Source organism: Ipomoea triloba, chromosome 3, assembly GCF_003576645.1.
Source record: "Ipomoea triloba cultivar NCNSP0323 chromosome 3, ASM357664v1".
In the NCBI taxonomy this organism is placed as follows: Eukaryota; Viridiplantae; Streptophyta; class Magnoliopsida; order Solanales; family Convolvulaceae; genus Ipomoea; species Ipomoea triloba.
Genome location: NC_044918.1, coordinates 11,231,540 through 11,293,470, shown reverse-complemented (window position 1 = coordinate 11,293,470; position 61,931 = coordinate 11,231,540). Strand labels below are relative to the sequence as shown.

Below are 61,931 nucleotides of genomic sequence, written 5' to 3'. Positions count from 1 at the left end.
TCGAGACATCAATCTTGGTCTCGATAAACCGACATTTCTCCAAAAGGCTGAATGATGGTCAGGAAGCATGAATAAAGTTTGGAGAAGAAGAATATCATGGAGATAAAATATTAAGGAGGTGCAGAAGTGGATGCCACATCAGAATTCCACAACAAACGGATGAAGGTGCACTAATCCAAAGTCGGTCTTATTCCCTAAAACGAGGATCAATGGGAATTTAAAAAGAGTAACTTTTACCAAAAGTAGCAAGTGGAGCATGGACTCAAGAAAGTGGATTATGGAATATCCACTACCAAACAAAAGGTTCAAGTTACAAGACCCACTCCATGAAAATGCTGAAAAGATGCAAGTCCCATACACAGCATGGGAGACAAATTTCAAACGGAATAATTTTCCCTCCAACGGAATTATTCCTTAACTCTCATATAAAAAGGACGTGAAGACAAGAAAAAAAAGGGGGGAAAAGAGTTCATTCGAAAATCTTAAGAGGTGTCTGTCAAACGTTCAAGTGCAAGTGCTCAATTGGAATATCATCCTGATATTCAAAACAGCGAGAAAAACACATCTTAGTGTTTGAGAGAGTTACAAAGCTTAAACTGCTATACATCTAGAAGGTGACCGAAGCTGCTCTACATCGAAGTTGATTCAACGATAGCTTTGGTCAGATTGGAGCTTGTTACATTCAACTGTGACAACCAAAGGTCCTTGCTTTGGATTAAGCAAGAAGAGGCGGAGTAACCTGGCAGCTGTCTAGTGAAGATCCTGAGGCTTGAGGCGGGCTTGGTGATCAAAGCTCAAGTGCTCGAGAGTGGAGTAACTGGAAGCGGGGGAAAACCTGAGGAGAGGCGGAGTAACCTGGGAGCTGTCTTGTGAAGATCCTGAGGCTTGAGGCGGGCTTGGTGATCAAAGCTCAAGTGCTCGATAGGTGGAGTAACAAGAAGCGGGGCGAAAAACCTGAGGCTTGAGGCGGGCTTCGTGATCAAAGCTCAAGCGCTCGATATTGTACTAAAAAAGGGAAGTTTTAGTGCAATCCTTCCAGGGAGTTTCTGGAAGAAGAGTGGATGTAGGCGGGTTGGCCGAACCACTTAAAAATCTCTCTCGCATTTACTTTCTATTTTTATCTCTCGCTATCTAACTCTCGAACTGCACTGCATTCAACCGCACCTCTCGAACTAACTCTAACTCGTGCTAACTAAAAGGGGATAACCTTTCCGCTGCGCATAAAACTTTGTCTTCATCTTGTGAGGTATCGGACCTAAACATCCTAAGTCCAATACACACGAGAAGTCGAAAAAGATTTGCAAAATCTTATACAAGTCTATTCACCCCCCCCCCCTCTAGACTTGTACCCCATCCCCTTGGGACTAATAGAAACAAGCTCGAAACATGCTTATATGCTTGAATGGTCTTACCTCAAAGTTACTACCCACTATCACACAATACTTTATGTTGTATGTTAGACTCAAGGTTACTAACTTCTCACAATAGTAAGAGACTTGCTTTATATGTATGAATTATTGAAAAAAAAAAGTAGGCTTTAGATGTGAGTTTTACTTATATATACCGTGGAATCTGAAACATTTTGAAATTTAGTGATTGGTAAAATCAATATGTTTTACAGTTTGACTATCAAAACAAATTTTATGGAAAAAATCACAGAATATATACATGTAGATTATAAAATTAAAATTTCAGTGGCAATATTGTTATGACTCAATGTTTTTTTTTTTTTTGAAAACATGACTCAATGTTTTGATTACATTAAAAATGATTTTTTAAAATTTCAAGCTCAAGATATGGCACGCTTGATGAGTCGCAGCTGGAAGGTCAATGATTCGCTCGCCGACTTTAGATGTCGTTGATCAAATTAATCAGTACATGTGCGACATGAATATTGCAAAAGGACGAACATATTTAAGTTGTAACTCTTTGTGTAAGGCAGAACCAGACGGTGAAAATCTATTAAAAGTACACACTCCTAAATTCTTAAATAGTTTGAGATTGTATGATTTTCTTAATCATTCATTGACATTAATTAAAGGTCGGTGCACCTGTTATGCTATTGCGGAAGATAGACCATTCTCTTGATATTTATAATGGTACGCGACTCATCATCACAAGATTAATCACATTGTTGAAGAAAGAATAGTTAATGGGACACATGAAGGAACCAGAGTTCTTATCCCTCGAATGTCTCTCACTTTTTCTGATACGAGATTGCCCTTCAAGTTCCAGCATAAATAACTCCCATTGATGTTTGCATATGCCATTACTATCAATAAAAGCCAGGGCCGAACACTAACTCACGTTGGGTTATTATTGTTGAAAAAACCAGTTTTTAATCACGGTCAATTGTACATGTCTTTCTCCCGAGTCACCCATCCTGATAGCCTGAAAGTGTTAATTAGTTCTAGACGAGGATAGACAAGATTGTGTTGCTACTACCGATGTTGTTTACAAAGAGGTTTTCAATAATGTGTAAATACAATCGGTGATATTATATTTTTTTTAAAGATGGAAAAATTGCTATATATCTACACAAAAATATATCTTCCATACATATGAGTTAGAATAACAATTGATTTCTAGAACTGAGTTACTAGAGAACGAACATATTTGCCCAATTTATAAAAATCCTAAACAATGATATATAAAATCTCTAAAATTCCAGCACCACATGCGTACATCTACACATTAGCTATTACTTAAGCAATTATTTGCTGAAATTCAAACAAGGATAGCATCAGAAAACATAATCGATCCAAAACATATCTTCAATTGTACTATATAATATTTGATGTTATAATTTATATAATTATATATCGATCCAAATATTCTTAATATATTATAAAAAATCCATTCCGTGCATCGCACAGGTGAAAATACTAGTATTATCAATGTTTACGTAATATTGTAAAATATGGTAATACAATTTTATTCGTACTACAATTGTAAATTAAAATGTGGTAATAGATCAGAATTACATTAAAATATGGTAATACAATTCCTAATAAATTATATTCTTCCCTACTTTCCTATTCGTAGTACAATTCTAGATTAAAATTACTAATCGTAATAATACAGTACATATATTTCCCTACTACGTAATCTAAACTATTAATAAAATCAAAATCCTCTATTTTAACTTCCTGTCCAAAACACTCATATACTATTAAGGTTTGCGTAATACAAATCCAGATAAAATATATTATTCCCTTCTTTACTATTCGTAATACAATTCTAGATTAAAATTACTAATCGTAATAATGCAATACATATATTTCTCTGCAATGTAATCTAAACTATTAATAAAAACAAAACCCTCAATTTTAACTTCCCACCCAAAACAATCCTATACTATTAAGGTTTGAGTAATATTGTAAAATAAGGTAATACAATTCTTATTCATACTGCAATTGTACAGTAAAACATGTTAATACAATTCGTATTAAAGATATATTATTTCCTACTTTCTTATTCGTAATACAATTTTAGATTACAATTACTAATCATAATATAAGTGCATATATACTTCTCTACAATGTAATCTATACTATTAAATATTAATAAAAACAAAATCCTCCAATTTAACTTTCCGCCTAAAACAGTTCTATACTATTAAGATTTGTGTAATATTGTAAAATACGGAAATAAATTTTTTATTCGTACTGCAATTGTACATTACAATATGTTATTCAAATTCTAAAACAATATCACTTTTCCTACTTTCTTATTCGTAATACAATTTACATTAAAATTACTAATCGTAATATAACTGTACATATAATTCGCTGCAACGTAATCTATACACTATTAATAAAAACAAAATTCTCAATTTTAACTTTTCGCGAAAACAATCCTATACTATTAAGGTTTGCGCAATATTGTAAAATAAGATAATACAATTCTTATTCGTACTACATATGTACATTAAAATATGTTAATACAATTCATAATACAATATATTATTTCCTAGTTTTCTTTTCGTATTACAAATTTAGATTAAAATTACTAATTGTAATATAAATGTACATATATTTTCTTGCAACGTAATATATATATATATATATATATATATATATATATATACTATTATTCAAGAAAAAATCTTCCATTTTAACTCTCGTCCAAAACTGTCCTATACTATTAAAGTTATTCATGCTACATATGTACATTAAAATATATTAATACAATTCCTAATTCAATATATTATTTCCTAGTTTTCTTTTCGTAATACAATTTTAGATTAAAATTACTAATCGTAATATAATTGTACATATACTTTCCTGCAATGTAATCTATACTATTAATAAAAACAAAACCCTCAATTTTAACTTTCCGCCCAAAATAGTCCTATACTATTAAGGTTTGAGTAATATTGTAAAATAAGGTAATACAATTTTTATTCGTACTACAATTGTAGAGTAAAACATGTTAATACAATTCGTATTTGTTAAATGGATAACTCCATATTTTCATATATTTCAATCAAAAGAATACACCTATTTATACAAGAATATACATACTAAGGTAAGGATCGAAAATAAATCTCTAAGAATATGCATAGAATCCCTAAGATCATACTAAATATATTCCTACCATATAATGTCTAACACCCCCCCTCAAGTTGGAGCATAGATATTGATCATGCCCAACTTGTTACACAAGTAATCTACTCGAGGCCCATTCATGGCTTTTGTAAAAAGATCTCCTAATTGTTCTCCTGTCTTCACAAACCTGTAGATATTAAGCCTCGTTTATGAACTCTAGGACTTAAACTAACTCGATGATGTTAAGCAAACTGGCAAGACTCACAATTTAAAGAAGGCACATGATTAAATTGCGGACACATCTTTTTCAACAAAGCTAAAGAAGGGTGACCCAAGCGACAATCAGCTTCAAAGGGAGTACCCAACCCCAAGCAGGCAACGATTTTTGGTTATAGGAATCAAGAATGTAGAGACCACCAGACTCATGTCCCTTACCAATAATTTGCTTCATCGCAAGATCCTGAAACAAACACTAATTAGGGAAAAATGTTATAGAACAATTCAAAGCACGAGTGATTTGACTAACAGAGAGCAAATTAAAAGAAAAAAACAAGACAAGTTGGGGAGACTTAAAACAGACGACAACAGAAGGTTAGGAGTTGGATTTGTAGTACCAATACCAAGCACCCTAGAGGTGGAACCATCAGCTCATGTGACATGAGAAATGGTTTGAGAAGAATGAAAAGTAGAGAGGAGTGTAACACCCCTAAAACTCGGCTGGGAAAAAACAATATTCATAAGATAAAGCTATAGATATCTCAACACTTAAATAACAGAAATGCGGAAGCGAATCTATTTCACAGGCAGGGTGCTACGCCACATCTAAGTCCACAAGGCCTAGATGCTAAGGCGATTTCAAACATAGTTTCAGAATCCTCAAACCAAACACATAAACTAATCTGTTATTACAACCAAAAAGTTCTAAGACACGCAGGCCCAAAGTCTAAACATCAGAATACTAAGCTAGATCATAAAAGAGGAATAGAACAATAGACTAGCGCGCTCGCTTACCGGTTCTACTCCATACCTAGAAAACAATTAGAAATATTAGCAAAGAAATGCTAAGTAATACTCCACTCACACTCGTAAGGATACAATAATATATCATAGCTTTGTAAATAGGTTTTACACACACATATAGAATATATGCCAACGAAACCATACTTGTTTAAATACTAAGAGACTCAACAATGAATCAAGCTGAATGGATCATAAACCAAAGACATCCCTACAAGTTCAATTATCAAGGAATGAATCCACAATACCATGATTCAATAATAAGACACTCAAACAAGGTACAAACTCAACTGAATAGCAATTAAGGTAACCAACCAATTGATAAACTCAAGCATTCAACATGGAGTGACACAACCAAAAACACATAATAGGCTTATGGTTGTTCCAACCTTTACTCCTCATCCAATCATAACACCTGTCCAGCTGGGTTCACCAGTCCGTCCAAAACACCAGTCCAACTGTACACACCCTGGAGTCAAAGCTCACAGCCTCCTGACTAAAAGTCCTCCAAACCAAAAGTCCCCCAAACCACAATATGATTCACAGATCATAATATCACATAGTAGGAACATATAAGCTCAACTTCCTCCAAACCATAATAATATATACATATAGAAACCAAAGCTCAATTTCCTCTAATCCAAGGGTATACACAACAACATGGAATTCAAGGAATCAATCACAAGAATCCAAGACCACAACATATCAAGCTCAAACTCATTTCCCAAGGAAATGCTCTTACAAAAAAATACTCAGATCCAGAATATGAATAACAAGACAACATTATCAGGATATCAACCAAGGAAGTAAACCAACAGTACTCAACAAATACTCCAACATAATGATCAAGAACCATAGGTTACTACTCAATAATCAAGGTAAGAAACTCAACAAAACCATCAGAATATACCTCAGGAATCAAAGGTAGATTAACAGATCACTGGACATCAAAACACATCCTGAAACAGAGAAGGAATTACACCTGGCGGAACACACTGCACCGCCACTTGATCCGCTAGAAGGGACGTAAGGGATACACGGATCACACCACACCGCCACACTCTACCGTTAATGTTCTTGTGGAACAGTCCAACGAGACACATTATACCGTTGAGACGCACCGTAAGGACAACCACAACACACAAAAGTTTAGACACAACAGAAATAATACGATGAACACAGTAGGTCATTCCAGTACTTAGATTATGATCAGATTACATATCTCAGAGGTTAAATAACATATGGAATCCCTCAAAATAACAACAATCATACCAAAAATCAAAGACAACCAATACCATCCAAGAATATGCAATGTAAGCTCAAGAATCAAAGAATACACAGGCTATTTCAAGGAATAATTCTCAAGATTCCAAAATATACCAAAACACATATATAAGAGAGTGAAAGTAGATTTTGTGAGACATGGAGTGTTAACTCTTAGTCTAGCTTCTTCAAATCAACCTTCCTAGCTCACCCAATCATACCACCATCATCATGATCATCTAAGACCCAAAGATCACCCCAAAGCAACCATAAGAAAACCATAAAGACTAGAGAAATGTAAAGGAAATAGCAATCAAATGATGATCTTCTACTTACCCAAGCCTAGGGACTCTTAAAAGATAAATCTTGGCTTGAATCCTTGCTAGGAAAAGAAGATGAGTTTTGTGCAGGGTTTAGGAGGGGAAAATGGCGTGTGAATGAAATGTAGAGGAGGAGGAAGACTAGGTCAACTTGTTTGTAGAAGGGTTTTATATGAATCATATGAAAAGCTATTCATACATAGTATATGTATTCTTAGGGTAATTTAAGCAAATATGGGCCCTTTATAATAAGAATGGGCTAAGTCCTGTACAAGAATAAATTCTTAGGAATAAGACTTGAATCATTAAGGATTTGGGCCAATAAATGTGTACATATATTTATAAGGGATGAAAGACTCAAATTAATGTCCCTTACACAATTTAATTAGGAAGTTGGGCGTTTAGAAATTAAATAGGCTAGATTAGGAGTTATTGATTTATTTAAAAAAAATTGGGCTTAATTAAATAAATAACTCCATGAAAGAAAGAATTATCGGGGTACAAGGCATGATTTAATTCGGGGTATCACAAGGAGGCTAGAATTGCATGTCATATGATTCGTGGCTCCAGAATCAATAACCAATTTGGAATTATTCTCAACCATAACGCCAAATAACAAGGTAACAACATGCCCAACAAGCCAATAATAAAAAAGAAATAAAAAAAATCCAGCCGCGACCCAAGAGTTGGAAACTGTTTGAACCAAAATAACACAAAAAGATGTTACCGGAACCTCCAATGGCAAAACTAAGCCCAGAACGACCCCAAACTTGGCAGACTTCTCTGTGCTGGCGGTGATAACAAACGGCCAGCGAATATCCTGACCCAAACTTCTACCGTGAGCACAAAAGAAGAAGAAGAAAAAAGAAAAAAAAGCAGAATATATTTCAAACTTGGAGCTCTGATACCATGTTAAATGGATAACTCCATATTTTCATATATTTCAGTTAAAAGAATACACCTATTTATACAAGAATATACACATACTAACTAAGGTAAAGATCAGAAATAAATCTCTAAGAATATGCACAGAATCCCTAAGATCATACTAAATATATTCCTACCATATAATGTCTAACAATATTATTATATCTGCTACTTTCCTATTCGTAATACAATTTTAGATTACAATTACTAATCGTAATATAACTGCATATATACTTCTCTACAATGTAATCTATACTATTAAATATTAATAAAAACAAAATCCTCCAATTTAACTTTCCACCTAAAACAGTTCTATACTATTAAGGTTTGTGTAATATTGTAAAATATGTTAATAAATTTCTTATTCGTACTATAATTGTACATTAAAATATGTTATTAAAAATTCTAATACAATATCACTTTTCCTACTTTCCTATTCGTAATACAATTTTAGATTAAAATTACTAATTGTAATATAACGGTACATATAATTCTCTGCTACGTAATCTATACTATTAATAAAAACAAAATTCTCAATTTTTAACTTCCAGCCAAAATAATCATATACTATTAAGGTTGTGCAATATTGTAAAATATGGTAATACAATTCCTATTCGTATTATAGTTGTACATTAAAATCTATTAATATAAATCCTAATACAATATATTCTTTTCTACTTTTCTATACGTAATACAAAGTTAGATTAAAATTACTAACCGTAATATAAATCCTAATACAATATATTCTTGCAACGTAATATATATATATATATATATATATATATATATATACTATTATTAAAAAAAATCTTCCATTTTAACTCCCGTCCAAAATAGTCCTATACTATTAAAGTTTGCGTAATATTATAAAATATGGTAATATAATTCCTATTCGTACTACAATTGTACATTAAAATATGTTAATACAATTCCTAATACAATATATTATTTCCTACTTTTCTATTCGTAATACAATTTTAGATTAAAATTACTAATCGTTATATAACTGTACATATACTTCCCTACAACGTAATCTATACTATTAATTAAACAAAATCTTCCATTTTAACTTACCTATCAAAAGACCTCTATACTATTAAGGTTTGCGTAATATTGTAAAATATAGTAATACAATTCCTATTCGTACTGCAATTGTACATTAGTTCAACTAATCTCAGTGTTAATTGTAAGCAAATTTGTTATCTTAATAGCGTACCTAACGAAATGATACATATGATTTTATACTAGTATTTGCCCCATAATTTAGTTAGTTCTGTTGCTTATTTCCTTTGCCTTGATACATTTGAGACTCGTTTGTGTGTTACATTGGATTAATCTTAGTTTATTCACGAACGAGGAGCAAAGGAAGGATTTTCAGTCATCTTGTACAAGTTTTCGAAGCATAGGAATCTACCCAAGGTCGGAAAGGAGCAACGGAGCACGAAAGGAGTCAGAAGGAGAACCAGGAGGCCGCCTCACGGCCGTGAGGTTGGCCGTGACCCCCACCACGCACAGCAGCTGGCCACGGCACCTCACGGCCCTAATCCCAACCGTGATGGTGCCCGTGACCTTGCTGCTGTCCAGTATTTAATATCGCGTTTTTCTGTATTTTTGGAGATTCCGAGCCTTAGTTTAGTTGAGTACAATTTTCCTTCTCTTTAGAGTTTTCCATAGCATATAATAGCGTAGATTTACCTTCTTGAATTTGTTTACAAGCTTGGAATCATTGATTGGATTGGAATTACTCTCAGAGATTGTTAGTACAGTTCTCTCTTTTATTCTTTAGATTCGCTGTTATGATTTCAATATTTAATTCTTGCTTTGTTTTGTTTACTTCAATCATGCGTGAGTAGTTCGCTAATGCGTTTAGATTAGGGATTTATTGTTAATCTTGATGTTCAAGTTGTGATTATTGCATAAAGAGATTGAATCATTTACCTAGCTAGGGTTTATGTTGAATTGGGGATTGTTTTCTATTTGTTATTGATTGATGGCCATAATTAATTGCTAGTTTAGGAGAGGGATTCATTACAACGAAAGTTAGATAGAGATCTCGAGCCTTACCAATTTCAACCTAATTTTTCCTACTATGAGAATAGGGGTAATTTGGGGGCTTACAATGCTTAGGTGCTTAAGACTATGATTGATGCATCACGAAAGTGGGGCAATCCTAGCCTAATTCTGTTTATTGATTACGAAAGTAGCTGAATTGAATTCTTGTGTGCATTGCCCATAAATCCCTAGCTTAATCCTTCTCTCCCTAATTCTGAGTTGTTAGAACATCAAGATTGCAATTCCCCTAATCTGGCCCATTCTTTTATCGTTCAATTAATTCATTAGCCAATTTATTTCTTTTAATTTCCTTATTCAGTTATCATTCGTTTGGATTCTAGTTGATTCGCATGCTCTAGTGCCTAGTTTTACTAAACTCACACAATTCCGTGCCATAGCCCCAATCCTCAGCGGAATGACATTTACACCTTTTTTTTTACTATCACCATTATTAGGGGAGGGAATAGGCCAGGCCCCTTCATAGGGGCCTATGGCCTGGCCTGCTTTGGGCCTGGCCTGGCCTGGCCTGTTTAACAAAAAGGCCAGGCTCAGGCCTATTTACTTAAATAGGCCCAGGCCTATATTTAAAAGCCTGGCCTACAAGCCTGCAGGCCCGGCCTTTATATTATATATATATATATATATATATATATATATATATATATATATATATATATTATTTAATAAATTTTATATATTACATTTTATAACTAATATGATTTTATATTTATAATTTAACCTCACTATAAATATAACATTATGATAAGGAGTATATAATCTTCAAGACTTCAACCCTAAACCTAAATCATAATCTGCTAACTTGGTAAGTGCCTACTGGAGGTGACTGCGAGGGACCCTGCAACCGGCTGCGATGGACTGTGATGAGGCCACGACGGACTAGAGGCGGCAGGCTGCAACGGACTGCGACAGACTGGAGGCGACAAGTTGCGATGGACTGGAGGCGACACGCTGCGACGGACCCTGCAACTTGCTGCGATGGATTGCGACGAGGCGGCGACTGACTGGCGAGGAGGAGTGGTAGATGGCGACTCGGCGAGGTTAGTGACCAGCGGAACATTAAGGTCAAGTTTAGTGCATAATTCGTTTATTTTTATTTATGTTTTTATTGATAGATTGAAAGCTTGCGTGATGATATTTGATTTATGTTTTTATTGATTATTCTTTAAATGTTGAATATGTAGTATGTCTTTTTATTGATTGTTTCTAATCCACTATAATTACTTCTATATTATAGTTTTTTGCTCGAGCTATATGGTTTTGTCTCCTGTTTATGCAGGAGCGTATGGAGGTAACTAGTCTATTTGCATCTCACGAAGCTGAAGAACAGGCTAGGTATTGCTAACCAGACAAAGCACTATCTATGATGTGTAAGCCTTTATTTAATTTTTTTTCCAGCTCAAACCTTTCTTCTCTTAATTCATATTTATATGAATTATGAAATAAGAAAGATATTATATTTTATAGTTTGATAATAAATAGGAATTTTAAATCTATTGCTGCTGAGTCTATTAGCTGTTGTTGATCCGGATCTAATACAAAAGAGTAGAGCATATAATGTTTATGACAGAAATCATATAGTGTCAACTCCAGTAACATTCTTGGTACCCTGAACATTCACCACATGACTTTCTGCTTCATCCTTTGATAAAATCCCTACAAAATCATATAGCCTAAGTTAGCAATTAGAGTTAAGTAGATGTTTTGTTTTCCTACCAGCTATAAGCTCATTATGTTAAAAATGTTAAAATGGAGTTAATACCTCCAATGGTCCTCCGAGTATTAGCGATTTACCAGGTGTGGTCCCTCGTCTTTAAAACGACCAGTAATCGTCCTTCTAGTTTAAAAAAATTACCGCTCATGGTCCTCAGTTAATTTTTCCGTCAAGAGGGCGTTAAATGAGAGGGCAAAAGTGTACTTTCCCCATTATTTTCTTTGTTCTTCCACCGACGCCACTTGCCACCACGGCCTCCGCCTTCTCCTTCTCGACGTACTGCCATTTTTCCATCTGGCGAAGCAGCATGGCGATGAGGTTTTGGATCCAACGAACTGGGTACAACGACGAGCTTCCAGAGAATTGAACAAAACATGCGAGCGAAGAAGATTGCGACGTGGTCTCTCCCCCTGCGAACGACAGTGGTGGTCCGGCTTTAACTTCTCCTTCAATAGCAAGATTTACTGGTACGAGTTCCAGACTCCCCAGTGTGACGCCGTCAGATCCACCGCCATCGTTACCGTCGTGACACCAGACCATATTATTCTATCCAACTGTGGCGAGTCCCTCGTTGTTCTTTGCTGGAATGATGGTCATATTATTGTATCCAACTGGTCAGCTTGTATCGGCAGACCAGTTCGCTATTCCCCTCTCTGTCGACCACGGTTCTCTTCTCCGGCGAAAACAACAGGCGACACAAGCTGACAGGCAATGGCGAGGCTGTGACCGGCATGACTTCTACCCAGGCAAGCTCTCTCCCTCTCATACTTCACCTTCCACCGCAAACTGCAACCAACTGTGGGACTCCCTCGCTGTTCTTTGTTGGAATGGTGCTATAATCTCATCAATGGAATGAAGGTTTTTGATCCCTCCAACACATACAATGTTTCAGCAGAGAAATTGAACGAGAAAGGTGCAAAGAAATGGAACCTGGAGCTCATCATTTCGATTTTTTCTCCTGCTTCTTCTTGATCAATTCATCAATGTACATTATTCCTTTCCTTTTGTATACTTCAGGGGGCTTACAGCTCAACCTCATGTCTGTAACCCAATTTGAGGTACAATAAACAGCCCTAAAATTCTGCTCGTGCTTTGAAACCAACTCCAACAATCTTGAGAAAGCTAAAGAATTTAGCTTCCATTGCTATGAGAGGAGACAAGAAGCACTAAGGCGGCTGAGCGATGTTGATGGCGTTCCTGCTATAGGCTGGACGCAGGACGCCGGTACTCCGGTAGGCAGGGACGGGAGAAGCAGCAAGAACGCGAGGTAAAGAGCCAATGAAGTGATGAGCTGCGTGATCTAAAATGTTAGAGCCAGTTGTGGGTGGGATTTGAGTTTTTGGGTTTAAGGGGAACTGTCATTGCAGAACCACCACCATAATCATCATCAGCTGTTACATGGGAGATTAGGAGAAACGCACCGCCACCTTTGCTGCCGAAGAAGCACGCTTTTGCAGAGGAGAACGTGGTCGAACATGCAAAATTCTTTAAATATCACGTTAATCATCATCGGAAAGATCACGTTCATTTCAATTCTTTAAAACAAAAATTAAAACATTTGGGTGAAAAGACAGTTTTGCCCTCAAATTTAACGCCCTTTTGATAGCAAACTTAACTGAGGACCACGGGTGGTAATGTTCTTAAACTAGAAGGACGATTACTGGTCGTTTTGAAGACGAGGGACCACACCTGGTAAATCGCTAATATTCGGAGGACCATTGGAGGTATTAACTCTGTTAAAATGTGTTTGCAAACTTGCAGAAATGAGTTTGTGTCAATTGCTATTTGTTGTTTCCTCATACTTCACTTTTGGTTTTCAGTTTTTTTTTTAAAGTTTACAGACATGATTTGTTCTTGATGTTCTGTTTGGTTGATTTTCAGATAATAGTTTGCCATCAACAACTCAAATCCAACCAACTGATGGGAAAGCCCCCAAGTACCAACCTGGCCACACCATTTCCCACAGTATATGCAAAATTTCCATTGTCCTGGGTTCTCGCAAATGCTCTCATTTCCAGGCTACAATTTTCCAGTCATGCAGACTGGAGACGCTTCATTCTTAACAAGAGAAGATTATGTTGAAGCGATGACATGTCATTTTTTGGTTTATTGATTAATTGTAATTTTATAATATGATACATAAATTTGTAATATGATGTATATTTTTCAGTTTTTGGTAATTTTTTGGTAAACTTTTTACAGATATAGATTAAGCCTTAAATAAGCCTATTTAAATAAGCTTTAAATAAGCTCAAAGCCTATTTAAATAGGTTCAAAGCCTATTTAGTATCTACTTTGAAGCCTTTTTAAAGGCCTACATATTATATAGGCCTTTAAACAGGCTTCAGGCCAGGCCGGGCCAATTGTAGGCTCAGGCTTGAGCCTAATACAAAGCCTGCTACAGGCTCAGGCCCAGGCCCAGGCCTTAAATTTTTATAGCAGGCCCAGGCCTAAATATCCAAAGCCTGGCCTGGCCTGGCCTATTTCCACCCCTAACCATTATACACATCACCAAAATAATACACAAGCATCGTTGCTCCAACCAAGTAGGTTATTTGATAATGCTCAGTCATTGTTAGAACCAGCTGTTTGTGCACCAGCATTTAGTCTAGTTAATCTCAGTGTTAATTGTAAGCAAATTTGTTATGTTAATAACGTACCTAACTAATTTATTTAAATAAAATGCAAATATTTATTTTCTTCTCTCGGGTATAAATAATTGCAGTGGCCAGTAGTGAAGCATTGTACGGTGGATTTATGGTTTGTTCTCCAAGAACGCTTATTAATATGCCTAGAAATTGTAATAATACAATTTAAATTCAAATTATTTGTAATAACCTTTACATTTTATTATATAAATTTTGATTTATTTTTTGCTTTAAATTATTGATTTACTCCAATTAATTTGTTAATTGTTATGTACTTATTTGATTTTATTATCAAATTAATCAATACATGTGTGACATGAACACTACAGAAGGACAAATATATTTAAGTTGTGACTGTTTGTGTAAGGCAGAACCAGACAGTGAAAATCTATCAAAAGTACACACTCTTCAATTTCTAAATAGTTTGATATTGTTTGGACTCCATAATCTTTCATTGACATTAAAGGTTGGTGCTCCTATTATGTTATTGCGAAACATAGACCATCATCTTGGTCTTTGCAACAGTACGCGTCTCATCGTCACAAGATTGGCAGATCACATTGTCGAAGCAAGAATAGTTAATGGGACACATGAAGGAACCAAAATTCTTATCCCCCGAATGTCTTTCACTCCTTCTGATATGAGATTACCCTTCAAGTTTCAGTGTACACAATTCCCATTAATGCTCGCATATGCCATGACTATCAACAAAAGCCAAGGCCAAACACTAACTGATGGCCTGAAGATGTTAGCGCTAGACGAGGATAGACAATATTCTGTTAGTACTACCAATGTCGTCTACAAAGAGGTTTTCGATAATGAGTAATTCGAACTGGTGATATTATGTTTTTTTTTTCAAAGAGCAAATTTGCCCAAGTTATACAAATCCTAAACTATATAAAATCCTCAAGGTTTCAGCACGCTTACATCTACACATTAGCTATTAATTCAACAATTATTTGGTCAAATTCATGCCAGGATAACATCACAAAACATAATCGATCCAAACTATCTTTTTAATTGCACTATATAATATTTGGTGTTATAATTTTTATAATTATATACCGATCCAAATATTCTTAAAATATTATAGCAAATCTATTCCGTGCATTGCACGGGTGCGAATTGGTCTTTCAACCTTATGAGAAACCAGTTGATAATCTTTTCATCGGTACAAGGACGATCAATCACTAGGGGTGGCACGAACTCTTCGTCTTTCTATTCAGTTGGTGCTTGAGTCTCTGGGTTTTCAAACGGAGTATTTGATTTATCATTCGACGCCATTGATGAATAGTAGAGGTTTTTCAGAAAGTTTTGAGAAACTTTGGGAGGAAGAAAGCTTAGGGTAAAAGTGTTGAGGGTAAAAAGTGAACAGGCGGTGGTGAGAGAGAGGTTTATATACGGGGTGATATGGGTCGGGTTGAGTATAAAGGGTATGGATCTAAATTTATGGATGTGAGACAAAAACCATAAAAGCCCTTGAATTAGAGGGTAAAACTGATATAATGTACCCACGATGAGTGTGATCGTATATGGTAACCTCCCATAATGTGAAAGTTTCATTAAATGAGTAGAGAGGAAGTACTCATTACTCTGAATTACCCATAAATGTGCGTCTTTTCACTTCTGACGGTTGGTCAGATCAAGAGATAGTGGAGCGCATGCTCCGTATTTAATGAATCGTGGGTTGACACATGTTGTTAACTGATCACACGAACCCACTAATCAAACGGTTGAATATCAGCATAGAATACCATTCATCAACTCAGGTTGCTTCATCAATAATATTTCATCCTTGAGATTTTCAAATATTCAGTACTCGTCCTCTGAGTCCTCGTTCAACAACACTCACTGCTTAACTGACTTTTCCTCGTGTATATCTCTTCTTGACATAACTCAGAGTTCGACCAAGAGAAGAATTACAAGCATGAAGAGGTCATTCCATTCCTCATTTTCTTATCACTCCTCGTCCTTACTTTGACATATCACTGATCATATCTTCGCCTTCATCAAGAGTGATCCATTTAAATCGTCCCTTAGAGTTCCACCCATATTCCATATAGACTCTTTCCTTTAACTAGAACTTAGTCAAATATGATGAATATGTTTGATTGTTATAAAATTTAGTTCTTGGGTAAGTAGACGAGTCAATCATCAACTAGAAAAGACAGAATTTATTCATCATTGATAACAAGTACATAGATAGACAGACAAACAGACAGATGACATAGACATTCATCAGATCCCAAAGCCCTAAGAGAACTTCCACCTCAAGGAATAGAGTTACTTCCTCGCCTTTCCCTTCCCTTTTTCCCTAGCCTTCGTAGATTTGCTATTTGTAGTCGAAAAGTAGGCTTTGACCTTGGCTACTCTCCGGGGTAGGTGGACTCTAAACAGGCCGAGCACTGAGAGCTAAGTCCTCATGAAAGCGATACCATTCTCTGGTATCACTGTCCGGATTAGGAGCTCTTGGGCAAACCCTAGTTCATTCTCTTGGACGGAAGATAGATGATAGTCTTCCTCTACTTCTTCCTCTTTAGGTATCTCTTCAAGGTACCTGACGTAGTCCTCGTCATAGTCCTCGACACGAGGTTGATGAGGTGCAACATGACCAAGAGCTATGTCCACGTCTCTTTGGCTCAGATGAAGTTCTCGGGGTGGTGGAGTTAGTCATCGTTCCTCAGCATGATTCTCATTGAACCATTTTTGAATATCTGACCAGTTCCCTTGGCTAACAGAGAGATTAGGTGAAGTGGGAACTTGAGATTGGTCAGGTGGAGCTAGACTAGTAGAGTAGAAGCCAGGTAAGGAGAGAACAGGTTGAGGAGGTGCCTCCACTTCTTCCGATGAGAAGTCAATAGGACAGTCAGATGTGTCCCCTGGGAGAGGCTGACTCCTCGAGGCTCTCAGCTTGTCATTGGCCTCTTTGCATGTCTTGTTCCATATTCTCCATGAGAGTTTATTACCGAAATGGTCCCTCGACTATTGCAAAATTACCAATTTGGTCCTCAACAATTTTTTGTGTCCAATTAAGTCCCTCGACTTTGAAAATTTTTACCAATTTGGTCCTCCGTTTATTTTGTCGTTAGACATCCGTTAAATTGGGACCAAATTGGTAATTTTGCTATAGTCAAGGGACCAAATTGGTAATTAATTTTTCACTGAAATGGTCCCTTGACTATAGTAAAATTACCAATTTGGTCCCTTGACTATAGTAAAATTACCAATTTAGTCCCGATTTTAACAGATGTTTAACGACAAAATAAACGGAGGACCAAATTGGTTAAAATTTTCAAAGTTGAGGGACTTAATTGGGTACGAAAATTTTCCAAGGACCAAATTGGTAATTTCGCAATAGTCGAGGGACTATTTCGGTAATAAAATCTTCTCTATGAGAACATCTTCTTGGGAGGTTGGTCTCCTGAAGACTCTCCTTTCTCTTTGTCCATCTGCAAACAACCAAAGAAACACAAAAAGATGAGGTTAGGGATGATTTCCTCATTCTCCAAGTGCTCTTATTTATAGGCAGCTTTGGTGGCATCTGATTGGTTTCTTTGCCTTTGAAATGACTCATCAGTTGCTACCATCCAAAAGAAATACTTCGGTTTTAGCTCTTTTAAATGCTCGTGACTCCTGAACTGCTGTAGTTTCATTTATTGCTTCACGCAATAGAATGAATGAAACGTCTCTTCGGATCCGATCATCTCTATCATCCCGAGTTCATGTATAAGTGTAGAAAACCTTCCCTCATTAAGTGGTTTTGTGAGAATATCAGCGAGTTGATCATCTATGTTAACATACTCCAATTTGATATTTTTCTTCTCGACATGATCTCTAATAAAATGATATTTGATATCAATATGCTTAGTCCTCAAATGAAGCACTGAGTTATGAGTTATAGCAATAGCACTTGTGTTGTCACACATAATGCTTACTTCTCGTGCTAATACACCATAATCCTTGAGTTGTTGTACCATCCAAAGTATTTGCGCACAACAACTTCCAACCGCTATGAACTCGGCTTCTGCAGTACTCATTGCGATAGAGTTCTGCTTCTTGCTAAACCATGAGACAAGCCTTCCCCCTAAGAATTGGCATGTCCCATAAGTACTCTTCATTTCAATCTTGCATCCAGCGAAGTTTCCATCTGAATAACCAACAAGATCAAATGATCCACTCTTCAGGTACCAAAGTCCGACACCTTGTGTTTCCTTGAGGTATCTTAGAATCTTTTTGGCTGCACTTAGATGACTTTCTTTAGGATTTGCTTGAAAATGAGCACATACTCCAACAACAAAGGATATATCGAGCCTACTTGCTGTTAAGTATAATAATGAACCAATAATGCCTCGATATTTGGTTTGATCGACTTCCTTACCTTCGTTGTCAATGTCCATTCACAACGAGGTATTCATAGGAATCTTGACCGAAGACTTCCCATCAATACCAAACTTCTTGATGAGGTCCTTGGTATATTTTGCCTGATTGATAAATATACCTTCTCGTCTTTGTTTGACTTGGAGGTAGAGAAAGTAATTTAGTTTTCTCATCATGCTCATCTCAAATTTTCCTTGCATGAGTTTGGAAAACTTATCACATAGATTCGAGTCAGTGCTCCCAAATATAATGTCATCCACATATATTTGAACAAGCAATATGTGCTCTCCATCTTTGATTTGAAATAAGGTTTTGTCAACATGTCCTTTTGTGAATCCACAATTAATAAGGAAACATGAAAGAGTGTCATACCAAGCCCTCAGCGCTTGTTTCAATCCATACAAGGCCTTTATTAGCTTGTAAACCTTATTCGTTCCCACTTCAGAAATGAAACCAGGTGGTTGCTCTACATAGACTTCCTCTTCCAAGAGTCCATTCAAAAATGCACTTTTGACATCCATTTGAAATACTTTGAAGTCCTTGTAGGTTGCATAAGCATGAAAAATTCGAATGGCTTCTAGTCTTGCTACAAGTGCGAAAGTTTCATCAAAATCAATGCCTTCTTCCTAACAATATCCCTTGGCAACAAGTCGAGCCTTGTTCCTAACAATGACTCCTTGTTCATCCATCTTATTTATGAATACCCACTTCGTTCCAATAACGTTTGATGGGTTGGTCGAGGAACTAATTCCCACACTTCGTTCCTCTCAAATTGATGTAATTCCTCTTGCATCGCTGTCATCCAATCTGAACCACTCAATGCTTCTTCCACAGTCTTGGGCTCGATATGTGAGAGAAAGCATGTTATCATGCATTTGCGCATAGATGCACGAGTCCTTACTCCATCTCTAACATCTCCAATGACTTGCTCTTGAGGATGATTTCTCAACCATCTTAGATCAGGTTGAAAAGTCGTTGGAGGAGCTCCTTCATCAATTGTGCGAATAATTGGAGTAGGTTTCATCAGTGATTACCTCGGGTTGCACTTGCTCGACTGGTGCAAAGTGCAACACCTTGGTCATATATGTATGACTTAGTAGTCAGGTTGAAAATTCTGGTAAGTCCTCTTCCTCGAGTACATCATCTTGGCTTTCTTTAAATAAGTTCTCGTCTCGATCAGTCCTCGTGTTCTCTTGAACACTTAGTCGATCCACACCAGTTTTTAGATTATTAACATCATAACTTGATGATGATTCATCAAAAACTACATGTATGGACTCCTCTATAACCATTGTCCGCTTATTGAGAACTTTGAATGCTTTACTAACGTTTGAATATCCAATGAATAGACCTTTATCAGCTCGTTCATCGAAGGCTTTAAGATATGTTTTTCCATTGTTGTGGATAAAGCATTTACTACCAAAAATGTCAAAGTAACTCATAACTAGTTTCTTGCCTTTCCAAAGTTCATAGGGTGTGATCCCATGAATCTTATGAATGATGGATCGATTTTGGGTGTAGCAAGCTGTGTTGACTGCTTCGGCCCAAAATCTCTCAGGCAATCTGGAAAAGGCTATCATCGATCTAGCTGTTTCCTTGAGAGTTCTATTCTTCCTTTCAGCTACTCCATTCTGTTGAGGAGTCCTCATCGCTGAAAGTTGATGTAGAATATCATATTGTCCACAGAACTCGTGTATCACCTTGTTAATGAATTCGGTGCCTTGATCAGATCGAATCTTTATGATATTTAGGCTTTTCTCAGTTTGAAGTCGTCTCAAGAGATCTGGCAGCACCTTCTCGGTCTCATTCTTCTTCTTTAGAAAAGACGTCCATGTATACCTTGTGTAGTAATCTACTACCACAAGAGTATATTTTCTTCCACTCAAACTTGCTAGATCAACTGGTCCGAAGATATCCATGTGTAGAAGACTCAGAGGTCTAGAGTTAGTATCAAGAGATTTTGACTTAAACGAGGCGTTGATTTGTTTCCCATTTTGTCAAGCTTTACAAATCTTGTCTTTGTTAAAGGTCATGTTTGGTAGTCCATCTACCAATTCTCCTCTTACTAGCTTGTTAATGGCCTTAAAGTTGAGATGGTTAAGTTTGTTATGCCATTCCCGACCAAGGTCATTTTTGCTCTTAGCTACTAGGCATACATTCGGCTTCACCGAGTTCCAAGCAACCACGCACATGTTCTTTCGTCTCTTTGCTATGAGGACGATTTCTTTATCTACTTCATAAACAACATGACATTGATCCTTCATGAACTCCACTTTATATCCTTTGTCGCAGAATTGGCTTGTGCTCAAAAGATTAAATTTTAATCCTTCCACATATGACACATCTCGAATAGTCAGTCCATTCTTTACAATGTCTCCAACGCCTTTGGTTCGGCCATTTGAGTTTCCACCGAATACAACCTTAGGACCATTTATCTCTTTGAAATTGCTCAACTCAGATTTGTCTCCAGTCATGTGCCTTGAGCATCCGCTATCTACGTACCATATGGTCTTGTTGCCTTACAACAAAAAATTAGGTTGTTTTAGGTACCCATACCTTCTTGGGTCCTTGAGGGTTAGTGGTTAGCTTGGGCATCCATGCGTACCTAGAACTCGTTAGGTTCATCCTCGATCCGCGATACCCATTAAATACACGATAATCATATGGAATTGCATAGTAAGCTTGAGAAGACTTTGGTGAATAGACCTTTTGAACTGGGGGTGTTGGTTTATTCGTGTTTATCCTTGTGTAGGAAGTCTGTTTATGTCTATGTGTGCGCAAAAAGTGCACTTTTGTCTGTTGAGGGTGTTTGGAACTTCTTGGATCCCTTTACATTATTCGGGTAAGGACTCGGCCTTCCTTGAGGTATACCTTTGTGTTGCCTCTATGAATAGTGTTGCCTCGTTTTGCTGTGGGATTTCACCCTAGATTGGTTGTTACCTCGTGGTTGACCATTAGTGTAATAAGCATTCTAGTTATTTACATGAGGTCTATACCGAGTCGTTTGGTTACTCCTCGGGTTACCGTTTGAGGAACTTCCTCTCATGGATTCCACAATTCGTGTATCAGTCTTGTCCTTAGACTGGCTCGTTGATTGTGGTTCCTTACCCTTGTCAGCATTTCTTATAGGCTCCGGGTTCTCAGTTGGTCCTTGAACAAAAACAGAGTTTAAACCTCCACTGGTAGAACAGTCTGTTGGTTTTGTCAGGAGGACATGTGAATGAGAGTTGTAATCATAGTCAAGTCTGGCTCTATTCCCAGGTGGTCTTTGATGATCCACCATTCGATCCATTATTCTGGATGAATTTTTGAATGTCGCAATGATCTCATGCAAATTTTGCTCTCTCGTTTCTCTTTCTTTACATTCTTCCCTAAGTAGATGAACTTGCTTCTCGAGCTGACTCATAGACTCAAGCATCTCATTGTTTTTGGACATTAAATCCTCGAGATCTTGTCTTTCAGCCAATAGTCGAGCATTCTCTACTTTTAACTTAGAATGTGTACGCTTGACCAAATTAAATTCCTTCATCATTTTTTCATATGAATCCCTAGGATCCTCATGATAACTAGATTTAGAATTACAATCAGAGGAGTGGTCTTGAGAAATTACCTCTTCCTCCTTTGCCATGAGGCACAACTCTTCATCCAATTCTTCTTGGCTGAAGAGAAAGATGAGTCCCTTTTCATCTTCTAGACTCTCGCTTTCTAAGCTAGAGCTCGACGTGCATGGCTCGTCGATCTTTTCTTCTGGCTTCTCTTCCATAGCCAAAGTTTTTCTCCATCTATCACTCTTATGGTTGTTACCCGAGTAGTTCACGTGTTGATCGCTACTTTCAGCAGGTGTATTCCTCGAGTTGTTCTGACTTCCAGAACTCTTCCGGTGACCACCAAATTGATCTTGATGCATTTTGATAATTGGATAGGGGCACTCGGCTTTGAAGTGACCAGGCTTTCTGCAGTTATAGCACAACATCTGTACTTCCTCAGTTTCACGAGTCCTTGATACACTTGGTTTGTCTGCATGTCTTTATCTTCATGCCCTCAACTTTCCCGAGTTGTTATAGGATTGATTCTTTCTCATGAACCTTTTAAACTTTCTCATAAACAAAGCAAACTGGTCATCACTGAATAAGTCAGTTGGGTTAGAGTTCAACCTTGTTGTGGATGTTGAGGATTGTTGGTTTGCAACTAATGCAATATTCCTTGTCTCGGGTTATTCCTCGTGCAAGGCTTCCCTCTCGAACTCATATGCCTTCAGATCACTAAAGATTTGAGTAGTGCTAGTTGTCTTTAAGTTGCGATGATCTCTCATTGCTATGACCTTCATTTTCCAGCTTTTAGGGAGACCACGAAGTATCTTCAGATTGATTTCTTTTTGGGTGAGCTCTTTGTCCAGATCGTCAATCTCAGTCAAGAGCTTCATGAATCGTGCTTCCATCTCGAAGACTGATTCGCCTGCTCCCATCTTGAAGTCTTCGAACTTCTTCATGGCAATGGTAAGCTTGTTCTCTTTCTCCTGTTCGTCACCTTCTGTTATCTGTATGAGAATCGTCCATATCTCCTTGGCAGATTTGCATTTTGTAACCCTAGGAAATAATGACTTGTCTAGAGCCATATAGAGGATGTCTCGTGCAATGTTGTCAAGATTTGCCCAAGTCCTCTCTTCAGATGTAATCATGGACTTTTCTTTAAGCCTCATCTCGGCTGCTCTGGGTTCTTCAGCAGCTCGATTTGGGTTGACTTCCATGATTACGATGGGTCCGCTAGTTATGACATCTCATATCTCATCATGAATGGGCGAGAGATGAGCCTGCATCCGAACCTTCCAATCGTCAAATTTGTCAAGGTTGAACATCAAGAAATGTCTATGATGATCAATTTTCGACATATGTGCAAAGTATAAAAATGTGATTTTTAAACTTTGAAAAAGAGATCATCAGGCAGTATACATAGAGTGTTTACCGTTCAAGGCAACTACTTTGATACCACTTGTTGGTCCTGATAGGTGAGTAAGTGATTCTAGAGGGGGGCTGGGGGGGAATAGACTCATTGCGTTTTTGAAAATCCTTCACAAGTAAGAAATACTCTTCCGCGATAAATACTTGATCAAGAGTTTTGGCAGTGGAAATAAAGTCGTATACGTTTTAAGATTTACTTTGCACGGATTTATGTTATGAAAATGTTAGGCTGGGTGAATGGTATGCAATGCAATAGGTAAAGAGATAGTAAGTAAAAAGTAAGGGACAGAGAGATTTTATAGTGGTTCGGCTGTTAACGAAGCCTACTCCACTCATATTCACACCTTGTGAAGGTTTGCACTATTTTCTCCTTTGATAGTACAACTCGTTCCCAACGTGCTCCTTTGATCACTAAGCCAGGCAGTCACGTTGTTGAAGGTTTTTCAACTCCTCCTTGAGTTTAGTCCTCCTCTTTCTACTTATCTCCAAGTAGAGGTTGGTTGGTAAATGGTTGAACTTTTACTCCAACTTTGAAATCTTGATTTGATGATGTTGATCGGCACTTGAAGCTTGCCAAAGATTTCTTTTGAACACTAGATTAGAATTTTGCTTATGAATACTTGCACACTTTTAGCTTGAGAGTATTTGCAATATTTCGCAATGACCAGCAGCTCTAAATGAATGAGAGCATGGGTATTTATAGGTGAGAATTTTTGAGTCCGCTGGAGGGAAATCAATTATTCAAAACATATTGACCAATGTGCAATAGCCATTGGGTAATATAGAGCCATGTGGATGTCAATACTTTTATAGTCGTTTGTCTACTTTTGTGTTCAGACATTTGTTTTGTCATAACATTTAAAGTTTATTGGGATTGCTTTCTAGGACTTATTTGACAATGATCATCCACAATATCAAGGCTATGGACAAGACAAACTTCTAGAGAATGTCTTTAAACTTGTCCAAATGAGTCAATCAACGACTCATGCCTTAACTGCTCAGAAGAATGATTGACTTTATCATTCTCTCATGATATCCTCGAATGATTCTTTGATCATTCGGCCTTCAAGATACTGGCTCTTCCAGTATTCAGCCTTTAAGTATTCTTCGTCTTCATCATCAAGTCTTCGGCCTTCAATCTTCTAAGTCTTCGTCCATGAGTATGACTTGTTGTTTGGTCATGAACCAAACACCACGAGTCCTACTATGTACTCGACCTTCTGATAATAAGTAATAAAGACAATGAAAAATTGGGGGGGTTTCCTCTAGTGCTTTGGTATCATCAAAATCAAAGACTCGGGGTTCCTAACAATCCCCAGCAAGTGCAACACAACTATAAAAATCATTCCAAACCTCTTTCATGGTACCTTTGGTAGAGCCCACTCGTAAAATAGAAGGTGCACACCATCTATATCATAAATTGGACGCTTGTAGGCATCATATGTCCACCGAGAAACAATGTAGCACGGCGGAATGGAGTCCAAACGAGCATCCTTGAAAACAAGAAAGATATGCCTACATAACAACCCAACCCGCTCAAACATCCTACACAAATAAGAAGCAATAGTTTCAGCAATATTAAATACAACCACATTTACAACACCATTTGCACCCTCTACTTCAACACGTTTCACAGCACCATCCACCGCAGAAGACAAAACATGACACTCAAAGCAACTAGCAACAATCTCTGCCTGCACGTCGTAGAAAATAGTAATGGTATAAACAACAACATCGTAACGCTCAATAGCCAACGACATCTTAACTACGGGCAAATATCCCTCACATGCAACATCGAGCTTAGCCTGCTTATGCCTTTGACTATCAACCGCACCTTCAAAGTGACTAAAGAACTCCATTAAGCTTGCATGAAAATTAGTGTAACTCCCAAATGAACTATTCTGTGATTCAGACCAAGATGTAGTCCGAACCAAACCACCCATAGGCAAGTCCCGAAAAAAAGTAGGAATCCAAAATGCACGCAACTCAAACATCTACTAAAGCCACCTATGCTCGCCAAGACCATGCACCTCCATAGCCTCAAGCCATTTAGATTCAAACTGCTCTATCGTTATACACTCATCCCGCACAACATCATTATGAGCTCGATGAAATGACTGATCATTTGCAAGCACCGCACCAACCTTGTCGCCGATCTTTGTCATGATATGCCACATACAAAATCGATGGCGTGAAGAAGTGAAAACCCTCGGCACAACAACCCGCAAAGCTGGGTCTTGATCGGTGACAACGTATGTTAGCTCGTGACCCATAGCTCGTTTGAAATTATCAAGCAACCACACATAGGAGTCAATATTTTTCTTTGCAATCAACCCCGTAGCAAACGTCACAGATTTCTTGTGATTATCCATGCCAGTAAATGGTACAAATATAAGATTATACCTACACACACCCCAGCACCGTACAGTTAAAAAAAAAATATAACACAAAACAGTGAAGAAGAGCCAATAAGACATTGCGTTCAAATAGCAAGTGCACACGCTGTATACCATAAATGCACACACCAGATGATGTTAAACGGGCACACAATTCAAATCCACCAAAACAAAAAATGCAAACACCGCCCTACAGGAGTCCAAAAAAAAAAAATGGCAGTAAGAACAAAGAACATAGTCATGCAACTTTTAAAAAAATACTCAACCGCGAAAAGGCACAACATGAACCACCGTTACCCTGCAAATAGGAAACACGTGCACACGCCTATCTACAAATATGCACACACTAGATCGTGTTAATCCGAGACACGGATAAAATACAGTAGAAAACACTAAAAACCCCATGATGCAAACACAAGTAAAGGGAGGCCTAAAAAAACTCCATCACAATAGAGATGCACACGACATGTAGAAGATATGCACATACCTGTTAGTTTAATACGTCGCATCGAAGGAGACGACATCACCAAAACACGCAAAATTCTGCTGAGTAACCGGGTTTGCCCAAAACACACGCGAGGGTTGATTATACTCATCCGCATCATAGTCAAAGAAAAATGTAGACCACAACTCCTTCTTATGAAGGAACTTTTCAACAATCAATTGCGCATCACCCCCACTAATATATGCCATTAAATCCCGCTTAAAATTCTGAAAGTCTACACGGGTAGCCCCAACATCAGCATACTCCTCCTCCATCTGTTTGTAAAGCTTAAACGACTTGATTGGACCAATATTCGCTCTCGCGCAATTGGCAACAAAGCTTTGATGGCCCAAATTCAACTTACGATTAACCCTCATAAATGACTTAGACGCCTCTGAGCACAAACAATGTGTGTGCCTTACCTCCAAAGAAAACACAGAATAACCCCCATCACCCATAAACTTAAAAATGATCTTGGCATTACAACAAACCCTATTCGTAACCCGACGTCTCTTTGGCGATATGGAAGTGCCATCAACCCCATCCTCTATCGGGCAAACCTCCTTAGTAGGCTGCTTGAAACCTTGGCGAGAACACACCAAATACTTGCTCAAGACCTTACCCTCCCTATCCTTTTGATTCCGTGCTACGACGAACATCAAACCCAATAGTAGAAGCATACTTGACATAGAAATCAACACCATCAGCCAACTTGCTAAACCTCTAACCCACAAATGGCTTGCTAGCTTCGTCACAAATCGGCATCTAATATTTTGTTCTTCTTGGAGAGACATGCATAACACACTCATTGGACCCAACAATGCCACCTAACGAAGCTTCATCATCACAACCTGATGCTGCTATTCGGGAAATCGAAAAAAAAAAAACACGAGCAATGCTATAAGTATATAAGTATAAAAATAGATGGAAGCCACCCCCGCCGTGTGCACATAACATTGATACAATGTGCACTCCTACTACCCCACAAAAAAAAACCCCAGCCGCCCAAAAGTTGGTAACTACTACCGTATACATACAACGTACATGACAAACAAAGCGGAGTTATGAGATAAAAATGTAGCAAAACCCGACTTCTAACCGCAAAATTAGTAAATCCGTATGTAAAACGAAAAATATAGATGGATAATATAGAACCTATGGCACCTGTGCATACGGCAAAAATAGGAACATGCACACGTCCGAACCCACAGACGCACACAGTAGCGAATTACAGAAAAAAAAGCACCAACAAACACCAAAGACACGCAAAGAACACGACACAAAGAATGGCGAAACCCATGGGAAAGCAAAAAACCTACAACCAGCCACATTACCATCTTCAAATAGCGAGACAAGAAACAAAAAAAAAAAAAAGAAGACAACATACCTCCACCAACAAACTCCATGGTCGGGAACACTGTACCAATAGCATAAGAACAACCCACGATGGATACCACAGACCCGTGAGAATGAATGGCAACAAAGAAGAAAATTCCAATCCTACCAAATTAAAACACCTTTAATAAAGCATATTATATGCATTGGAATCCCACTCTAAAAATAACACACACTTACAATTACAATACAACCCTTAATAATTAATATTAAGCACATAAAAACGGAAAAAATGAATAAATTCAATTCTCAACCATCAAATACTACAAGATGGACGCCCCACAATGCGTCTTATTTCTCATCTAAATATGATGTGTGTGTGTGTGTGTGTGTGTGTGGATTTCTATTCAAATGCAGCAGAGAGCTCTCATGCGGTCGTGCAGCCTAATTTGCGTCGTCCGATTTCATTAATCCAACTGCAATTCGTGTATGTTTAAGTGGGGTTATTATTGTAATTTTAGTATATATATTACGTGAATTGAAATGGTGCATTTTAGTACATAGTGTGGTGCATTTGAATACATGTTATGGTGCGCTTTATTACATATGTTGGTGCATTAACTGTGTTGTGGAATGGTGTGTTTTAATCTATCTGTTGGTGCATTTCCATACGTAGAATGGTGTGTAACTATGTTGTGGAATGGTCTGTTTTAATACGTCCTCTGGTGCATTTTAATACGTAGAATGGTGTATATTTTAACACATGTGTTTCTAATAAGTGCGTTGTGTGTGTTTTAATCCGTCCTCTAGTACATTTTAATACGTTGAATGATGTGTATTTTAACACATATTTTCTAATAAGTGTAATAGTGCATGCTTATAATCTGGGATGGGAATTTTCAATAAGTGGAATTGTGCATTTTAACACACGTTGTGGTGCATTTTAATACGCAGAATAGTGCATATTTTAGCACATGCTTTCTAATATGTGTAAATAGTGTATGCTTATAATCTGACATGAAACACGTTGTGGTACATTTTAATACGTAGAATGATGCATTTTATCACGTATACTGATGAATTTTAAGTGAATATGTGCATTTAGTTATAGTGCGGAATGGTATGTTTTAGTATGTAGAATGGTGTGTTTTGTAACACACACACACACACACACACACACACACACACATATATATATATATATATATATATGTATGTATGTATGTATGTATGTATACGTATATGTATATGTGTATGTATGTATATATATGTATATATTTATATACATGTATATTTATGTACATATATATACATATACATATTCATTTTTATTGAACTCGGAAAAACAAAGCAATTAAACCACGAAAACCGAAAAAAGAGTACTTAAACCATTTTTTAAATTTCTGATGACAATTTCCGGTGCAGGCGATCGGCATCCATTTCCAATGATTGTTGCCAAAAATTTTAAAAATAGGTTAATTGCTCTTTTTCTGGTTTCAGTGGCTTAATTATTTTGTTTTTCCGAGTTCGATGGCTTATTTAGGGATTATTCGAGTTCGATGGCCTAATTGCTTGTTCTCAAATAATACGATGGCTTATTTGTAGTTTATCCCTAAGTTAATTTATAATTTATGCAAGAAAAATGATACTTGTAGCGTTCTCATCTTCATATTAAGTTTACAATGTTAAGTGCTAAGTTAGACCATCAGCTCTTATTTCACCCATCAAACTCCATATTTCAATCCAGTCTAACAACGCCAGTCACTAGTGGCTGAGCGTCTTAAAACTACCTGCAGGTTGTCTATAGTATCTAATCAACAAATATACATATCCCTATTTGGAAAATTACATGTAAAAAGTATTCCCAATGAATTAGACAGGAAAGGAAAAAAAATGGAAATTATGCTGGGGAGAGAGCGCTGCAAAGTGACTTGTATGCTGCAGCGCAACACTTGAATTTCTCTTCTGCTGCTGCCTGCACAAACGCTAGAGTGACTTACGACTGAAGAAAAAACTCTCAATGTGATTGAACCCGAGACCTATCATCTCAAGTTTCAGGCCTAGGCTTATGCCACTGAGCTATGAAGTCCTTGGTTCAATTAGACAGTTCATGGATGGCAAGTAGACAGTTCACAAGATCCGGTTAGCCTAAGTGGGAAAGTCAATCCCTTCATAATCTAGAAAAACGAACATATAGAAACAAGAAGGTTGTGGGGATGGGGGATAATATGAATACAAGCTGACCTGTGAAGGTCCTTGATGCTTATCAGGATGCCACTTCAAAGCTGAGAGACGAAAACTACAAAGACAACGCCATAAAATTTAGAGTGACTTATGAAAGTAGAGAAAAGTGACAATGTTTTGAAGGACTTACGCATTCTTGACATCCTCAATCTTCAAAGGACCCCTGATAGGCAGACCAAGGATTGATCTTTCAGAGTATGATCCTACAATACAAGACTCAGTATTGTACTTTGTATCAGATCCATTGTCCCAATTATACTGTCTACCACTCCATTCTGTTTCTTCTCCATGGTGAAATTGTGTTTTTGAACCATCAAAAGAGTATTCCTTCCTAGGCTTATGCGACCAGGTGTACCATTTGTCACCAAAGGTTGCTTGGAATATTTTCGCCGGATGTTCATTCCAATCTTCTTCATCTAACCACTGATTCTTTAGTTTACCTAAAAATGTACCGAATAGACTCAATTAATGATGAGAGATATAGCCATATCTCAAGAATTGAATCTAATTTAACATATGAAACACACTCAAATCCATAAGATATTGTACTCTTTTTGCCCGCCCACAACCCCCTGGGGTACATCCGGGGATATACTTAGGGTGCATTTAGTTTCTGGAAAAACTTTCCACTGGAAAACAAAAGGCAGAAAATATGTATTTTTAGCACTTTTTCCATTTTTCCAATCTAACAAAGGATTTGGAAAACAGTTTTCAAAAGAGGACACATGTTTGTTTTTGCATTTCCAAAACGTTTTGAAAACTGACTCTAGCTCCTAAGATTCTTCAAATATCAGAAGAATATCTACTCCATTCCAATTGAAATTAGTAATTCTTAGTTGAGTTCCTATAAAGTAACAAAGGAAAAACAAAGAAAGGGAGCCTATAAAAGAGCTAATTGGGTTGCTAACTCCACTTTGTTTTTGTTGTGTTTGTGTAAACGCATAAAATTTTCTGAAATAAAAACTTACGTTGCCTTCTCCTTATGCGAGTTCTACTACGAGCAGAAGTCTTGAGTTTACATTTCTTGTCCAAATGTTCATCTGGCTCTACATCCCATCCCAAATTTTCTCTTGGAGATTTTTCCTTGGAAAATTGTAAAGGACAAACATTTTCCTTTAGATAAAGTTTTTAAAATTAAAACAAAAAATAAATAAAAAGAAGGATGGACTACATGTATGAAGCATGGTCAAAACTGAATTTGATGCAAATATAGCATATCTTGGCTGTGACACATAAAATGATTGAAACTTGATAAAAGCATTTATTAAATAAATATAGGATACAAAAATAAAGGGAAAATGGCACTTTTGGTCCCTCACTTATGACCACGGTGTAGATTTAGTTCTCCATTTATTCGCAGTGCAGATTTAGTTCACTTTGATAACAACTTACCGAGGGGCCAAATTTGTCACTTTGATCACAACTAGGGGACTAAATCTACAGCACAGTCACAATTGAGGGACCATAAGTGCTATTTCCCCAAAATAAAGTGTTATAAACACTCATGGTCTCATGCGACAAAACTTGGAGGTAAAGCAACACAGATGTGTATAACACTTTAGTTTGCTAAGTATCTATTAACAGAAGGCAATTATAAGGACACAAAAATCCTTTCTGACTTTACCTTGAAATGAAACTATAAATTTAAGGCAAAGATAGAGGGCCAGAAATTGCCGAGAGTAAGAGGCTAGAAGGGAAGGACAGAGGAAATGAAAACAGATTAAATTTGAAAACCTTCCATCTTAGATCTAGTGTGCACTAAAACTGAATTTCCTGCAACTACAACCACAGGAATGAAGCAAACTGTTAAAAGTTCTACATTGAACAAATATAAGAGAGAATATATGGGTTTATAAGGCCATGATTAGACTAGTTAATTGATTGGATTCAGTCTATTAGTGTGGTTTAGTCCATGTGCATTATAGCCCAATTGAGTGACCTTAGCCCAATCTTAGATTATCACACAATTACACAAAGAAAAGCCATTTTTCAATCCCTATATTTATCCTCTAACAGTAAATTCATTAACTGTAAAGTGTTTACCCTGGCCCCTCAACTATACAAAATCACCTTCGATCCCTCCGGTATTAACTCTATTAAATTAGGATGAACCTGTTACAAAGAGTCTAATGATGACTAGCTTACGATAAGTGTAAGGACTAGTAGTAGACAACTTTACAATCCAATCTAAGTCTCTTAATTAGAAAAGTTAGCCACCATTACTTCCTCTATCAAGGAATTAACAACATCAGCAAATGAGGGATTAAAGGTGGTTAACTTTGTTAAGTGGTGTTTGTCCCACATCATGTAAATATATGTACAATTGTAATGTAATATTTAAGTATGATCAATAAAAGTATTCAATTTTCTGGTTTTCCCCCTTTGATTTGTATTACAAGCTACACATAGTTCAGGCCTTGAGGGTGAGGGACCATGAGCAATGACTTCTGAAGCCTTTTACTTTTGATGTTAATAGATCAACATATCAAAGATAGTAGAAAATAGGGGCCAAAAACTGGTGGGAGAGAGAGAGAGAGAGAGTTGAAGGAAAAAAAAAAAAAAGAAAAAAAGATGACCTAAAAATATGATTTTAAAAAATAGTATCGTTGGAGATTAATCATTAATCAAAAAAGACAACCATTTACCTCAAAAGACTTATCGAAGGAGCCCCCATAAAAGAGCAGATTTTTCAAAGCTTTCTTTGAGTCAGCACGTTTCTGACGTGTCACATATCTGATATAATTCTGAACAAAAAAAAAGAGTTCAGTACCACTCTGTAAAGTTAAATATGCCCAACAGCAAGAACAAAGAGGCAACTAATCATGAATTTTTTTTCTCTGAAGATTTGTAAACATTGGTAGGCCAGAAGAGGAGAAAAGGTGTACTTTGGTTTAGAAGTCCCTTTAGCTCTGGGGAAAAGGATACCATAAAGTTATACATAAGTTGAAACTTGAAAATCACCACTCATCTAATTCATGCACAAAAGCTTAGAGCTACAAACTTATATAGATATTTTTTATCTGTGTTTTAATTAACATTGACAAGTGGAACAATCTAATCTAACGTCAAGGCAGAAAATGAACAATAAGGTACATTCCAAAGTCCAAACCCTACCTTCAAAGCAGCTGAGCCAAACAATTACCTACAAATTAGATTAATGAAACTAATACACCATCTATGATCATTTAAGTTTTACATGTGTAATATAAATTAAAAGGGATCTGTGGTAAAATAAGAACATTAAATAATACATCATTTACCTTTGATGCTTGTTGGCTTCTAAAATCCTGCAAAGAAATCATTTGCTGGACTTTCAGTATGGAAACATATGTCTTTTTCTTGAAACTAACCAACACAAATTAAAAATTACAAAAATGTTTGTAGTTGGTGAGGGGCAATCTGCTAAAACTTACCATTGAGACTCAATACAATGGGTACCAGTATGACCAAAAGGGGATGCCTTACAATTAATAATTTTTAGAAACAAAGATATTGCAAATCATAGAAGAAAAATGAACACAACCATGGAACTAGAGAGAAAGGGGCAATGCATTAACTCTATAATAGAGCGTCCCACTCATGAAACCAGAAAGATGCTTCTGACCAATTTACATCTTTCGGAACAAGCTAAAATAGCTTCAACTAAAACTTTATCACAAGACTTGATGAACCAACTTCAGCTAAAATGGCGTTGCACAATCATTTTTAATTTCAAGACAAAAATGAAAATTTTAATGCTCTGTCAATGACTTACATAATCAGAGCAGGCAGCAGCAGATTCCTCATACTAACCAGCAGGTGTAACAAGTCCTTGTACCTTATCACTTGTATAATTCATAATTGGAGCTTTTACAATATACATATGCAATATATTCTACTTCAACTAACAAAAAGCTTAACTAGCCTTGTAATACTACTCAAATGAGGATAGCACCATCTGACACAGTTTACTTAATTAACTTGTAATGGGTTGACCAATTCTGAGCTGCCAAATTTTGGAGCAAATAGCATTTCCCTAAAATTATGAGTGGTTTATGCAAAATATAAAAAATCAAAGATCCAGCCTTTTCTCGTTATCAAATTTCCACCGCAGAAAACGTATAGAATTCCAAAGAATCGGCCAAAAAATAAACGAGAAAACCAAAAACCTAGAACCATTAATTCAAATAAATAAAAGAAAATTTTCAATTTCTTCCATGTAGGGAAAAAGAAAAGAGCAAAGAACTTACCGATTTCCACTTGTTCTTCCATTTCTCCAGGGAAAGGGGAGTAGAATGAAAGAAAGCGAAATGGGTAGCCGGTGGTTCGGTGACTGCTGCTATTTTCGTGGATTGGAAAATTAATTTTTTCAAAATCGAAACTTTTTGCCATATGGGTACTGCCTGCATTGTTATCTTGCAATAGTGGAGACTAAAACTTAAATGAATTCACTTTCCAAAAAAAACAAACTGAAATGAATTTTATTCAATAATAATTCATCAGGAAAAAAAGGGGGCAGGAAAAGATTTTAAAATTAAAATTGAAGAATTTGCTACAGAGTAATTGCTACGCCAGTTTTTGGCGAGAAGAGCACTGGTAACAGCGCCTCGCAAAAATCGGAGACCAAGAACCCAATTCTTAACGTGTGACCTCAGCTTCTTGTACGTTTTGAGCCCTCGGTCAGGTTTTGGGCCAAACTGAGAATGTATTATATAGGCTATGTTTGGCAAACCTAACTGAAAAGTAGCTTAATGTTAAAAAGTAGCTGAAAACTGAAAAGCTATAAGCTCGAAGCTGAAATCAGAAGAGCTGTTAAGCTAGCTGTTATGCTTAAAAGTGTTTGGTAAAATTAGTTTTTAGATAAGCTGATAAATGAAAAAAGACTAAAAAGGACATCTTCATACAATTTAGATAATTTTAAATTTAAATAGGTTTGTTTATATATTAAAATATAAAATAATGAAATCAATATATTTAAATAAAATATAAAGTAAGAACATATATTTGAAAATATATAAAGTAAAAAAATGTTTATAATTCATAAGATTAGTTCATACAAAAATTAATGTTCAAACACAAATGTCAAACTGAAATTACTACCAAACATAATGAAAAGAAAATGTCAAAAGGGTTTTAATTGCGAGGGGTAAAGGATGTCATTTATTTAAAATAATAAGGATAAAGATGGAAAAAAGTTAAAAAGCTACTAGCTTATTTTTGAAAAGCTATCCCAAGTAGCGTTTCAAAATAAGCTCTTATTTTAAGCTACTAGCTTACTTTGAGAACATTATCAAACAGAGCTTATAGCTTATTAATAGCTTAAAATAAGCTATAAGCTCCTAAATAAGCTCTGCCAAACAGAGCCATATACTAGTATGCTATCCATGTGATGTCAATTGTTATACCATGTACCGGGTTCATATTGCATTATAAATTTCAATAAAAAATTATGTACCTCCCGTTTGTGGCAAATTATACCGTGCACCACGGTGCATATAGCAATGTGCATCACGTACCTAAACGACGTCGTTTTGAGCATTGTAAACTAATCATCCGTTTTTTTGAAAATCATGTTTCCCGTTTCGGCCGGTCTCTGTATTTATGTTAATATTCTGTGTATTTCAGGCAATCATTCTGTGTATTCTAGGCAACCGTTATGTGTATTCATGTTAGTAACACATGATCTTATGTGTTTGTGCATTCGAATGTTTAGGAGGATGACTTCTGTGTATTTTGTGTCAATATTCTGTGTATTCATGTTATTAACACAGGTTGTGATGTGTTTGTGCATTCGAATGTTAGGAGGATGAGTTCTGTGTATTTTGTGTCAATATTCTGTGTATTCTGGGCAAACATTCTGTGTATTCTAGGCAAACGTTCTGTGTATTCTATATAATGATTATGTGTATTATAGATAATGAATTCCTTGGAGTCATCCGCGTTCGCGTCTGCGTCCACTAACATATGTGTATTTTGTGTCAATATTCTGTGTATTCTGGGCAAACATTCTGTGTATTCTAGACAAACGTTCTGCGTATTATAGATAATGATTATGTGTATTATAGATAATGAATTCCCTGGAGTCATTCGCGTCTGCGTCCACTAACACCGAAACGACGTCATTTTACGTACGTGGTGCACATTGCTATGTGCACCGTGGTGCAGGGTATAACGATTGCCCGTTTGTTGGACAGGATAAGTCAAATTTACGCAAAATTAATATATATATATATATATATATATATATANATATATATATATATATATATATATATATACACACACGAAAATATATATTTATTATTTTATATACTTTAAAGAATTTCAAAAAATATATACATAATATATAGTTCGAAAAATAAACAAGTATATATCTAATCAAAATTTATATATAACACAAATAATGGGATATATTTTACAGAAAGTAATTCCAACACTACTAGTACAAAACTAGTACGGGGATTTAATTTTATAAAAAAGTTAATCCCACCACAAATTGGTTCGAAACCAAAAACAGTTTATATAAAAAATATATAAAGGGATTTGAATTGTAACAATAAATCCCACGTACCAAGAAATAGCAAAGAAGAAACGAGGGATCCAAGTCGTCTAATATCTACATTGTCCTTAAAACCGATTCCGTACCTCCCGAGGGTGATAGAAGCGTTGTAATGTCAGTCTCCCAGGATAAAATGGATCAACAGAACTATAGTTTGAGCACTCAAGCTATAGCCCTTCGGCGAACTAGAACGATAGGATTTGAACACAACTCTTCAGAAGAATGAGTAGAATTTTTTGAGGAAGAGGACAACTTTTATGAGAATGAAAAATGTGATTTTTCAGCTTATTGAATCACTACCCAAACACACAGATTATATAGGAGATGTGGGATTAGATAACATTTAATCATGACATTAAAATAAGTCATATAACCCTTGTAACCGCTGACCATTATCTGAGAATTAATTCTGTAATAAAAAATTGGAATTAATTCGAAATTAATTCCATAACAGATGAATTAAGACTCTGAACAGTACTGTCTGAATCGTACATGATACGAGACAATGGCAGATTCGGTGACCTTGAGCTTGGTTCCAGCGGCGGTAGTTCTCCGACAGTGTTAAGATGGCAGCGCGTAGCTGGGAAATCCATAGGTAAGGTGCTAGTATGTTGATAAAGTTTGTTGGTTGTCATTTATTTGTTAATTTTTATGAAATTAAACGATAGAGCTTATCCCTCATGATATTCAAGTGATGAGCCGGAGATGCTGAAGACGAGATTGAAGATGAAGAAAATATGTTAAATATGAAGATGAAGCAAATATGCTTTGGTTGAAGATGAAGATGCAACAATAGATTGGCTGAAGATGAAACAATATAATAGGTTGAAGACCTAGCAAATCTGTTTTTTTTTAAAGATACAACGTCGGTTATTCTTTATAACTGACTTTGTATATTTTTTTTAAAAAATTTTAAATCAATACGACGTCGGTCACTGAGCATAACTAACGTCGTATATATTTTATTTTATTTCTTAAATAGATATGATAACCGACGTCATATCGTTAATTTTTATTTTTTAAAATTACATACAACGTTGGTTTCGGAAAATCGACGTTGTATCAATTATTTACTACATTATCTACAACTACTTCGCAAAAATAACCAGTGTTGTATGTAGAAAAACTTACGTTAAAAGGGTTTTTTGTAGTAGTGAACTCTCTCAATAGAGCACTACTGAGCTCGGGAGCCTTTGACCCCATGTCTTGACTCCCCGAGCGACAACTTTTAGTATTAAATACAAATATGTATAACCGAGTGGAATTTACAACATCATTTTGGCACCGTCCGTGGGGACCGACACTATTAGCTACAAGCTCAGCCCAAGTCCCTAACCATGTATCGTCAATTTAATTATGACGCGGAGCAGAATTCCATGCAAGCAGAGTTCGATCTTCATTCCCAATTGATATCCCAATAAGCTGCGACTCAGATGTTGCAGATCGGATCCGCATCTTCAAATCTGCCCAGCTTAAACACAAGTAATGCAGGTGCAATGCACCTTCTGACCCTAAGCTTCACAAGGAATCCTTTTGCGCACGGCTCGATTCCCAGATGCGACTTCGCCTCTCCAAGATGGGGATACCAACCTTCGAATCCCTTCATGTTAGGTTAGTACCCACCTCAGCCCATATTCCAACCACCAGTGTACATGGTTTTCCCAACCCTACCGAGTACGCCATCGGTGTCAGCAACAACAGATGTCATAAGACAGCAAAACTCTTATTGGTTGCTCAAGCAAATCGTTCAACTAGTTCACACCCAACTAGACCCAAGCGCATGGAACCCTCAAAATCATGATTCTCGGTTGCCCATCCGACATCGGTTGGGACGATGTCTTCAACTGTGGGATCACAACGAACGATCAATCGAAACACCACGTAGGATTTTAGAGCACCGTGCTAGATCAACCCGACGCCGTCACCGAAGATAGAAAGTAAGAGGCACCGACCTTTGTGATAGTTTGTATATAGGTCAATTCAAATGTAATTTTGTTAAAATATATCCTCGGAATATAATTAAATAGGTTATCGATCTCGATTTCCTCGGTCGCAAGAGAGCCAAATGCATTGAAAACTTGAAAGGATCTTTAAAAAGCTACCCCGACCTGAAGATTGGAAGATAAACCCGACCCACTCTACTCAAGCCGGTCCTTAAATCGTAAGAGTAAATACCGGGATTAGATCTCGACGTAAGCCCTCCGAAGTAATATGGGCGTAAGTCTCCAAAACCCGAGAAAGGGATATCGAGGGGAAGTGCCCTCGTAACGGGCCACAAGATCGGAAAGAAAATAGTCCCTAGACTCTTAATCCCGAACAGGGTATAGGAGGAGAAATGTCCTCACACCGATTAAAAAAACCATTAAACAAGATCGGGAAGTATGAGGAGAAGTGTCCTCAATAAACGATGATAAAGATTGGTGCAAAGCTGAGCTTCGAAAGTGAAGTTGGGTAATAACTGATCATCCGAAGGTCGAAGCCCAGGAAAATGGCAGTAAAGGACAAGTGATGAATAAAATAGTGATAGTAAAAAGAGGGTGTAAATGTCGTTCCACTGAGGATTGGGACTATGGCACGTATTTGTGTAAACTGTAAAATTCTAGGCACTGAAGTATTGAAATTCACTAGAATCCAAGTAAGTTAAGATTTGGGAATTAAAATAAAAGATGCAAATTAAATGAGGAATAAACTATATGATAAGAGAATGCGTCAGATTAGGGGTATTGCAATCTTGATTAGGGGTGTGCATTCGGTTAACCGTTCGGTTAACCGAACCATTTTAACCGAACCGAATTAACCGAAGTTTTAAATCCTTTAACCGTTAACCGAACCGAAGTATGTGTTACCGAATTAACCGAACCGAAATTTTTTTCGGTTAATCGGTCGGTTAACCGATTAACCGAACTTTTTTAACCTAAATGTTAAAATTCTAAAAATAACACCTAAAATAATAAATTCAATTAAAATAAAATACATATCATAGTAAATTAATAACAAAATATACAAAAACAAAATGCAAAAACATTCATAACTTCAAATCTTCAATCCAAAACCCAAAGTCTAAATATCCATAGTCCATAGTCATACTACAAGCAATTTCACATACAAAGATTATAAACACACATCCATAGTCCATAGTCCATAGTCTTCATAAACATAACAACAACATGCAAAAATAAAATCAAAGTTCATCCCATGATTGCCATCACTCCATTCCGGTTTCATCCTACAAAAGTGTAAGTATAAATAATAAAATAATAATTAATCACTTAACCAAATAATAAATAAAACTAGCAAATACAACTACTTTCAAATATGAATTTTTACCTTAGAAATCCAAAAACAAACACCTTACCCACAATTCACAAGGTAGGTTCCATTGCATTCCATGAAGAATCTAAAAAATAAAAGACCAAAAACAAAATTAATATATTAAAATTTTCATTTGTGTAATGAAAGTAAAATTTATAAAGAAAAGAAATAAAATTTACATACCATTTTCAACACTTTCAAAGTCATTTAACTCTTGAAGTTCTTCAAAAACATCTAATGAAACTGTTGAATTTTGAATCCAATCTTGATAGCACACAAGAGCTTGAGCCATTCTAGGAGTTAAAGAACTCCTAAAGGAATCAAGAACACGTCCTCCGGTACTAAAGGTAGACTCAGAAGCAACCGTGGATACTGGAATAGCTAGCACATCTCGAGCCAACAATGACAAATAAGGAAATCTAGGGCTATTAACTTTCCACCACAACAAAATATTAAAATCATCCTTTACTGGCTCCGTAGCTTCATTGAGATACTTATCCAATTCTGACATTTGATCCCCAGAAGTACCTCATTGAAGTTTGTGCCTTACAAACTTCTCTTGCATACGCTTTTTCATCCTAGCTTGGCATTCTCCTATATTCGAACTAGATGTTGGAGTGGAAGTAGATGACACATTGTCATTTGAAGGCTTATAAGCATTAAACAATTCATAGACCGCATCTTTAACCTTCTTTGTCATTTCCACACCTTTTGGACCCTCAAACATATCTTTCAAAGCAAACTCAACATAGCAAAACTTGTGTCTAGGATCAAGAATAATGGCAACAAAAATCAACATATTCAACTTGTCAATGTTCCTCCAATATTTGTGAAATTTATCTTTCATCTTCATTGCCATTAAACTAAATTCATTCTCATCCGAAGCTTTGCACTCTCTCAAAAGACAATCAATTTCACATATCTCATCAAACAAGCAATTGGAAGTAACATAAGAAGTCCCGGAAACTCTATTTGTAAGCTCATAAAAGTGCTCCAAGAATTTTACTAAATCCCTAACAACATTCCAATCACTTTCAATAGGCATACCATCCCCCGATTCAAGATCATCTTTAAAGTTCTCATCTTGTAAATCAAACATATAGAAAGCTTTTTCAAATTTTTGAGCACAATTTAGCATCAAATATGTTGAATTCCAACGAGTACTAACATCAAGGCACAACAAACTTTTGCTTTCTATATTCTCACTTTCAACACACTCTTTACATTTTTGCAATCTAGATGGAGATTGCCTTACATATCTCACCGCCCCTTTAACACGAGCAACCGACTTATTCAAAAGTTTCAAACCTTCATTCACAATCAAATTTACTATATGTGCAACACACCTCATATGCATATATTTTCCATTCAAAATATTTCCATGCTTACTCCCAAACTTTTTTTGCAAATATCCAATAGCAACATCATTTGCACTTGCATTATCAACCGTAATAGTGAACAATTTATCAACCCCCCAAGAAAGCAAGCATTTTTCAATCAATTTACCAATAGCATCACCTTTATGACTTGAAATTTGACAGAAATTTATGACTTTCTTATGCAAATGCCAATTATCATCAATAAAGTGAGCCGTGAGACACATGTAATTAATTCTTTGCAAAGATGTCCATGTATCCGTAGTTAGACAAACTCTATTACATGAATTCTTCAACAAGTGTCTCACTTTGATCCTCTCATCTAAATAAAGTTGATAAACATCTCTTGTGATTGTTGTTCTTGAAGGAATGTGAAACATAGGACAAGCCACTTGAACAAATTCCTTCAAACCTTCACTCTCCACAAATCTAAAGGGTAGTTCACACTTCACAATCATATTTGCTAGGGCCTTTCTAATTGCTTCTTGATCGAATTTCCAACTTGAAATAGCCCCTTCCCCTTCATTACCCTTTTTTTGCACAACAATTTGAGATTGTGACTTGTCAACATTATTAGGATTTTGATTACATGCATTCATGTGATATTTTAATGATGTAGTTCCATTTCTCTTGGTATCACAAGCATATTCTTTCCCACAGTGCACACATTTACATGAAGTAACACCGGAAGATGAAGTAACTTTTTTAAAATGAGACCAAACTTCTGACCTAGATTTTGTTACTTTTCTCTTTTTTGAAATTTGACTTGCACCTCCAGTCTCACTTGTTGAAATAGCAACTTCATCTGACGAAAGAGCCGTATACAACGGAGAAATTTCTTCCATTGACATCTACAAGCAACATTAATAAAATTTCTCAATGCAACATAAGCTACATAAATTATCAATACATACTCAAATCATCAATGCAACATAAGCTAATTAAGTAATTAGCAGATACAAAACATTGGATCACTGGATTACTACTTAAAAAAATAAATTTTTATTATTAGAAAGAAAAAATATATTTAAGTATTTAACACTAAAAAAACATTGTTAAGATATATATATANTAAATTTAATTTAACACTCTCAAAACCTAACTAATCAACTAATTGAAAATAAATTTATAAATAAATTCAAAGTACAAATTTATTATTACCGTATCTCGTTGATGGTGGCCTACTGGCGGTGGCGGACTGAGTGCAGAGATAGTGAGGGCTGGGGTGGCTGACGGAGTGACGGGAAATGGGCGGTGGGATGGTGGCGGACTTGGGCGGTGACCTTTGAGTGAGACAGAGTTGCGGTCGGCGGTAAGGGCTGAGGGGCGGTGGCGGTCTGACCGTGCGAGAGAAACACTGAAGGCTGAGGGGCGGTGGCTCTCTGGCGGTGGGCGGTGGCTCTCTTGCAGTGGCCGGTGGGCGTCTCACGTCTGACGTCTGGGGCTGAGACACAGAGAGGCGAGAGCTGACGAGTTACGATGGATTGAGTCTGAGAGCGAGAGAAATTAGGGATTAGGGATTTAGGGCTGAGACACAAAGAGGCAGAGAGTGGCTGCTAAGTGCTAATAATCCTAATATGTTACTCCGTATAAGTGTATAACTTAATATTATATATATATATATTAAAATTTTCGGTTAACCATTCGGTTAATTCGGTTAACCGGCTCTACCGAACCGAATTAACCGTTAACCGAAATTATAGGAATCCTTTAACCGTTCACCGAACCGAAAAATTCGGTTCGGTTACGGTTAACCGAAATTCAGCGGTTCGGTCGGTTAACTGCCAATTGTCCGTGTTTTGCACACCCCTAATCTTGATGCTCTAACAAACATAGAATTAGGGGAAAAGCAATTAACCAAGGGATTTATTGGCAATGCACTCAAGAATTCAGTTCAGCTACTTTCGTAATCAATAAACTAGAATTAGGCTAGGATTTCCCCACTTTCGTGATGCATCAATCATAACCTTAAACACAAAAGCATTTTAAGCCCCCAAATTGCCCCTATTCTCATAGTAGGAAAAATTAGGTTGAAAGTAGTTAGGCTTGAGTCTTTCACCCAACTTTTGTTGTGATGAAATCCTCTCCAAAGCAAATCAATAAAAGCTGCGCATCAATTATCAATAAGAGGAATTTATAATCCAATTCAACATAAAAACCTAGGTCAATAAATTATCCCCTTTATGCAATAATCATAACCCTAGCATCAAGAATAGCAATAGAACCCTAATCCAAACCCAAAAGCTAACTACTCATGCATCATACAAGTAAACAAAGCAAAGTAATAATAAATAACCATGAACATTGCAAGAAATCTAAAAAGAAAGTAAATAAAGGAAGAAGAGAACTTTACTAATGATGAAGAACAAATCCAACTCCAATTCGAGATTCCAAGCTTGAAGTTAAATAATATAATGTAAAACTAATCTAAACTATGCTAGGGAAATCTAAGGAAAAGAGAGAAAAATATACTAAAACTAACTAGGGTTGGGAACCAAGTAAGGGAACCCCTTAAATTGTAGAAAATATGCAGAATATATAGCAGGCATATGGGCCTTGGGCCATGAGGCAGCTTCCAAAATTGATCCGAAACATACCAAAATCCTTTCTTTGCTACTCGTTTTAGGCAGTTGCACCTATAGACACCAAATATATAAAAGAGTATCAATTTCCTATTAAGAATTAGGCAGTTAATATAAAAAAAAACAACTAAAATAGGGATTGAATAATGGTTCAGAATCAAAGACATCAACAAGCATCCTCGATAATGATACCAAGATCGAATTCAAATTGGGATAAGGCACGGGAAAATCCCAACCTAGCAAACCAACGGCCTAATAAAAGAAACAAAGTAAACCAGTAAATTGATCGGACCCGTGCGTTCGACATAAACTGCAAACCCAACCGTGAGGGTAAGAAATGGAAATATAGCAATTCGGGCCGACCCTATAGTACTCCCATATGGTGTCGACCTTAGCACCTTAAGGAATGGGGGACTGGTAAAGGGCTGAAAATCGATCGCCTTAAGATGAACAATCCATTAAAAACAAAAATACACAAGTAAGTCAACTTGGAGTCGGCAAGACCGACCGATATGGTTGCAGTAGGCACTAGGCGCTAGTCGAGCGGTAGACTAGCGCCTAACGCCTACGCAGCGACCTATGAAAATAAAAAAATAGTGCATGTGTGTGGGTGTAAGTCATATTATAGGATGCTACGTTGGGAATGGTTGGGATCGCTCAGTTGGTAGAGCAGAGGACTGAAAATCCTCGTGTCACCAGTTAAATCTGGTTCCTAGCACATGATGAATTATATATATATATATATATATCCTACTTCTCTTATTTATATAAATAAATAAATTTAAATATATATATAAATATAATAAAAAATTAACAAGGTCGACTCGCCCGAGTTAACTCGGCTGAGTCGGTCACCAACTCGGCCCAGTCGGCGAAGTTAGGCGCTAGGCGGCCGCCTAAGGAGCAATTCGCCTCAGCCTAGGGGCGCCTAGGCACCCTAGGCGATCGATTTTTGCAACAGTGCCGACCAATAATAAACTTGTAGGGATCTATCTCAAATGCAACAAAGCACTTAACTTGGTTATAATCGGCTTTGATATAATGTGGGTACAATGATTTTGCCATCCAACGAATTATATAAACTAATATCAGTTGGTCATAACCGACCTTAACGCAAATAAATAGAGCAGAAAGAATGGTTGGTTCCGATCTAAGCAATTAAAAATCAAGGAACGGAGGACAATTTACCCAGGAGCATACTCCCATGTGGTGTCGACCTTAGCACCACAGGGAGTGCGGGCTGGTAATGGACCCAAGAAGAGGGAATACTAAATCAAGAATGTCAAATTCTAAATTAAATAAGAAAAAGTCAGCTTAATTTGGAAAAATCACAACTGACCCCAAATCAAAACTGGTCGACCCTACAAATTCATGTCATAGTTAGTCATACTAAGGCCCTTATTTAACTATCTAATGAATGAGTAGTTTATGGTGAGGTGGATGAAAGTGATAAAACGAGGAAAAGTCCCCGAGTGTCGTGTTCACAAGGATGACAACTTAGAGAGGTTAAGCAATCTACCTTTCACTCCCGAGACAACATGTGGTTGAGAAAATTATGAAACACATGATTGATAGGGTGAAAGCTAAGAACGTAAATTTAATCAAAAGAAGTAAGACGGACGGGACTAGGACATATCAGATTTTGCACTTTCTAGCAATGGTGAGGATTGAATTGCCGATCGGTCGAGCTAAAGGGACTCAACGCACTATCCCGAGTGGCGTCACACTCAGTTTCCCAATCCTCATTCGGTTGGGGAATTTTATCGAACACCTTGCCTACGAATCCCCTCCGGACCTCATCTTTTCGAACAAAGGGTGGGAGATGTGAGAGTCAAGCTCTCACGCATTTGTGATATCTCGCCAAATGCGTGATCTTAGGCTCTTGGAGAGATCGGGGCCCTCGATTCCACAAGATCAACACAATCATACACACAATTTAGCAAGATCAAAGGTAAATCAAATCCTCAATTGACAATATCAAATCATAAGTGCAAAGCTCCTCAATCCTAGTCATATCCTAAAATCTAGCCACAAATAGGCATGGCAATCAACATTACCAAATCAAAATCCAATCCAATCAACAATAAGGTAAGATAGAATGTAATTTGACTAAAGAAGGAATTGAATTCACCAAGTAAAATTGGAAAGCAATTACAAGAAGATTAAAGAAATGTACCATATTGAAGCAAGGTAATTAACAATCAACACTTGGATCTCCTTCCAAATCTTCTTCTATCCTTCTTTCTCTCTCTAGAATTTCTAACCTAACCTTCTAATCTAAAATTGGAGATGTAAAAACTGAAGTGAAGTCCCTTTCCAAGCTGAAAATATCCCCTTTTAAACACTTCCCGCGCTTAGGCATAAGTTGCCCGTCCGCGCCTCCTCCACGCGTGGAGGGCTACTGGAATGATTCCACGCAAACTCCACGCGTGGGGCTTACATGGACAGGGCAATTACCACTAATATTATCATTCAATTGTGGAAATCATACTTTAATGACCCAGATAAGTCCCAAATAGCTTTGTTCAAAATAGGTTTTGAAGCCCCAAAGAGGCATAAGACAAAAGTAAGTCTAAAATTGAAGGGGAAACCAAACTAGCTACTTTATTGGGTCACAATGAATCCAAAAAAGAATAATATTTCAAAAGGAATTTATAAGTTAATAATATGTTAAATACACCTTTAGAACATGCTTTTCTAAATGCATAATTATAACTATAAAATAATTATAAATATACAAAGCATGATAGGATTATGCATATTAATATATTATTAACCTATATATTCAAAATAAATTGCAATACTTTAAGCAATTTATTATACACCGCAATACCGCAATATTAAATTAAAATTCAAAGAACAAATTAATATTTGCCTAAAGATGAATAATAATTTAATAAAGAATTACGAAAAGCATCAATTGAACAATTAAACTAGAAGAAGCTCAAAAAGGATGAAGGTAAAGCCTTAAGTAAGCCCAAGAACCAGAGAAGGCCCATTTATTATTATAAGTGAACTCATTATTTAAAGCAAATCCATATGCCTTAAACAACCAAATAGGACCAATTATAATAACAATTTTTTTTAAGTAACTGGGCCTGGCCGAAATGGGCCAAACCCAGCCCAACTTTATAATCTTAACCCATCAGCTTCTAAATAATACTACTAACCCAAAACCAAAAACCTAGGAAATTCATCCGCAGCCAGCAGAAAGAAACAAGAGACGAATGGAAATATGGTTCTGATATGATTAGAATTTACAATTTTAAGCTAGTTCTCATAAAGTTTGCTATATGCATTGAATTATTTTTGTATTGGGCATATAAGTTAAAACTTTCAATTATTGAAAAGTATATAGTTATTATAGATTATTATTAATTTTTTCAAATTTTATAATCCTTCAAGTTTTGGATTTATGTCATTATTTGAATAATAATAATAATTTTATAGCTCTTTTAAATTGCTATTATGGTGTACAATTTATTTATGAGCTTATTGAATTTCATACATAATTGTTCACTAGCATAACATTATATTGTCTAGTTATGTGAATTTATATATGCCTTTAGAATTGCATATGTTAGGAATTAAAAATTCCTTGTTAAGTTGAACTTTATGTGTGGACTTATATACGGTAGTGCATTATGTTTAAGCATGTTATGACCGTCTGAGGTGTTCACTTGAGATTAAAAGTATTTCCCTAAGGTGAACTATTAAGATTTAAAAGATTATCCGTCAATTATGCCTTTTGTGTGAGAAAACATGACCAGGGAGGATACTTGGAATTGTTTATCACATTGTTGCATAATTGTTTTTAGGCTTTAAAGTTGATGCCTAAAATATCAAGATAATCATCTAGTGATCATATAATTTGATTAATTAAAGAGTAGCCACAGTATTTAATTGAAATTTCGTAAGATCACATACAGTCATAGACGAATTGGTTGTAATTAATTATATGATATAATGAAATTTAGCCCACAGGCAATTTTATTATATTCATATGATTAGTTAGGGTAAAAACACCAAACTATATATGATCGTAATTTAGCCCACAGGCAATTATGTCTCAGAATATAGTTTTGGTGAGTTTTTATCATTACAGATAGGAAAATCAATTTATTTATTATATGGTTATGATATAAATTGAGAATTGTCATTTTCTATCATAAAGTTTTGATATATGTACATATTCAAAGAATATTATTCTTGAGGTTTATCCACATGAAGGTATTAGTTTAGTTTCTTTTGTGTGTATTTTTTATGCATTAAAAGGAAATTAGATTAATAGCTTGACACATTAATATTCTTTAATGTACATATATCAAGTGATCAATACAATTCCATAACTGAAAATTTTGATCACTTTGTGATTAATTACATAAACTATAATAAATTCCTTTCGGTAGATTTTATCATAGCTTATGTAAATAGTCAGGATAAAAGATCAAATCATATTTCTTAATTTACCCACATGGATTGAGAAAAAGAACATGATTTGATAGTTTTATCATAAGCTTATAGATGAATCTAATCGAATAAAACTTTAGCCCACAGGCAAGTTTTATGTCACTAGATTCTTCTATCATTTTGATAATAATTTTATCATAAATTTTTAGTTGAGTCTAATTGAATAAAACTTTAGCCCACAGGCAAGTTTTATGTCACTAGAATCTTCTATTTGATTGTCATAAAACCTCAGTTGAGTCTAATTGAATAAAACTTTAGCCTACAGGCAAGTTTTATGTCACTAGATTCTTCTGGTTAAATTGATGATCAAGATAAAATTTTATCATACCATTCTTTTTAGAATTTATAACTTAAGGTCGGTTATAATTCTATAAGGCATGTGTTGCATTGGCAACACATGTATTTTGTTAATCTCCAAAACTTAGTAACTTGAAATTGTTACTATACATGGCTTACTTGGTTTTTCAGCCCAACCACAATAGATCTTTTCTGTATGAACTTTATATGATATACTTTTGGATCCTTATATTGGAAGTGTACATATCTTGCCAAATTTCAACTAGAGCAATTTAATTTGTTCAAATAGTTGAAAATTGTGTCTGCTACATGTACATATTTGGTATGTCCAACTATGGTGGGGAATTTTATTCTTTGTTAAAATTAGTTGGACATGAGGATCGTTAGTATGTATGTATATCATTTATATAATGCTTAAGAATGACTTAATCAGTGAGAGTAATGGCTTGACTAGTGGGAGTGGTCATTTGATCATTAAGATATCCCATTTCAAGATTGTTCCAATTCAGGGATAAGACACCTTGCCTTGTTAATTATAAATAAGTTCAAATTGTTTGAACTACAGTGCAACATATTTATGAAAATGTTGCAACAACACTAATAGTTTTTATTTTAACAATGGCATGAAGTTTATGGTGAACTATCATGAGTTGAATTCTTTAGCATTTATTGGAGTTTTTCGTCTCATCAAATTGATCCTGGGTCATTAAGATTTGAAAAGGCTCATAAATTCAATGTTGAGAGGCATAAAGCAAGCAAAGGCTCATGAGATTGATTCATATTGAGGATTTTTTTAATACAACATTTGTGTTGTTTCATAAAGTTACATAAATAAATCCTCGTTATTGCTCTATGGCATAAAAGTTGGGTTTTTCCTTTTTTATTTTGGAGATTATTTATAAGGTGTATGTTTAAAGTTCCATTGTAGTCTTAGACTTATTGTTTTGTCATTTAAAGCCATTGGAATATGGACTACTCAATTACTGTCTTTGGCTAAGGTTAATGAAAATGGAGTGACAGACGTGTCAACTCCGAAAACTTAGCCATCATAGATAGTATTAAAGATAAGGAGCTGGTCGTGTTAAATATTAGCATTTTGCTAATAGTTTCGAATCCTTACTTAAGGCATGCTTATAAGAATTTTAAGGATCATACAGGATACATGGAACTAATTATGTGACTATATTGTACGTACATACATTTTGTCACTTCTATGTAATATGGATGGTTTCTCATATGGTTATGCGCATATTTATTTAAGAAACATCCTCTAGATTGGACCAAGAATAAACGTAGGGTTTATTCATAAAGAATCTGAGTTTGAAATCAAATACATGTGATGCATCGTTGGTATTACTCATACTTTAATTTAGAGGACATACCACTATGATTCATGTTTTTTGATTTTTAAATGAAGGTTGTGCCAATGCCTGCACCAAATGGAAAATTATTTCCATTAATATTGTACAAATCAGGCGGTGTGAGTTTATTAGGCCAAATTTAGCCATTGTGGTAGTAATTAGTTTTTGATAACTAATTACAATCAAGAATGAACATAAGGTTTATTCATTAAAGTTTTATACCACATAAGGTACTTAGAGAATAAATTTACATTGTAATCATAAGTGGATACTACTCACCTTACGAGGAACTATCTCTATGGTTCATGTTTCTTTTGCTTCTTTGAGTTAATACTTGCACCAAGTGGGAGAATGTAACATTTTCCATAATGGCACTATTTAGTGGTGCAAGTTTAATAGACCATTTATGGTCATTATGTTATTGTGGTTTGAAACAGAAGTAACGGAAACCGTTACTTAGCCTATAATGATAGCATGTAGGCTATATATGCATGGTCCTCCCACTGCTCCTGGTTAAGGTCATACAACTACACCATCTAGTTCCTTAGGAGATAAGTGGTAGACAAACTCCCTAAACTAAGTTTCAAAGCAATGCAACAACTATGGCTGGAGGTAAATGATTCTATTAGCTTCCGCAATGAGGTTAGATCATTACAGTATATATGATTGTATATTTTATTCTAACACCAATCAGTTCAGCACAATGTACATCAAGGCGAAAATATCTAATGGGATTCGGGGTTCCGTTAGTGAGAAGCATAAGGATGTCCGAGCATTGCTCAAGGCTATTGACGACCAATTCATCACTTCAAAAAAGGCTTTAGCAAGCACCCTCATCATGAGATTCTCATCTCTCCGTCTCACTTCCGTCAAGGGTGTGTGTGAGCACATCATGGAATTGTGTGACATTGTGGCTCAACTTAAGACTCTTGGGATAGATATGTTAGATGACTTTCTTGTGTACTATGCTTTGTACACCCTACCATTATCATAGGACCTTTTAAAATCTCTTATAACACACATAAGGAAAAATGATCTATAAATGATTTAATGACCACATGTGTTCAAGAAGAAGGTAGATTGGTGATGGAAATGGGTGAAAGTGACATGCTGGCTACAGCACGTGTCAAGTCTAAATCTGGAAAATCTCGAGGTTCCACTTCTAAGGCTAAGGGGAAAGGAAACATTCCGCCTCAAGCTGACATAAAGAAGGTGCATACGTGTTTCTTCTATAAAAAGAAGGGACACATGAAGAAAGATTGCATCAAGTACAAGAAGTGGGTCGAGAAGAAAGGTAATATATCCTCATTCGTTTGTTATGAATCTAATATGTCTGAAGTTAATGCTAATACTTAATGGATTGATTCTGGTTGAACAATCCACATAGCAAACTCTTTATAGGGAATGCAAGATCTGAGGAAGCCAGTGGGAAATGAACAAACCATCTTATCAGGAAACAAGATGGGGTCACAAGTGGAAGCTATAAGAACATGCAAGCTTGTTTTAAGCAGTGATTTTGTTTTGTTTTTGAAAAAGACATTTTATGTACCAAGTTTCTCCAGAAACCTTGTTTCAATATCGAGACTTGTACTGATGGGTTTTTTATTTACTTTTCAAGATAAAAGTTTTATCACTTTTAATAATTCATCTCGTATCGGATATGGTACATTGTCTGATGGTCTTTATTGTTTACATTTACAAAAAAAAGCCACTTATAGTTCATTGCATGTTCATTCTAGTTCCAAAAGGTCAAGTGTTAGTGAGAACTCCTCCATGTTATGGCATCAGAGATTAGGTCATATCTCCCTTGAACGTATAAAGAGATTAGTAAATGATGGGGTACTTGATACTCTAGATTATACTGATTTTGAGACTTGTATATACTGTGATAAGCTCCCAAGATACCTATATATTTGGATATAAATAGGGATAATTTATAGCATTTCAAATGTTCTTATGTGATTAATCTTACGATATTATGTGCTTTAATTCATTAACCACACGCAAAACTACCCTTGGTGCATTTTAAGACATTTCACAAGTCTGGGAGTCGTTAGGAATAATAAGAAATGAGCAAAACGAGCAAACCGAGCCAGATGGAAGCCTCGGAGGACCCAAGATGCGGCATTCATGCGTGAAGGCCGTGTGAGCGCTTTCCAGTAGCCGTCCACGCGACCAGTCACGCGTGAAGGCCGCGTGAACGAGACATTGCGGAGAAATTATTTTTAGGGCAATTTTGGGAGAGACTATTTAAGGAGGCTTGATAGAATTTTTCAGAGAGACTCTTTTTGGAAAAGAAGAGAACACTTTTAGAAATCCTTTCCATTCTTATATTAGGTTTTACATTTTCTCCTTGTAAATGAAGAATTGAAGCTTGGATTGAAGACTACATTTCATTTACTAGGTGATTATTATTTGAATCTTATTTCTATTTTACATATCTTTTTTTGGATTGAATTAGTTTATGATCTTGAATTCTTGATTATGTGTGGCTAGTTCAATCTAGGGCTTGGATTGTGTGAATCTATGTTGCTAGTGTGAAGATCTTATTTCTTATTGTGGATTTGATTGCTTTGATGTTGGAAAATCTATTCTTGTCTATTGATTGTTGTTTTGATTAGATCTTGCATAGATTTGGCCAATCTATTGAGAGATTGAGATCTTGACTCTATCATGGTATTGATTTGAGTTGAGTTGAAGCTTTTTGCAATCTTAGATCCTATGGAATTCCATGATTAGGAATAGTAGGAAAGTGTGTAGCTAAGGTGTTTGATAAAATGTCTCTTAGGGCTTTTGGTTGCTAAAAGGTACTCCTAAGCCTAAGAAACCCTAGTACACAAAGGTGGAAAATGACTAAGATGACACACTCTTGAATAGCCAACACCATTGCATCATTAGACCACTACTTGAGATACACGAGGAAGCAACATAGACGAGCGCGATTCAATCCCTTATTTCTTATTTCTTATTTCTTATCACTTGATTTTAGTTACCTCTTGCTCACTTACATTTCATACATGCCATTCACCACATTCACCATTCTCACATGTCTCATAATATGTTCATTCGATTGAAAGCAATAGCATAGGCTTACCTCCACGTCCCTCCTTCGAGATCGACACTCAGTGAGTTTTAGACTCTTCGTTTTATCATACATACCACATCCACATTACACACACCTCACTCACCCCTATGCACGCAAGTGTTTGTCAGACTGCATTAAGGAAAAGTAGACAAACAAGTCTAAGAAAGGTGCCAAAAAGAGTTCAAGCATATTGGAAATCATACACTCTGACATTTGTTGTCCATATATGGATATGCCAGGTCAGAAGTGTTAGAAATAATAGATGTATGTAATTGATCTAACCTCATTGCGGAAGCTAATAGGATCGAGCATCTCCAGCCATAGTTATTGTCCCCGTTGCGTTGCTCGAAGAACGGTAAGGAATTGAGTTTTCTCTACCACTAAACCCCTATAGTAACTAGATGGTGTAGTTGTTAGACAGTAACAGGAGCAGTGGGAGGACCATACTTAAATAGCCTACATGCCATCATTATAGGCTAAGTAACGGAAATCGTTACTTCCGTTTCAATTCACAACATAATGACCATAAATGGTCTATTAAACTTGCACCACTTAATAGTGCCATAATGGAAAATGTTACACTCTCTCACTTGGTGCAAGTATTAACTCAAAGAAACAAAAACATGAATCATAGAGATAGTTCCTCTTAATGTGAGTAATATCTACTTATGAATACAATGTGACTTGTTCTCTATGTATCTTATGTGGTATAGAACTTAATGAATAAATCTTATGTTCATTCTTGATTATAATTAGTTATCAAAAACTAATTATTGCCGCAATGGCTAAACTTGGCCCAATAAACTTGCACCACTTGATTTGTACAACATTAATGGAAAATGTTTACAATTTTTCATTTGGTACAAATATTGGCACAACCTTCACTGAAGATAAAAAAAACATGGATCATAGTGGTATGTCCTCTAAATTAAAGTGTGAGTAATACCAACGATGCATCACATGCATTTTGATTTCAAACTCAGGTCCTTTATGAATAAACCCTACGTTTATTCTTGGTCCAACCTTAAGGATGTTTCTCAAATAAATATGCGCATATCAATATGAGAAACCATCGATATTACATAGAAGTTACAAAATGTACGTACAATATAGTCACATAATAAGTTCCATGTACCCTTTATGATCCCTAAAGTTCTTATAAGCATGCCTTAAGTAGAGATCCGAAACTATTAGCAAAATGCTGATATATTTCATGACTAACTCCTTATCTTTAATACTATCTGTAACAGCTAAATTTTCGAAGTTGACACGTCTGCCAAAGTGGGCCAAAGCCCGCGGATTAGGGTCATGAAAAAATATGCCCGCGAAAATGCGGGGCTAATGGAGCGGGCCAAAATTGACTCGCGCTAGCGCGGGCTAAGTATATATATATATATATATATATATATATATATATATATATATATATATAATTAAATACTGCTAATCCTAAACTTAATCCACCCAACCTATTTAATAATCTTTTCAAATGAAATATTGTTTTGTTTGTGATCTGTACGTACCAAATTAAAAAAAAAAACTTAATATAGTATAACATTAAAATTTATCTATTAATTGAAATGGTTTAATTAAAAAATAATATAAAATGAAATCATAAATATTAATTTACTTTGTACCTGCCTATAGGGTTATAGGTTATAGCTAAAAAGAAAAACATTATGTTAGTACGTAGTATTTACTATTTAGTACATAGTATTTAACTATGTTATGTATCGTAAATTTATAATATACCTATTGTAGACCATTACACTTTACTTCATTTTTTTAATTTTGAAGCCAAAAAAAAAAAAAAAAAAAAAAACTCGTGGGACCTGCGAACCTGCGCGAGGCGGGTTAGGGTTACACAAATTCTGGCCCGCGATCCTAACGGGCCGGCCCGTAAAAGCCCGCAAGAAATTTGGCCCGCGGTGGGGCGGGCCGGCCCTCTTTGACAGTACTAAATTCCTTAAGATTTATTTATATATGAACCAACATAATGAGTCTTTGCTTGCTTTATGTCTCTCAATATTAAATTTTGAGACTTTTCAAATCTTAATGACCTAAGATCAATTTGATGAGACGAAAAACTCCAATAAATGCTAAAGAATCCAACTCAAGATAGTTCTCCATAAACTTCATGCAAATTGTTAAAATAAAAACTATTAATGTTGTTACAATATTTTCATAAATATGTTGCACAACTTGTAGTTCAAACAATTTGAACTATTGATTTTATAATTAACAAGGCAAGGTGTCTTATCCTTGAAGTGAAACAATCTTGAAGTGGGATATATTAATGATCAAATGACCACTCTCACTAGTCAAGCCATTCTTGATAAATTAAATGATATACATATAAATTAAATGATATACATATACACCAATGATCTTCAAGTCCAACTAATTTTACAAGGAACAGAATTCCCCACCATAGTTGGACATGCTAAATATGTACATGTAACAGACACAATTTCCAACTACTTAAACAAATAAAATTGCTCTAGTTCAAATTTGGCTAGATATGTACACTTCCAATATAAGGATCCAAAAGTATATCATGTCCAAAATTCAAAATCTCTACTGTGGTTGGGCTAAAAAACCAAGTAAGCCACATACAGTAACAATTTCAAGTTACTAAAGTTTTGGAGATTAACAAAATACATGTGTTGCCAATGCAACCCATGCCACATAGAATTATAACTGGCCTTAAAGTTATAATAAATTATAAAAAGATGGTATGACAAAATTTTATCTTGATCATCAATTTAAATAGAAGAATCTAGCGACATAAAACTTGCCTGTAGGCTAAAGATTTATTCAATTAGACTCAACTAAGACTTTATGAGAATCAAATAGAAGAATCTAGTGACATAAAACTTGCATGTAGGCTAAAGTTTTATTCAATTAGACTCAACTAAAATTTTATGATAAAATTGTTATCAAAGTGATAGAAGAATCTAGTGACGTAAAACTTGCTTGTGGGCTAAAGTTTTATTCAATTAAATCCATCTACAACTTTATGATAAAACTATCAAACCATGTTCCTTTTCTCAATCCATGTGGGTAAATTAAGAAATTTGATTCGATTTTTATCCTAACTATTTACATTAATATAATAAAATTCCTGTCAGTAGATTTTATTATACTTTATGTAACTAGTTACAAAGTAATCAAAATATCTGAATAATTTCAGTTATGAAATTGTATTGATCACTTGATATATGTACACAAAAGAACATTAATGTATCAAGCTATTAATCTATTTTTTTAATGCATAATAAATACACATAAAAGAAATAAGACTAATATCTTCATGTGGATAAACCTCAATAAAAATATTCTTTAAATATGTACATATATCAAAAGTTTATGATAGAAGATGACAATTTATTTATATCATAACCATATGTTAAATAAATTGACTTTCCTATCTGTAATGATAAACTCACCAAAACTATATTCCGATACATAATTGCTTGTGGGCTAAATTACGATCATAGTTTGGTGTTTTTACCCTAATTAATCATATAAACATAATAAAATTGCATGTGGGCTAAATTTCATTATATCATATAATTAATCACAATCAATATGAATATGGATGTATATGATCTCACAAAATTTTAATTAAAAATACTGTGACTACTCCTTCATTAATCAAAATTATATGATCCTTAGTTGATTATCTTGATATTTTAGGCATCAACTTTAAAGCCTAAAAATAATTATGCAACAATGTGATAAACAAATCCAAGTATACTCTCAGGAAAGTTGATTGGGACAAAACCTCATTAAAAAACCAACTCCTTCGACAGATCAATGTTTCAAGGGAACTAGTAGCACATCAGCCACTTCTCGAGAGATTTTTCCATGGTTCATGTTTTCTCACACTAAAGGCATAATTGACAGGTAATCTTTCCAAATCTTAATAGTTTACCTATGAAAAGACTTTTAATCTCAAATGAACACTTTAGATGGTCTTAAGGTGCTTAAACATAATGCACTACCGTATATAATTTTACACATAAAGTTCAACTTAACAAAGAATTATTATAATTCCTAACATATGCAATTCTAAAGGCATATATAAATTCACATAACTAAAAAATATAATGTTATGCTAGTGAAAAATTATGCATGAAATTCAATACTCATATCCAAATAAATTGTACACCATAATAGCAATTAAAAATGAGATATGAAATTATTATTATTATTATTATTATTATTATTATTATTATTATTCAAATAATAACATAATCCAACACTAAAAGTATGTGAATTCAAGGATGTTACCCATCTTGGGACATTCCTAGAAGCAAAGGTTCACGGGACGCTTGGTAAGGTCCCAAAATCTGTGTGCTTCGAAGGATAGAGCACACAACGTCTGGCCAGGAGACGTTAAACCATGGCGCACTTGGGAGGCAATCCCAACGTTATCCTTAGATTAGAATTTTATTTCTTGTTTACTTTTTCTTTCTCTTCGTTTATTAGCAATTTTATTTTTAGAATAGCCTTGCTTGAGCTAACATTGCAGGTGATTTTGGTGCTAAGCCATGACAAATGAGTTAAACCGGGTCAAACATGGAAGGCAAAAGCCAGGAGACGAAGAAGGTGATCAGCACTGCTGACCACGCCTGCTCACACGCGTGGAGTCAGGCGTGGAATTTTTCCAATGCTGATCCACGTGGACTACCAAGCGTGTGAGTCGCGTGGGCAGGTCCTGACAGATTTTCGTGCATTATTTTCTTTTCATCCAATTTTTCTAAGTCTCCCAGGTCTGGCCGTGCCAATAATCCCAATCTTTAAGCAAAATTTCATTTTACGGCTATTATTTTGTTTAAGTTTATTTCTATGCACTCGTTTGAGCTAACAAATGCAGGATAAACATCCCGGAGGCATAGACTTACTAGTACCAAAGGTAGGAGGATGATGAGCCGACAACCTTCAAATAGATGGGCAGTAAACCGAAGATAAGGCTGTAAACGCATTGTATGGTATATCTTTCTAACCTTCCTTCCAATTTTTATGAGCATATTTGCCTTGGTTCACAAAGGATGAGTCGCATGATTTTGTTATAATGGGTATAATATTTTTAGAAAAGTTATTTGAAGCCCATAGCACACTTTTTAAGTGTGGAAAGATGCTTTAATGCACAATCTTTTAAGACCCTAATCCTTTTTCCTCTATTCCTAACGGAAACATCGAGGACGATGTTCACTTTTAAGTGTGGAAAGGATTTATGTTTCTTGAAATAGTTGATTAATTGAGTGATAAGGTATAGGGACCAAAGGGCATGTTATTGCCAATACTATCTAGGAGGGTTCCTAACCTTGTGCCATATACGAATGTCTTAAATATGCTTTGGAAGTTTCACTTTGCACCAATTTGCACATTCTGACCCCAAATTGAAAATTTTTGATGAGTGCTTGCATGCTTTCACCTTGTATTTTGTTTGGACCTCAGTCAAGGATCTCTCGAAGTGGGAGTGTTTACCCTTTGAGTTTTAGAAAGATAAAAATTGCGAAGCCCGGAAACTGAACTACTCTTAGCAGGACATGGGACAAAAGGTGAGCCTAAGTGAGCTTAGAGTGAAAACAATCCCTAATCCCTAGAAAAAGGCATGAGGGGTTGATATATGGAGAAAAGTAAAAAGGCAAAAGGCCATTCCTAGAGATAAAAGCGAGGTGAGCCATCTTGTCTAGATAAGGGGTAACCATTGCACTGTCTTCGAAAAAGCATGGAGATCCATGTGAAGTCGGTTGCCCCGAAGAGATCTTGAAAGATGAGAAAATAGAGAGGAGGTGAGCCACTTCGCTAGGATTCAGGCACCCATTGCACTGACCTTCGAAAAAGCATGGATCTCCATGTGAAGTCGAGTAACCTGATGACGTTATATTAGGAAGTGAGAAAATAGAGTGATCGCCCAAGCCATGGCGATGAGCGGTCCATGTCCCTGCCCTCACTTATTTTAACGTAAAGGGGCTTTGGCGTTAGGGTGGAAATTGGCTAAGGGGTGAACATCGTTCCCACTAGTCGGATCGGCTGGAGGCCCCTAGAAAATACAAGGTCAAACCCAATTGTCATTTGCATGCTTGAAGATGTGAACAAAACTTTTTTATGTTACATCCATCTTTTGAGACCTTAACTTCCTTAGCATATTTCTTACATTTGGTCGGCATGAGTTTAGTGGTCTTGGTAGATAGTGTAGGGGATTTCACCCACTCAACTCCGAACACCTACACATCGCTTGATCAATTAACAATGAGAGAACGAACTATCCTTGGTGCTTATATGATTAGTGTTTAGAAAAGTATGCTTGCTTGAGGACAAGCAAGGTTTAAGTGTTGAAACTTTGATAAACACCAAGAATAGCTCATTTTAGGGGTCATTCAAGGGCTAGTATTGTATAGTTTATTACCCATTTTATAAGAATATCATGCATTTAGACTCTAATGTGACCAAAACTTCTAACGAGAGTGTGGAAGATGCTTTTAAGCTATTTTACAGCCAAACGGAGGACCTAAGGCCAAAACGGAGCAGAAAATGGAGAAACCATGAAGCAGGAGCCTCCCACGCAGCCTCACACGCGTGTGGAGGGGCGTGGAAACATCCAGTAACTCCCCACGTCCTCCACACGCGTAGCGATAGTCGAAGCCTCAAGGCTTGACGCGTCGAGAACGTGCTGTAGCTTTTTTTCGAAAATTCCTTGAGGGGTCGAGCCCCTGTCTCGACGCGTCGAGAGCCCTGATCCTAACTTAAAATTCTGCTGCGGGAAAAATTACTATGTTGCCCCTGTTTTGTTTCCCCTATATAAGGCTCATTATTTCAGACCTTTGGGAGGAGTAGATAAATTAGTTAGATAGAGAGGTAGAGTAGGAGGCGCCAAATACTTTAGATCTAGTTTTCTCTTCCAAATTCTTCCCCTTTGGGGAAGAAAACACTCCTTAGAATAGATTTAGCTTAGGATTTGAAGATGAAGATTGTGTAGATTCAAGCTTTCTTAGGTACAGATTCTCTTCTTTTAATATAAAGTTTGAATCTTTACTTTATTTCTTTGTTTTCTTTGCTTCTATTTGTGTTTATCATGCTAGAGTAGATTAGTTTGGGTGTGTGTGCCCTTGTTGATCTATGGATTGATGCTTAGATATTATCTTATGATCTTGGTATTGTGGGAGTATGATTGATGTTTTGTATGGATGATGTTGTTCAATCTTTGCTTCTATTTCCGGCCGGGGTAGTAGTAAACCGAGTGGAAGTGAGAGTGTGCGCGATAGCGGCCTCTCACGAGCCCAACTCATCTATATCTCCGCTCTTAGTCCGAAAGGACGAGATCCGAGAGGAGTGGTAGGCTAGGTGTTCGATAAAATGCCTCAACCGAATGAGGATTGAGAGTTTGAGTGTGACGCCACTCAATACAAAGACCGTGACTCCCTAGATCAATCCCGAAACCCAATTCCAAGCTACCGACGATAATCAATCCTTTGACTTAACTTTGGCATGCACCCCTTTTCTTTTACCTTTTGTATTTTCTATCCCTTTTTACCTTTCAAACCACCCATGAACAAAACCTCCACCTTTGATTCTTGTAACTCTTACCTTTCAACTTCCTAAATGTCACACGTATTCGGTTCCCATTCGCCATCCTTGAGAGACACGACACTCAGGGAGTCTTGACTCTTCGTTTTACCACTTCACCTTACCTCCCACTAAATTACATCCTTCAAAATGGCGCCGTTGCTGGGGATGGCAAACGGTTCTTGAATTGTGTTGACATTTTTGAAGTAGATTTGTAAGAGTTCTTGAATTTCTTTCTTTTTGTTTATATTGTTTTCTTATTTTTGCTACTTGTTTGAGAAGTGAGCTTATATTGCCTTGTATATCTTGTGCTCACTTACAACTACTTTTAGTTGCAAATATTTGTTGTTAGCTAAGCTTTGTGCAGGAATTTTTGTTGAAAAATCATTTGTAAGCTTGCCAAAGAGTGCTCAAATGAATCCCCATGGTTACCCACACCATGGAGGACAATCTTATGGAAATCGTCAACCCCAACCATATCCCTATTACCCCCATTCCACCTATACTTACCCTCCACCAACATATCACTACCCACCTCCATACCCTTACCCATTTCCACATCACCAATTACCACATCCATATCCCTATCCATTTCATACACCCAATCATCACCCATACCAAAGCAACAATCAAAGAGCAAGAATAGAATTCCAAAATAGAGTGAATCAACTTCCACAAATTAGAATTGAAGATCAACACTAGGCATACACAACATCACACAATTCAATCCCTAAAGGAAATTAACTACTCATCTTCATGAAATTGAAATCACAAAAACCTAATTCAATTCAAGTAATGTAAATTGCAAATGGAATTGAAATAGAAACTAGATTATGGATAGAGTTTACCTAATAGAAATGGAATACAATCTTCAAAGTATCTTTGTTCTTCAATCCTTGATCAAATGGAAGCTAAATCTAGAATCTCTCTTTCTCTCTCTAACAAGCTCTCCAATAAAAATTGCTAATCTAAGAAATGTAATCTGGAAAAATGATCCAACTCCCTATAAAATTTCTAACTAAACCTTTA

The 61,931-nt window shown here is 36.0% G+C and overlaps 5 protein-coding genes across 5 annotated transcripts; all 5 read right to left on the bottom strand.

Moving 5' to 3' along the window:
- Positions 1-23,099: 23,099 nt before the first annotated feature.
- Positions 23,100-23,633, bottom strand: LOC116012902. Its single transcript, XM_031252572.1, has one exon. It carries the CDS (start codon positions 23,631-23,633, stop codon positions 23,100-23,102), a length of 534 nt encoding a protein of 177 aa, XP_031108432.1.
- Positions 23,634-25,202: 1,569 nt separating this feature from the next.
- Positions 25,203-25,787, bottom strand: LOC116012901 (protein FAR1-RELATED SEQUENCE 5-like). Its single transcript, XM_031252571.1, has one exon. It carries the CDS (start codon positions 25,785-25,787, stop codon positions 25,203-25,205), a length of 585 nt encoding a protein of 194 aa, XP_031108431.1.
- A 54-nt stretch (positions 25,788-25,841) lies between these two features.
- Positions 25,842-27,428, bottom strand: LOC116012900 (protein FAR1-RELATED SEQUENCE 5-like). The gene is made up of 2 exons (XM_031252570.1): positions 26,743-27,428; positions 25,842-26,247 (listed from the first exon to the last, which is right to left on the bottom strand). The coding sequence occupies exons 1-2, from the start codon at positions 27,426-27,428 to the stop codon at positions 25,842-25,844; spliced, it is 1,092 nt and encodes a 363-aa protein (XP_031108430.1).
- Positions 27,429-29,702: 2,274 nt separating this feature from the next.
- On the bottom strand, positions 29,703-34,955 carry LOC116014360. The gene is made up of 7 exons (XM_031254403.1): positions 34,533-34,955; positions 33,564-33,590; positions 32,949-33,047; positions 31,272-31,386; positions 30,434-30,743; positions 30,304-30,358; positions 29,703-30,034 (listed from the first exon to the last, which is right to left on the bottom strand). The coding sequence occupies exons 1-7, from the start codon at positions 34,689-34,691 to the stop codon at positions 29,960-29,962; spliced, it is 840 nt and encodes a 279-aa protein (XP_031110263.1). The 5' UTR covers positions 34,692-34,955; the 3' UTR covers positions 29,703-29,959.
- A 5,147-nt stretch (positions 34,956-40,102) lies between these two features.
- On the bottom strand, positions 40,103-40,680 carry LOC116014324 (zinc finger BED domain-containing protein RICESLEEPER 2-like). The gene is made up of 2 exons (XM_031254358.1): positions 40,337-40,680; positions 40,103-40,238 (listed from the first exon to the last, which is right to left on the bottom strand). The coding sequence occupies exons 1-2, from the start codon at positions 40,662-40,664 to the stop codon at positions 40,204-40,206; spliced, it is 363 nt and encodes a 120-aa protein (XP_031110218.1). The 5' UTR covers positions 40,665-40,680; the 3' UTR covers positions 40,103-40,203.
- Positions 40,681-61,931: the final 21,251 nt, after the last annotated feature.

Excerpts from the sequence above, each read along its gene's own strand:
- LOC116012902 (XM_031252572.1), bottom strand. The coding sequence starts at position 23,633 with ATGGAAGTCAACCCAAATCGAGCTGCTGAAGAACCCAGAGCAGCCGAG.
- LOC116012901 (XM_031252571.1), bottom strand. The coding sequence starts at position 25,787 with ATGGGTGGTTTGGTTCGGACTACATCTTGGTCTGAATCACAGAATAGT.
- LOC116012900 (XM_031252570.1), bottom strand. The coding sequence starts at position 27,428 with ATGGTGTTGATTTCTATGTCAAGTATGCTTCTACTATTGGGTTTGATG. Across the intron at positions 26,248-26,742 it reads GTCGTCTCCTTCGATGCGAC|GTATAATCTTATATTTGTAC; the intron begins GTATTAAACTAA and ends GGGTGTGTGTAG.
- LOC116014360 (XM_031254403.1), bottom strand. The coding sequence starts at position 34,691 with ATGCAGGCAGTACCCATATGGCAAAAAGTTTCGATTTTGAAAAAATTA. Across the intron at positions 33,048-33,563 it reads GAAGCCAACAAGCATCAAAG|AATTATATCAGATATGTGAC; the intron begins GTAAATGATGTA and ends TTTTTTGTTCAG. Across the intron at positions 30,359-30,433 it reads ATTGAGGATGTCAAGAATGC|TTTTCGTCTCTCAGCTTTGA; the intron begins GTAAGTCCTTCA and ends TTGTCTTTGTAG.
- LOC116014324 (XM_031254358.1), bottom strand. The coding sequence starts at position 40,664 with ATGTCAGAATTGGATAAGTATCTCAATGAAGCTACGGAGCCAGTAAAG. Across the intron at positions 40,239-40,336 it reads CTTTGAAAGTGTTGAAAATG|ATTCTTCATGGAATGCAATG; the intron begins GTATGTAAATTT and ends TTTATTTTTTAG.